The 72,089-nt window shown below is 43.5% G+C and overlaps 2 protein-coding genes across 2 annotated transcripts; both read left to right on the forward strand.

The window, feature by feature from the left end:
• Positions 1 to 23,912: 23,912 nt before the first annotated feature.
• Positions 23,913 to 33,282, forward strand: PURA (purine rich element binding protein A). Its single transcript, XM_058541837.1, has 2 exons — positions 23,913 to 24,335; positions 30,054 to 33,282. The coding sequence occupies exon 2, from the start codon at positions 30,198 to 30,200 to the stop codon at positions 31,167 to 31,169; it is 972 nt and encodes a 323-aa protein (XP_058397820.1). The 5' UTR covers positions 23,913 to 24,335; positions 30,054 to 30,197; the 3' UTR covers positions 31,170 to 33,282.
• An 8,798-nt stretch (positions 33,283 to 42,080) lies between these two features.
• Positions 42,081 to 44,874, forward strand: IGIP (IgA inducing protein). The gene has a single exon (XM_058542421.1). It carries the CDS (start codon positions 44,589 to 44,591, stop codon positions 44,748 to 44,750), a length of 162 nt encoding a protein of 53 aa, XP_058398404.1. The 5' UTR covers positions 42,081 to 44,588; the 3' UTR covers positions 44,751 to 44,874.
• The last annotated feature ends 27,215 nt before the right edge of the window (positions 44,875 to 72,089 follow it).

Below are 72,089 nucleotides of genomic sequence, written 5' to 3' on the forward strand. Positions count from 1 at the left end.
CCTCCCTGGGCACGTGCAGCAAGAGCAACACTGCCACAACAGAAAGACACATGTAGCCCCCACAGGGGACACTCCTGGAACATTTGGAACTGGTGACAAGAGGGAAGCACACTGCTGGGCCTCATAAGGCATCTCTTACATAAAGCCACCTCTCCAAGATTGGGAGATGTAGCTGATCTACCTAATACATAGATAAAAGCAAAGAGAACGAGGCAAAATGAGGAGACAAAGGAATACGTTCCAAATAAGAGAACAGAACAAATCTTCAGAAAAAGAACTAAACAAAACAGAGATAAATAATTTACCTGATAAAGAGTGCAAACTAATCAGGATGCTCACTGATATTGAGAGAAGAATGGATGAATTCAGTGAGAAGCTCAACAAAGAACTGGAAAATATAAAAAAGAACCAATCAGAAATGAAGAATACAGTAATGGAAATGAAAAATTCACTACAGGGAATCAATAGCAGAGCAGATGACACAGAAGAACAGATCAGCAAGCTGGGCAAAAGACTAGAGGAAATCACCCAAGTTGAACAGATAAAAGAAAAAGGAATTAAAAAGAATGAGGACAGTCTCAGGGATCTCTGGGACAATATCAAGCACACTAATATCCATATTATAGGTGTCCCAGAAGGAGAAGAAAGAGACAAAGGTACAGAGAATCTATTTGAAGAAATAATAGCTGAAAACTTTCCTAACCTAAGGAAGGAAACAGATATCCAGGTATGGAAAGCACAGAGAGCACCAAACAAGATAAACTGAAAGAGGACTACACCAAGACACATTATAATTAAATTGTCAAGAATTAAAGATAGAGAGAGAATCCTAAAATCTGCAAGAGAAAGGCAACAAGTTACCTACAAAAGAAACCCCATAAGGCTACCAGCTGACTTCTCACAAGAAACTTTACAGGCTGGAAGGGAGTGGCACAATATATTTAAAGTGCTGAAAGGAAAAAACCTACAGCCAAGAATACTCTAACAAGCAATGTTATCATTCAGAATGGAAGGAGAGATAAAGAGTTTTCCAGACAAGCAAAAACTAAAGGAGTGTATCATCAATAAATCAGCCTTACAAGAAATGCTAAAGGGACTTATTTAAGTGGAAAAGAAAAGGCCAAAAATATGAATAAGAAAATTACCTCCCAAAATATAAAATCAGTGGTAAAGGCAAATATACAGTAAAGGTAGCAGATCAACCACCAATGAAGATAATATGAAGGTCAAAAGACAAAAGTACTAAAATTATCTATTTCCATGTTAAGAGGGTAACAGATACACATGCACAAAAAAGAGGTTAAATATGATATCAAGAATATAAAATGTGGGAGGAGAGGAGTAAAAGAGTAGAGCTTTTAGCAAGAGGTCAAACTTAAGAGACCATCAAATTAATATAGATTGCTATATACGTAGGTTATTATAGATGAATCTCATGGTAATCACAAACCAGAAACGCATAATAAATACACAAAACATTAAGAGAAAGGAACCCAAACATAATACTAAAGAAAGCCATCAAACCACAAGGGAAGAGAGGAAGAGAAGAAGAAAGGAACAGAGAAGAACTACTAAAACACCCAGAAAAAAGGTAACAAAATGGCAATAAGTACATACTTATCAATAGCTACTTTAATTGTCAATGGACTAAATGGTCCAATCAAAAGACATAGGGTGGTTGATTGGATAAAAAAACAAGACCCATACATATGCCGCATACAAGAGACACACTTCAGACCTAAAGACTCTCACAAACTGAAAGTGAAGGGATGAAAAGATACTCCATGCAAATGGCAATGAAAAGAAAGCTGGGGTAGCAATACTTATATCAGACAAAATAGATTTTAAACAAAAACTGTAACAAGAGACAAAGAAGGGCACTACATAATGATATAGGGAACAATCCAAAAAGAGGATATAACACTTGTAAATATCTACGCACTCAACATAGGAGCACCTAAATATATAATGCAATTATTAACAGACATAAAAGGAGAAATAGACAATAACACACTAATAGTAGGGGACTTTAACACTCCATTTACACCAATGGATAGATCATCCAAACAGAAGATCAATAAGGAAACAGTGGCCTTAAATGACACATTAGACCAGATGGACTTACTGGATATATATAGGACATTTCATCCAAAAACCACAGAATACACATTCTTTTCAAATGCACATGGAACATTCTCCAAGATAGATCACATATTAGGTCACAAAACAAGTCTCAATAAATTTAAAAAGATTGAAATAATACCAAGCATCTTTTCTGATCATAATGGTATGAAACTAGAAATCAACTACAGGAAGAAAATTGGAAAAGCCACAAACATGTGTAAAGTAAATAAAACGCTACTGAACAATGATTGGGTCAATGAAGAAATCAAAGGATAAATTAAAAAATACCTGAAGACAAATGAAAATACAACATGCCAAAATTTATGGGCTACAGCAAAAGTGGTTCTAAGAGGGAAGTTTATAGCAATACAGGCCTACCTCAACAAACAAGAAAAATCTCCAATAAACAATCTAACAGTGCAACTAAAGGAAATGGAAAAAGGAGAACAAACAAAGCCCAAAATCAGCAGAAGGAAGGAAATAATAAAACTCAGAGCGGAAATAAATGAAATAGAGACTAAAAAAAATAGGAAAAAATCAATGAAACTAAGAGCTAGTTCTTTGAAAAGATAAACCAAATTGACAAACCTTTAGCTAGACTCATCAAGAAAAAAAGAGAGAACGCTCAAATAAATAAAATCAGAAATCAAAGAGAAATTATAACAGACATCTCAGAAATATGAAAGATTATAAGAGAATACCACGAAAAGCTATACGCCAACAAATTGGGTAATCTAGAAGAAATGGATAAATTCTTAGAATCACACAACCTTCCAAAACTGAATCAAGAAGAAATAGAGAATTTCAATAGACCAATCACCAGTAAGAAGATTGAAACAGTAATCAAAAACCTCACCAAAAATAAAAGTCCAGGACCAGACGGCTTCCCTGGTGAATTCTACCAAACATTCAAAGGAGACTTAACACCCAGCCTTCTCAAACTCTTCCAAAAATTGAAGAGGAGGGGAAGCTTCCTAACTCATTCTACAAGGCCAACATTACCTGATATCAAAACCAGACAAGGACAACACAAAAAAAGAAAATTACAGGCCAATATTGCTGATGAACATCGATGTAAAAATCTTCAACAAAATACTAGCAAATCAAATACAACAATACATTAAAAAGATCATATATGATGATCAAGTGGGATTTATTCCAAGGATGCAAGGATGGTTCAACATCTACAAATCAATCAACATGATACACCATATTAACAAAATGAAGAATAAAAATCATATGATCTCAATAGATGCAGAGAAAGCATTTGACAAGACACAACATCCATTTATGATAAAAAAAAATTCTGAATCAAATGGGTGTAGAAGGAAAGTACCTCAACATAATCAAGGCCGTATATGACTAAACCCACAGCTAATATCATACTTAATGGAGAAAAATGGAAAGCTGTCCCTCTAAGAACAGGAACCAGACAAGGATACCCACTTTTGATACTCTCATTTAACAAAGTATTGGAAGTCCTAGCCAGAGCTATCAGGCAAGAAAAGGAAATAAAAGGGATCCAAATTGGAAACAAAGAAATGAAACTGTCACTATTTGCAGATGACCTGATTTTATATATAGAAAACCCTAAAGAATCCACAAAAAAACTTTTAGAAATAATAAATGAATACAGTAAAGTTGCAGGATACAAAATCAACATACAAAAATCAGTTGCATTTCTATACACTAACAACGAAGTAGCAGAAAGAGAAATTAAGAATACAATCCCATTTACAGTTGCAACAAAAAGAATAAAATACCAATGAATTTAACCAAAGAGGTGAAAGACCTGTACAATGAAAACTATAAAATATTGCTAAAAGAAATATAAGAAGATACAAAGAAATGGAAAGATATTCCATGCTCTTGGATTGGAAGAATTCACATGGTTAAAATGTCCATACTTCCTAAAGCAATCTACAGATTCAATGCAATCCCTATGAAAGTTCTAACGACATTTTTCCCAGAAATAGAACAAAGAATCCTAAAATTTATATGCAACCATAAAAGACCCTGAATAGCCAAATTAATCCTGAAAAAAGAACAAATAAAAAAGAACAAAGCTGGAGGTACCACCCTCCCAGATTTCAAAATATACTACAAAGCTATAGTAATCAAAACAGCATGGTACTGGCACAAAAACAGACACACAGATCAATGGAACAGAATGGAGAGCCCAGAAATAAACTCACACATCTATGGACGGCTAATTTTCGCCAAGGGAGCCAAGAACATACAATGGAAAAAGGAAAGTCTCTTCAATAAACGGTGCTGGGAAAACTGGACAGCTACATGCAAAAGAGTTAAAGCAGACCATTATCTTACACCATACACAAAAATTAACTCAAAATGGATTACAGACTTGAACGTATGATCTGAAACCATAAAACTTCTAGAAAAAAACATAGGCAGTACGCTCTGTGACCTCGGTCTTAGCATATTTTCAAATACCATGTCTGACCAGGCAAGGGAAACAATAGAAAAAATAAACAAATGGGACTACGTCAAACTAAAAAGCTTCTGCGCAGCAAAGGAAACCATCAACAAAACGAGAAGACAACCTAACATTGGGAGAAGATATTTGCAAACCATATATCTTAATATCCAAAATATATAAAGAACTCATATATCTCAACAACAACAAAACTAACAACCCAATTAAAAAATTGGCAAAAGATCTGAACAGACATTCTTCCAAAGAAGATTTACAGGTGGCCAACAGGCACATGAAAAGATGTTCAACATCACTAATTCTTAGGGACAATGCAAATCAAAACCATAATGAGATACCACCTCATGCCCATCAGAATGGCTATAATTAACAAGACAAGAAATAACAAGTGTTGGAGAGGATGTGGAGAAAAGGGAACTCTCATATACTGTTAGTTGGAATGCAAACTGGTGCAGCCACTATGGAAAACACTATGGAGATTCCTCAAAAAGTTAAGAACAGAACTACCATATGATCCAGCTATTCCACTGCTGGGTATCTATCCAAAGATCATGAAAACACGAATGTGTCAAGATATATGCATCCCTACGTTCATTGCAACATTATTCACAATAGCCAAGACTTGGAAACAACCTAAGTGCCCATCAAGGGACAAGTGGATAAAGAAGATGTGGTATATATACACAATGGAATACTACTCAGCTATAAAAAAAAGATGAAATCTTGCCATTTGCGACAACATAGATGGACCTTGAAGGGTATTATGCTAAGCAAAATAAGTCAGAGGGAGAAAGTCAAATACCTTATGATCTTGCTCATAAATAAAAGATAAAAACAACAACAAACAAACACATAGATATAGAGATTAGATTGGTGGTTACCAGAGAAGAAGGAGGGAGGCAGGAGGGCAAAACGGGTGACTGGGCACATGTGTATGGTGATGGATGGTAATTAGTCTTTGGGTGGTGAACATGATGTAATCTACAAAGAAATTGAAATATAATGATGTACACCTGAAATTTATGTAATGTTATAAACCACTGTTACCTCAATAAAATAAAAAAAAGTCTTTCATACACAAAAAAAGATAAAAAAGAAGAGGAGACAGTTATTTAAAAAATAAATTGTAATCCAACATCGTACATGCCATAATAAAAGTGTGAATAAAACACTGTGGGAATACTAAAGTGCAGCAAGTTTAATAATAGGAAGATTCCTGTTTTCCTTAACAGAGTTGTTAAATTCCTACTATAATTATCTAGAACTATTTTTTACAGTATTTCCCCATCAGCAGTTTATCTTTTAATTCATTCATTCACAAATATTTATTAATTGCCTATTTAATGCAGAGAGAGGGACAAAGAAGTTTCTAACCTGGTTGGGATTGAGTTATGAAATACAAGAAGCTAAAAAGTAATATAGCTGTGAAGTTTTCAGTAACATTTTCCAATTTTATGATATGTTTAAAATTATATAAAGTTAATACATTAGAAAAATTAATATAGTATGAGTCAACAGCACAAGAGCTCTGACCTAAGGCAAGAACCAGGTGAGGAGTCTGGATTACCAGGTCTCAACCACGGTGCCTCAGTACAGTGGTATGTCACTATAAATCGTGCAGCATGTCACAGTAAAGTGTATCCATAATAGTTAAGGTATCAGAGCTTGCACATTGTTTCATGCACACACATACACAGACACAGAGAATTGAAGACTATTCTTATGAAAACATCCTTCTCATTTATTTGCATTCTGATACCCTCACTTGAGTGATTTAGCTAATGAATTCTCAAGAGGGAAAGAGCGATGTATCCAAGAGAGAATCCATAAAGAATGCAAGGAATGGGTAGTATTTAGAGATAAATTGGAGGAGAGTATATCTCCCTATGTGGGAAAGATGAGAGTGCGCATGATGTATTAGGAGAAGTAAATAGACTGACCTAGCTGAGCAGAGGTTTACAGAGCGGAGTATAGCAACAAATGAGTTGGGAAGTCTTATGGTGGACAATTGTTTTTGCTGCTCTGCATCCTTTTAACTTTCTTCTGGTAACAAGACCCTAATCTCCTCTTGCGAACCACCCTTTCCTTCTTCTGTGACTAGATGAACTTTGGGTAGAGTTGAGTCTAACCACAGTCCAGGAGTGAGTATGTGACTCAGACCTGGTAAATCATTGTCATATTCTCCAAGTTGTAGAGATGGTTCAGGAATGGGCGATAAGATGCAATGCAACTTTTACTAAGAGAGCCACGTTATCTTTTCTTCTGAAATAGGAAGGATGCTGTAAGCTTGGAGCTGCTGAGAGGTCAGGACTTTGTGCCAGGAAATGATTCCAATATAGCAGAAGACAGTACTAAGAGATGAAGAGAGGTAATGAGTCCAGTGACATTATCAAGGCCCTGGATCAAAGCATGACTGAAACCAATGACCTCTAGACTTTTCAGGTATGTTAGCCAATACATTTCCATATTTACCTAAGCCATTTTAAGTTAGATTTTCTGTCACATGCAACAAAAGAATCCTAAATTATTTGGGTCTGTTAGGGCCAGTTATTAAAGATCTTTTTTTACTAGGTTAAAAATTAGGACTTTACCCTATGAGGAGCCACTAAAAAAAATTAAGTTTTTAAAGCAGATGTAGAATATAGTGAAAGTTATTTGATGAATATCATTTTTTTCATTGTCGAGGGAGCAAGTTACCACCAAGAATAATTTGTTTTGTCGGGATAGCATACAGGCGTAGAAATAAGATTACATCTCCTAGGCTCTGGACCTAGACTGCTTGCCCTCTATGTCATTCTGTTGTAGCTAGAACTTAGTACTTCTGAAATGTGTAACCCTATCTTTTTCTTAGTCCAAGTTTGACATGGAAATCATTAGGCTTTGAACGAGTAGATTTCTTAGAGCATGATCCATCTTCAGAATATGTTCAAGATAACGTGGATTTTTAATGAATATGGTAGTGATAATGTTGTCTACTTTAACAGCCAATGAAATGTCGTAGAAATATAATGCCATATGAATGGTGCATCTAAAACCACTCCACTGAATCTGAAATTCATGTTTTCAATGTATATCAATAATTACATGATGTCAATAACTGATTCTGGAAAAAAGTTCAAAAGGGAAAACTAAGCGAGTTGGGTCTCACTCATGGCTCCTTAACAGTTTTATGTGATTGAGTAAATCATTTTCCCTCTCTATGACTCAATTTCCCTCCTTAGAAGATAGGAAAATGATAATACTGAACTTTAGATACAAGGAGATTTAAATATGGCCTTAACCATTTTTTTTTTTAGAGCTTTTTTCTTTTCTTTTTTTTTTTTTGGTGAGGAAGATCAGCCCTGAGCTAACATCCGTGCTAATCCTCCTCTTTTTGCTGAGGAAGACCGGCTCTGAGCTAACATCTATTGCCAATCCTCCTCCTTTTTTTTCCCCCCCAAAGCCCCAGTAGATAGTTGTATGTCATAGTTGCACAGCCTTCTAGTTGCTGTATGTGGGACGCGGCCTCAGCATGGCCGGAGAAGCAGTGTGTCGGTGTGCGCCCGGGATCCGAGCCCGGGCCGCTAGTAGTGGAGCGCGCACACTTAACCGCTAAGCCATGGGGCCGGCCCCTGGCCTTAACTATCTTAATCTGTGTTCATCAGACACTTGGAGAACATCAGGGAAAGCTACTCTAGGAACATGGTGATAATAATCAAAGTTAAAATTGAGTACTTACTATGTTTTGGAAACTATTCTAAATGTTTTACATGTATTAAACCATTTGTGCCTTACAACAACCCTATGAGGTAAATACAATTATTATCCCCATTTTGCTGAGGCTAAGAAAAGTTATGATACTTGACCAAAAGCCCAGAGCTAGCCATGATTTGATCCCAGGCAACTCTATATTGCCTTTCTGTTTATCTTATGGTCTAATAGATAATCTAGAATAGAATAATAAACACGAAGGAAAAAACTCTAAAAAGCCAAAAGAGATGTTCAAAGTTTTTAATGTCTTTCATTTTGCCACAAGGGATTCCCTCAGACTCAAAGCCTATTGACTTTTACCTTAGGCACAATTTTAAGCAGTGTGTTAATATTTTTTTTTTTTTTTTTTTTTGTGAGGAGATCAGCCCTGAGCTAACATCCGCCAATCCTCCTCTTTTTTTGCTGAGGAAGACGGCCCTGGGCTAACATCTGTGCCTATCTTCCTCCACTTTATATGGGACGCCGCCACAGCATGGCTTACCAAGCAGTGCGTCGGTGCGCGCCCGGGATCCGAACCAGCGAACCCCGGGCCGCCGCAGCGGAGCGCGCACACTTAACCGCTTGCGCCACCGGGCCGGCCCCGCAGTGTGTTAATATTTTTAAAACCCATGGGAGATGATAAGGAACAAATAAAAATGCTGATTTCTAAGAGAAAAGTTAAGAGGGAGGGACAGCAAAAATGAGAATGCTGACAAAATAACAAAATGCACAAGTCTGGGTCTCTTTAAGGTAAGGGCAAACACACACACCTACTGCAATTAGCCAATGAGAGTATCACTGTTACAGCACATATAACTGATGTTCCTAATAATTATCTTGAGTCATCAATTAAAAGTTAAATTATGGTCAACAGGCCCGGCCCTGTGGCTTAGCGGTTAAGTGCGTGTGCTCCACTGCTGGCGGCCTGGGTTCGGATCCCGGGCGCACACCAACACACCGCTTCTGCGGCCATGCTGAGACTGCATCCCACATACAGCAACTAGAAGGATGTGCAACTATGACATACAACTATCTACTGGGGCTTTGGGGGGAAAAAAAAAGGAGGAGGATTGGCAATAGATGTTAGCTCAGAGCCGGTCTTCCTCAGCAAAAAGAGGAGGATTAGCATGGATGTTAGCTCAGGGCTGATCTTCCTCACCCCCCCCCCAAAAAAAGTTAAAGATGTATTTATAAAAATATATATATATAAATTATGGTCAACACTCTGTTAAGAAAGGGTCAAAGTTCAGACCAGAAGCCCCTCTCCCAGAAACTTCATCCCAGAGAAAGACTGTAATGAAGAGAAACCTAAGGATCTTAGAAATACTACATCTAACCAAGCAAATGGGAAGGTCAGACTCCTCTGAGGGAGATAAACATCTTTTCAGAGAACTTTTCACTATTTTTAATGGACACGATCAGTAAATGGGACTTGAGTTGAGAAGAAACTAAGCCTCAGACACTGGAGAAAAATATGGGCTGAAATAATCCTGATTCTTTAAATTAAAAAAAACTCTTCTCTCTTCTGCTAGCAATTATTTATCTTTAAATCCAGATTTATCTTTAAATCTAGGCTGCCTTGAGAAAAAAAAAAGATGCTCCTTTGTTTCAATCCAAAGTAGATACAAAAACAAAATCCAATAAAGGTACCAAAATTAAAGAAAAGCTACTGAGAAAATATTAACTGAAATACTAGCAAATAAAATTCAGTAGCATTTAAAAGAATTAAGCACCAGACTAAGTGGGATCACATCAGGAATGCAAGGATAGTTCAACATTAGGAAATTTATTGAAATAACTAACCATACTAACAAACCAAAAAAGAAAAAGTATATTATCATCCCTTTTGAGTGATTATCGATTGATTCATTCAGCCAACAAATTTTCATTATGCACCTACTATGTACCAGGTGCTCTACTAGGTCCTGGGGATATGGCAGTGAACAAAAATGGAAAAACTCTCTGCCCTCAAGGACTTACATTTTAGTCATGATAGATATACAATAAATAATTAAGCAAATAAATATTTATAATACCTGGTAGTGATAAATACTATGAAGACAATAAAGTAGGCTAAGGGAGACAATGATGGGAAGGATGCTATTTAATATAGGGTGACCAGGGAAGGCCTCTCTGTTAAGATTACATTTGAGCAAGACCTAAAGGAAATGAAGGTGTTAGCCAAGGGAATATCTGGAGAAAGAGCATTCCGGGTGTAGAAAACAGCAAATGCAAAGGCCCAGAAGTGGGAGCGAGCCTAGCATTTTTAAGGATGCCAATATGGCTGGAATAGAGTAAGCAAAATGGAGACCAGAAGAACACCAGGTCAGAGAGGCAGAGGGCAGAGGAGACAGATCATGTATGGCCTTATAGCCCATAGGAAGGACTTTGGTTTTTATTCTGAATGAGACCTGCAATTACTAGAAGGCTTTGAATAGAAGAGTGACATGATTTACCTCAATTATAAAAAGATTCTTCTGACTGCTGGGTTGAGAATTAGCTCTAGGGATAAAGGTAGAAAAGCAGGTGACCAGATAGGAAAATACTGCAATAATCCAAGTAAGGAATGATAGCATCTAGCACCAGGATGATAGTAAGTGAAGGTAGGGAGAGGTGGTTACGTTCTGGATGTGTTATGAATTATATTATACTATGAAGCCGACTTTTTTTTTTAAATTAGGGATCCTCACTAAATGTAAATATTTTCTCTGTATCAGTTCAGTTTTCCACAGAAATATCCTCCCATCTCCTACCTGGAGACAGCAACAGTCTGGCTGCTAGCTTTCTGGAGCTGAGTAGGGAAAAGAGCAAAATGTCCTGTTTAGAATATAGACTTTCTTGTTTTTATACCATATTGTTGTTTTCACATCCATTCCTCAGAGCCTGATATGCCCAAGTCCAGAGCTTCTCTAGTTCAATTTCTCCAGAGAAGACACCTTCTTGTCTCCGCATGGTGACGGAGAGAAAAGCATCTGACTACTTGAGATGAGAGTGGGGAGGAGGTGAGGATCTGGGTTCTACCTGATCCTTACACAGATTTTTAACTAATCCACCCCTTTCAGCCCCTTCCCTCCTTGCATGTATTCTTTACCCCTCCAATTCCTGTGGCTTTCTGAGGTTCCATGGGACAAATCTGTGTGCTTATTGCTGGTGTCTTCCACCTCTGCCGTACCTAGGTGTTAACTTTCTCTGACTTATTAACTCATTTATCATTTATCCATCTACTTTTAGCCTTCATACACTGTGCCTTCGGGTTAGGGATATTTCCTAATGTCCTGGAATATGATTTTATTTCTTGCTCTCCTCCTACAAATGCCTTTAAACATATTAAATATGCCTAATATCACTCATAATAGGAAACCACAAATGAAAACTTCAGTAAGATACCACTTTCCACCTATTGGATTAGCAAAGATCATTCACAAGGTTATTGGCAAGCCTCAGTTCCTTGCTGGCTGATGGTTAGAAATCTCAGTTCCTCACCACATAAGCCTTTCCATAAGCAGGTTACCTGAGTGTCCTCTAGACATGGCAGTTGGCTTCCTTCAGAACAAGTGATAGAAGAGAGAGAAAGACCAAGATAGAAGCTTCACTCTTTTTTTTAACAGCCTTATAGAGATATAACTCATATGTCATGTAATTCACCCATTTAAAGTGTAAAATTCAATGGCTTTAGTATATTTACAGTTTTGCAACCATCATCACAATCAATGTTAGAAAATTTTCATTACTTCCAAAAGAAACCCTGAACTAAGCCATCACAACCCAAACTCCCTTACCCACAATCCTCCAGGTCTGGGCAATTATCATCTACTTTCTGTCTCTAGAGATCTGCCTATTCTGGACATTACATATAAATAGAATCACACAATATCTGGTCTTTTGTGACTGGCTTCTTTCACTTAGCATGTTTTTAAGGTTCAATCGTGTTGCAGCATGTATCGGTATTTGATTTCTTTTTATTAAGTGCTTTCTTTTTTTTACTGCCTTTTAGTGAAATTCCTACTTATTTCTATCACATATCCAGGCTTTTCTCTTTCTCACTTTTCTAGGTCCAAGAAAGACCTGAGCCTTCTTGGCTTAGGATCCAAGTTAGCACTTCCCAGCCTCAGAAACAATTCCCTTTTGAATTAACTGAGGTTCTAATTTGGTCTGTGGTCCCTGGGTCCCTGCAGTCTTTTATAACCTAATCTTGCAAGTGCCATATCACTACTTCTGCCATATTCTATTGGTCATACAGACCAATCCTCGTACAGTATGGGAGAGGACTACATAGAGGTGTGAATACCAGAAGGCAGGAATCACTGAGGACCATTGGGAGGCTGCCTACTACAGTGAGCATGTTGTCATGTTGCAATCCATGTTAGAAGTAAAGCCTTAACCTCTAGCTTTGCCCCATCGTATAGATCACCACTTACAAAACAACAAAAACAAACAAACAACAAAAAGCTCACTTACACTACATGATACAAAGGAAAAGCCCCCACTTAGAGGGAGTTTTGGCAGGAGAAAGTCTTACTTCAGCAGCACCTGATGTCCCTTGATCAGTATAGAAGTGAATATCTGGCGTTGCGGGAATGAGGAAATGAGGCTTAACACTTGGCTTTAAACAAGGACATTGAAAGAAACCAATGGCTGAGAGCAACTTGACTAAACACAGTGTCAGCTATATAAATAAAGTTGAAAAACACTCACCTGGCATAAATGTAGTCACCCTGATAAATGATTATCTCCAAGAATAGCTACCGTACCACAGAAAAGAGAGTTACAGCAGCTTTCTTATGGTTTGATCGTGAGTATTCACTCAGTCATTTTGTCAGTCAACAAATATTAATGATACAAAGGGGACTTTTGCACTCAATTAATATCCTCTGAGTACCTCTTTGGGATATCACACTATATTTAACAATATAATAAAGAAACATAAAACACATCTTCCTTCAAAAATTTTTCATTCAAAGGCAAGAAAAAATAGACAAATGACAAACTGTATTTGTTTTTAAAGATAATAAACACAAGTAGCCATAAAAGTTCCTCTTAAAAATATACATATATTGCCATTTGTTTTGGATTTTCTTTTCCATCTCTGTGTGTTTTTAGTTATTGATGAAAACTGTTTATATACAAGATGGATTTTTCAATTAAAAAATAAAACACACATTTTAGGGCACAATGTAGCAGCACCATCTGTTTGGGCTTGTTTTCCTGGTTAGTGTGTGTGGGTCAATTCAATGGATAACAGTAGTATGATGAACATTTGGAGTTTTGAAATTTGAGAGACTAATTTGTGTTGCATCATGTAACCATGTCAAAAGAGGGTAAGCTGAATCTCTTTGGTACAATTAAAATACAAGGAAATACACAAAGATGTCTTTACTAAACTTGATTCAGTGAAAATATTCCAGATCCAAAGATCAAAGGAGAATTTATTTAAAATAGTTTTGCAGATAGGTGTAAACTCAAGACCAGATCAGTTTGTGATGGGCCAGTAGTAAAGAATATAATTTTACATATTTCCATTTCTGTGGAGCATTAACAAGAAATTTTAGAGTGTATATAATTCGGTATTTGTGCAAGATCAACTTAAAAGCAATATTTAAATAACCCAGTTAGCAGCCTCCACCTCATCTCAGTTTTCATACTCTTAGCAGAAACTATCACACAAATAAATGGCTTTCTCTCAAAGGAACTCCCCGGCACAGTAATGTCAAATGAGGCTGCAAGCTCTTAATATAGAAAGGAAGAGGAAGTTTAAAAAGCTTTAGGTGGGGCTGGCCCCATGGCTTAGCAGTTAAGTGCATGCGCTCCGCTACTGGCCGCCCGGGTTCGGATCCCAGGCGTGCACCAACGCACCACTTGTCCGGCCATGCTGAGGCCGCGTCCCACATGCAGCAACTAGAAGGATGTGCAACTATGACACAGAACTATCTACTGGGGCTTTGGGGAGAAAAAAGGGGGAAAAAAAAGGAGGAGGATTGGCAATAGAGTTAGCTCAGGGCCAGTCTTCCTCAGCAAAAAGAGGAGGATTGGCATGGATGTTAGCTCAGGGCTGATCTTCCTCACAAAAAAAAAAGCTTTAGGTAAAGATGACTCTTTTTTCCATCCTATAGAAAATACATATATACCATTTTACCCCCAATAGACTGGCAAAAATTAAATGTAACTATACCAAATATTGAAGAGCAAATAAATTTCTTATAAACTGCAGAAGAGTGTGAAACGATTTGGCATTTATTATCTCACAAAGTTGAATATTTGCATACTCAACAACCCAGCAACCCTACTCCTAGGTATATAACCAAGAGAAACACTTGCATGTGTGACCAGGAAGCATGCATAAGAATTTTTATTGCAGCAATGTTTATAATTTTTTAAAAGGCTAGAATCAATCCAACTATGTATCAACAGGAGAATGAATTGTGACATATTCACACAATAGAATTATATAGTAGTGAAAATGATCATTATGTACAACATGAATGAATCTTGGAAACATAAAGTTGCGTTAAAAGGGCAAATCCCAGAAAACTATACATTGGATGATAGCATTTTTATAAAGCTCAAAAACACATATATTAAACAACATATTGTTTTAGTATGTATACATTCACGATAAAACTAAATTTTAAAAAGAAAACAGCAATGGAATGACAAGCACAAAAAGTAGGATACTGGCTTCCGCTGAGGGCAGGGGGAAGAGATAGAAGAGAAACATAAAAGTAGATACAAATGTTCTAGTTCTCAGGTTGGGTAGTTCATTATCTTATTAAGCTTTATACCTAATATATGTGTTACATGTATCTTTTGTATGTATTAAAAAGAAAAATTTTAAGAGATTGATCTAATTCATCCTCACCTCCTCCAAGTGAGAGAGAGCTGATTCTTATTCTGCATGTAAGGAAACTGAGGGTGGCATGGCCCTATCTTCAAGGAATGAGACAGTGTTCTGCAAAATAGAACCCCTCTCAAAGCTACTGATAGATTTTTGAAAGAATAATCAGTCTAGCCAGAGCCAAGAGAATATAAGTGAAATTAAATCCAGGTGAATTAAATTGGATTTCTTTTTCTAATATGTGAATGGAGTGTGTGGTAAACTGAACCTCTTCCCTGCCAGTCAGGAAATTGTGATGAGTCAGGATGGGATCTCAGCATCACCAGCTGAAGTTAAAATTTCCAGAGATAAAAGGATCAAGAGAATTTTTAGGAAAACTGAAGGTTCAGAATAGAATACCCAGGATAAAATGAGCAAAAATTACAAAGGCTAAATGAATTAGTTCATTTATTCAACAAACCTTACTGTAGCATAGACTGTGCAGCAGGGAGGGGGCAAGGAACTGGACTAATGGAGATAATTAAGACACAGTCCCTACTCTCAAGGAACCCATGCTCTAGTAATCAGGGAAAACCTTTCAAAGTGTAAACGGAAGAGGTACTACTATAGAGAACCCATAAAAAGGTGTTCAGATAGAGAAAGAGAGTAAAATGGCCCAAAAGAGAGAAAGGGGAAAAATATTTGGAGGTTTTCAAGAACAACGCAGTTGATGAATCTAGTAGTGAGGAAGAAGACAGTTTTAATCTTAGGCTAAAGCCTGTGAGACTGAAATCCGAAGAAAAAAAAAAAGAAAGAGAGAAAGAGAACTTGGCTTGAGCCTTATGAGAAGAGCCACAGGAAGTGGGAGTTCATATTTATGGAGTACTTACTATGTGCCAGATCCTCTTCTAAATGCTTTTTATGAACTAACTAATTTAATCCTCGTAATATACCTATGTGGCAGTTGGTATTATTATCCTCATTTGATAAATAAGGAAATTGGGGCCTATAGAGGTTAAGTAATTTGCCCAAAATCACATAGTTAGGAATTTGAAAGTGGAGTTTTGAACCTAGGAGATTGGATTACCCAGCCCAGGTTCCTTTTGTGTGTGTGTGTGTGAGGTAGATTGGCCCTGAGCTAACCTCTGTTAATCTTCCTCTTTTTGCTGAGGAAGATTAGCTGTGAGCTAACATCTGTGCCCATCTTCCTCTATTTTGTATATGGGATGCCACCACAGCAGGGCTTGATGAGTGGTGCATTGGTCCGCGCCCGAGATCCGAACCTGCGAACCCCGGGCCGCAGAAGCAGAGTGTGTGAACCTAACCACTACACTGCCAGGCGGCCCCACAGCCCGCGTTCTTGACCACCACACTGAATAGAGGAGGCATCTCCTAACTAAAAGTTAAGAAAAATAGAAGAGCTAAAAAAGTTGTTCATCACACAAATTCATTAAAGTTCGTTTATATACAGTTGGGGTAAATTGTAAATATTAAATTTTTACCCTCAAGACATTGTTACACCTTGGTAAATATTAATGGTGTGCCTCAAAAGTTTTGTGCTGGACACTACGAATGTAGAATATTAGAGAGAAACTAGTGGAGAAAAGCTGTGTCTGCAGGGCATGCTCTCTGGAGAAATCTCATCTTTCTGATCCCTCAGGAGATGGAGGCAGAAAGTTACTCAAGGTAAGCCTTGGCAAAGCCCTCAGTTTCTCACTTAATAAACTGACGTACTTTATAGCCAATCTCAACGCACATATGTATTTATGCAGTCTCTCTTTTTTCTTTCTCAGCAATTTAATAACTGACTTGTTGGCTCATTTGGTTCAGCAGTATGCTAATGAGGTAAAATTGATGGGTTTAATTCCTTTTCAGCTCTGGTGGCCATGAACTGCACCCCTAAACTTAGCAAACATGAGCTATTGAGTGACCCCAGAGAAACTGTGTTTGGCCCAGAACAAGTCTACCAACATTACACAAAAGATAATGCTTTACTGAGTGTGTGTCAGAACCTTCATCTTTGTATTCAAGGACAAGACATTAATTTTCACAGAGAACAACTAAAGTGATTTGTTTAATGTCTCACAATGGATCTCTGGGACAATCAAGAATAGACACTTGGAAAGTTCAATATAACATACTTGCCCAAATTGTCCCTACCTATGTTGTACAGTCATAATAGAGTCTTTGCCCAACCTTGTGATATATACTCAATCAATCTTGCTTTTATATAGCCAATAAATAAATAAAAACAGAAACTATCCCATTTTCTAATTGCTTATAGAAGACTCTTACCTGAGGACAAACTAATGAAAACAAAATCAATTCAAACTCAAAACGCAAATTTAATATGCCCAGAATAAAGTGATCTGAAGCAAGTTATGCAATTCATTGAGTGAAAGAAACCTACAAAGCAGTGACAAAGTTTTATTTAGCAGATGCTACTGCTCAGTAAACTAGATCCAAATTTTTGATGTGATCTGACATCTGACAAGCCCACAATAATAAGAGAGGTGCCTCATAATTATCTAAGGATATTCAGAGGCAAGGAAAAAGATGGTGAAAGACAAAGTTAACATGAAATTTTATCAGACTAAGAATGAGGATAAGTAAATCTCCAATATCAAATGAAATAGAAACGGTTGAAATTATAGCAAGAGCAAATAAAATAAAATGAAAAAATATCTTAAAAGATACTTGTTTGTAAAAAATGTAAAGTTTTGATGTCTGATATTTCAGAGTAGGAGAAAAAAACATGCTTTTGGAAAGGGCTGATATTCAAAACTTCTCCAAAGTAGAGAAGAGGGAGAGAGGGACAGGGAGAGGAACAGTTAGTTTAGGGGCAAAGAGTACAAGTTATGAAGGAAAATTGTCTAGGTTAAATTCCTAGCTCTGCCACTTAGTAGCTGTGTGATTTTGGCAAGTTTTCTTAATCTCTCTGTGCCTCAGTTTTCTCATCTGTAAAATGAGGATAATAGAACTTATAAAATTGTTGTGAAGATTTTATGAGCTAATATAGAGTGTTTACACAGTGCCAGGTACATAATAAGAGCACTATATAAACATTATACTTTTGAATAAAAGATATCTAAATATTAACATCAATGGTGATATTTAATCAGAGAATCAAGAAAAAATCTGGTACAGGTCTGTAATCCTTTATCCAAAATCCTTGGGGCCAGATGTGTTTCTGAATTAGATTTTTTTCATATTTTAGGAATGTAACATATTACACTATCTATATTTTACTAACATATCTGGTCCTGGGCAGCAGCCCTTAATCAAACACATATTTCCACAACGAAGTGCATCAATAGTTACACAAATGGAATAAATGAAGACTTTAAATAGAGTCATGTCAGTTCCGATAATTTGCCACCAAGGGCAATAACAAAAATTTTTTTGGATTTTGGAATTGCAGATAAGGGATTGTGAAGCTTTGTCTGTAGAGCCACAAATCTTATTGTATTAAATAATGGAATAGTAATCATGGGAAATATAGAGCAATAGTGATACCAAATGGAAAAACTTTTCTGAAAACCTAATGAGTACCCAGAAAACATAATGAGTTTCTTTTTTCGCTTAAGAAGAAATAAAAAGGATGTATACATAGTTAGATAGTTATCACATGGGATGTTACCTGGATTATACTTGGGTGACTTTATGTGGTACAAATTCTTCACAACACCTGGATCATCTCCCCAGATATCCCCATGACTGGCTACTTGAGGTCTCTGCTCAAATATTACCTCTTCAGAGGGGCTTCCTTGATCATTCTATTTAAAATATAAGGTGGCTCCCTGCATACACACATTTACACAGTCACATAGAAAACTCTTTCCCCTATCCTGTTTTCTTCTTCTATTTAGCACTTATCATTATCCAGCATTATATTATATATTCATTTATTATCTATCTTACTAGACTGGAAACTCTGTTAGAGCAGGGACTTTGTTTTGTTTGAGCATCTAGAACATCTGGCAAACAGGCATTTGACAGATATTGTTCAACAAATGACTCAAGAAAATAAGGCTGACTGATTAAAAAAAGTGGATTCCAAGAACTAGTCCTGATAGGAAGAAAAAGTATACTTAAAGGATAAAAATACTATAGCACAAAATATTAAAGAAAGAACCTACTTTGTATTTTTCCCATGGGATATTATCTTGATATTTCCCCTGACACATTTTACTCACCACAGAAAGAAACCCAACTAACTGATCTTCTTCATCTAATTGCAAAGTGCTACTGCATTTGGTTGTAAGGGGGCAGTGGTATCTGGTTGTACGTACATACCTACTTATGTATGTATGTATTTAGTCTTGCTTCAGGTAGTAAAATGGCAACACATTGATATTCTAGAATAAGCAAGCAAAGGAGTTTTGGGGTCACCATAAAATCTGCAACAAAGTTCAACAGTATTTTCCAGTCCATATAGATCCACTCTTTGGAAAGGCCCAGCTTTCCTCTCCACCTCTAACCTCATCCACATGTTAGTTCAAGTCAAAAGTTCACTTGGGTGGGGGGGTGGGCTCAGCCCAGTGGTGCAGCGGTTAAGGGCACGTGCTCCACTGTGGCGGTCCAGGGTTCACAGGTTCAGATCCCAGGTGGGCACCAATGCACTGCTTGTCAAGCCATGCTGTGGCGGTATCCCATATAAAGTAGAGGAAGATGGGCATGGATGTTAGCCCAGGGCCAATCTTCCTCCGCAAAAAGGGGAGGACTGGCATTGGATGTTACCTTAGGGCTGATCTTCCTCACAAAAAATAAAAAAATAAAGAGAAGGGAAGAAAAGGGAAAGGTGCAAATAAGAATTTAGGCCACACTCTTAGCAAAAGTATCAGTAACTAACATTTTCAAATTGCCATACTTGTATCCGACAAATTGACATTCCATTGATCATGGTTAAAGGTAAGATAATAGTATCATTTCAACATCTGTTACATTTACTTTTGCACTTTTTTCTTTCCATTACTCTTAAACCAGGAAGAAAAAACAAAGACAAAAGCATGCTCCAGAGCCAGCCCTGATGGTCTAGTGGTTAAAGTTCAGCACGCTCTGCTTCAGCAGCCTGGGTTAGGTTTCTGGCCATGGAACCACACCACTGGTCTGTCAGTAGCCATGCTGTGGTGGCGGCTCACACAGAAGAACTAGAAGGACTTACAACTAGAATATACAACTATGTACTGGGGCTTTGGGGAGGGAAAAACAAAAGAGAGAGAGAGGAAGATTGGCAACAGATGTTAGCTCAGAGTGAATCTTTCCTAGCAAAAAAAAAAAAAAAGTATGCTCCAACAGCACATTAATGGCTTTCAAACTGTGTTACCCCAAATTATGCAAGGATTTTCTATTAGAATTACTTGAAAAAATAATAGAAATTGAGACTGTTTGCATATGTTTCCCATAGGAAGAGGGACTCCTGAAATAACACAAATTAGCACACACATCTGGGCCAAATGTTGTTAACCAATAACTCCAGGATAGGAGGAGGTAGGTAAAAAAGATGAAGCCAGAAAATTGATACCAAAAAAGATCAGAATCTCGTAGTTATGTATAATTTGACAATGAGATCAAGTTTAAATAATTACTGGCCCCTTTGCTCTCAAGTTGCACATTACTATTTAGTGAGTTTCATCTGGATAAACACATTTTGATGGTATTGTGAGTAGGAGGATGAGGACTGATTTTCCACAGCACTACACCCTCAACAGAGAGGGTTCTGCTTACCTACTTCCGAGAACTGGTTTAATATCATGCTAGCATTTAAGGAATAAACTAAAGGGTCTACTTCAATAACTCCTACATCAACAAAGAAAAAGATATCCTTGTTTAGGTGAAAATTCAAGATCACTAGCATAGTCTGTTTCAGGGCACATATGAACTATACAAGTCTCACACTTCTGACCCTTGTCTTCAAGTCCCTAAACTGGAATAAAATCAGATAAATGCCTGCGGAACCACTTCACACCCCAAACACGTGCAAACTTTGTTCAACAGAACACTTTACTGCCAAAATGGAGTTGGCAGAGGTTTGGTGCAAAGGCCCCCCGGCTGCATGATTTGCTGGCACCAGAGAGCTTAAAAATCTTAACATAATACTGCTGAGTTTGAGTTCTACCAAATTGCTTGAGACTCCTTCCCCAAGTTTGACTTGAGAAAGATGGAAGCTGCCATCAAGAAAGACTTTATTAACACTTCATCCTTTACCCTGAAATGATTTCCCACTCCTGATGGTCATAGCTCTACATTCCTTGGTGCTTGTGTTTATACTGTAAATCTAATGCAGTCTATTTTGAAATGGTAAATTCAATTTTGTTTGGTTGCTTGGATAAAGGGGTACAGGGAGAACTACTGTATATACACAAAATTATGAAAAGTTCAACTAAGAAAACACCTGATCCAAATAACCCTCATATATTATAATTTATTACCCTCAAAAAATGTGGGCGAAATTAAGATACAGAATATCCATAAATTGCTATCATTTCACATTTAGTTTAGCTTGTCTTCTCACTTCTCTGAATTTGAGTGATAGTGGTTTACTTTGTATATGAACAATTTAGGAAGTGAGGAAAGGAGCCAAGAAGAGTTCTTCTCTTCCACAAGGGTCAGCAATAAGGTCCTATTTGGGATCTTCATAAGCTTGACGCAATGTAATGAGGAAAACTGCACCTGAATTTTAAAGCTATAGTTAGAATACCGGCAACTACACAACTATTATATTTTCTATTAGAACTAGCAACTTTAAACTTGTAAATGCTTGATAAATACGCAGTATTGAGAAACTATGGCTTGCTTTGGAAGGTTATCTTTTGCTATATTTCAATAAGCGATCAGGTTTAGAGTAAAGATGCTACCTGCTCCTTATACAGCTAAAAAAAAATTTTAAGCTTTTTTTTAAGCTTTCTAATCTTTCCTCTGAGTAGCTCCATGTATTTTATTAATTTCTCTGAAAGCCTTTCTGTTTTTCCTCTTCTAGAACCTCCTAAGTATTCTAATTCTCAGCCATGATTTCATATTTTCACCAGCTTCTAATCTCCACAATATAGTTGGAAGCATTTAGAACAAAACACTCTTTAGGATATCAAGTTACAGAATACTTTAGTTTTAAAGATACTTATATAGTAGTGCTGCCACCTAAAGATAAGGTGAATAAAGAAGCAATTCAAAGGAAATGACCCATCATTCTTAAACCTGTCTCAAAAATGTTCTCACCTCTAACTAGGGATTAATAAACATTTTGTTGTTGTTGCTAGTATGAAAGTTGAATGGTTTCACAATATCTTATTGCTGACCTGTAACTTTCTATGGTAGAAAATTTCAAACTCAAACCTTTTAGAGTCCTCTGTGATTTGGGTCTCCAGGAATACCTCCCAAATTTCTCTCAGACATTAGGCACTGCCTACAATACATAAAAAGGGAGGGGAGGAGGGCATCAAAAGATATCTGGAAGCAAACAATTGAGGGATTTCTGGTTTAGTGGAAAAAGTAGGTGATAATATACCTGAGGCGTTTCCCTCTATCAGTGACAGACTCCTTGCAACTCTGAACAACTGACATATTTTTGTAACTTAATTTTCTCATCTATAAAATGGGGTTAATTTCACCTCACTCCTACTTGCTTCACAGGCTTAACTAGATAAGCTTCTTGGAAAAGGTCCTATAATAAGTGAGTTTAAAAGTCTACTATTTCCTCACAAAAGAGTATCTTACAGTGTATTGCAAAGTAACTTCAAAATAAAATACATTCAGTTAGGACAGTGACTAAGTTTTCCTAAATCACAGATTGACTTCTCTGAGATCTATTTAAATAATGATAAAGACGGTGAAGGTAGTTTTCTATTTATTTTGCAGCTGATAATTTTTAACTGATCCATCTTCTATGTACACAATGTTGCAGAATGGAGATGTGAGAGCATACAAAGAGAGGGAAAAAGTTACCATGCACCAAAAATCTTGTCAAACTTGGTAAGATTTCAAGAAAACTCTTAAAGGACATTTTATAGTTCTGCATTTCGCCCTTGCATAGCAATTTATGAAAATTAACTCGTCCCTTTTACTCTCTCCCTCTCAGCCCAAGGACGCATAAATAATATTTATCAGGGTTTTGTCCTTAGTCACAGTCCCTCAAAGGGGCCCAGTTTCACCTACACTGCGTGGGAGGCTGGGGAGCAGCCCCACGCTTCCTGTCAAAGATTCCTGGGGCTAGAGCGTAAACGTGGTCTAGCCTCTTTCTTCTTTATGCTAATTCTGCCCTTCTAGCCCCTCTCGACAGGCGTCTGAAGACCAAGGTGAGACCCTCCTGGGAGATGTAAGACCCACTGCCTCCTGAGAGATGAGGGCGGGGAGGAGGGTGACGAAGTGGTAGAGGCACTGACAACGACGCTGAGGGCCCTAAGTTGGAGCTGACGCAGGCCCTACTGGGTTCTATCCCAGCCTAAGTCTGGCTTCGGCCTTCAAAGCCCAACGAGGAATAAGTCCTCCTGGGGGCGCTACGGGCGAAGGGTGGAGGAAGTGCGGGCAAAGAGGTCGCAGGGAGCCCCCTCCTCAGACGCGCCTGAAGGCCTGGGCCGCGGGGCTGTTGACGCGCCAACGGCGGAGGGCGCGCGCACGCGCGAGATGGGGGCGGAGGGAGCGCGCTCGGCGGCCGCCGCCGCGGCAACTGAAACGGAGGGACGCGAGGGCGGAGGGCGCGAGCCACGGGGGGAGGACGGGGGGGAGATGGTGGGTAGCGCGGAGCGCGCGCTGACGTCGCCCGGAGTCACGCACGGAGCGCCGGGTTACGCGCCGACGTCTGGCTGCCACGACTTGCCGTCGGCAGCGGCGGCGGCGGCGGCGAGCGGATCCCGCAGGGGAAGGAGGAGGAGGAGGGAGAGCCAAGGGGGCTGTGAGTGAGCGAGAGAAGCAGGGTGTGAGCCGGACCTGCCCGCGGGAGGGAGAACGAGCGAGAGCCGAGCCAGCCGTCCGAGCCGCCTCCTCCTCCTCCCCTCGGCGTCCCGCCCCCGCCTGCCAGCCCGCCCTCCTCCCTCCTCAGCCGGCAGAGCCCGAGTGAGGCGCAGCTCGGCTAGCGCCGCTGTCCAGGACAGGTGTGCGCGCGCGCGCCCTCCTCCCCTCCCCCTTTCCTCGCGCCTGCCTAGCGCCTGCCTAGCGCGCGCCCTCCCTCCCTCCAGCCCGCGCCCTCCCTCACCTGCGGCAGGACAGCGCCCGCCCGCCCGGGTAAGCCCCTCGCGACCTTCCCTGCTGCCACTGCCACAGCTCGAAGTGCTGCCCACCCCGTCCCCTCCAATTGCCTTCTTATGCCCCAGGAATAATTACTGTACCTTTGTAGACATCCCCGCACCCTCCCTCCGGGGACTCTGGCAGTGCAGCAACGCCCCCCCACCCTGTAGCGCACGAACGAATAAACGAACTCCTACCCCCAGAAAACAAAATCACACGCCCCTTAAAAAAAAAAAAAAAAAAAAAAAAAGACAATCCTACCTCCGCAGGCGCTGGAGACCACCAGTGGTGCCGTTTGCTTAGCAATTCCAAAGCTCCATTTCCCTTGGCCGCCTTCGCCCGGGGCCTGGGACAGTGCGCCAAACGTGGCCGACACTCCCTGCACAGCAACCCTGGCAGAAGGGGAGACGAAGGAGGGTTCTAGGTTCCGCTACCAACCTCTCCTCTCCTCTGTCCAACCCCCCTGCAATGCATACACTCGCCCAGGATGCGTTGTAAAAATAAAAATACATTGGTGCTGACATCGCAGATGAAGCCAGGCCCAAGAATGGGTGGCCGGAACAAGGCATTTTGCTGCCCCACAGAGCTAGGTCAGCTCAACAGCCTTCTCTGCGTTTGTTCGGGAGCAAATGGAACGGATGTGAAGCCGGAGGGTCTTCCCTTTGGGCGACAGTGGGTCCCGGAGGCGGATGAGATGTCTGTAGGGGAAAGGACCCCCACAGGTACATCTGCCTTGAGCTTAAACTTGGATAGAGAAAGGCCCAAGAGTCCGGCTGGGGCAACTTTCTTTGGTTCGTTGTTGTCTCCCCTGTAAATGCCACTTTCATTTCCGCTGTCTCTGCGGGACCCTTTTGATGGTTCCAATTCGTTCTTTTCTGGGCCCCTTACGTTTCTGTCGGGTCAGGCGCTTTTGGACAGCTTTTTGCAGCGGTGTCTATGCTTGTGTCCCGTGTCCTTGGAAGAGAGGTCCCAGTGCTTTACTATAGGCTGAATTTGGTTTGACATCTTTTGGTAGACTGTCAGTGGAGAAAAGGAATTTTTTGATTCCTTCAAGACCCCTACTGCTCGCCTTCCAAACTGGCGTTTGTGAATTGAGGCTTTGGAAATTGGAGTGTTGACTAGAGTGTGGAGAGAGTTGCTGATTTCATTCTTTTGGGTACTAGTAAAACCATTTAAGTATCAGCCGGAAGAGAGAGAGCTATTGACATTTGCATCGGTTCTGTTTGGACCTTTTGGGTACATAAAATGTCGGGTTCTCTGAATCTTTTATCGAATTTAGAATGTGTGCTACGTTTATTTAACTCTTCTACAAATGCTTAAAATGAAAACATTTTGTGAAATGCGAGGATTGTATCATATGGATTGTTCTCTTCAGATTTTAAATGTTTAATTCATATCTTTAACCCTAAACATTAAAATAGCATTGAAGAGGCATAATTTTAAATATTAGGTGAGATATAGAAAGGGGATACGCTTTTTAAAAATGATTGGTGAAATACTATTACTATTTGTCTTTGTTGTTGTTGTTAAATGTTAAGATTTACTTAACAGTTTCCCTTAAGGTAATTCCTCCACTTTGAACACTTGCAGTACAGCATTCCAGTTAGTTTTAATGATTTGGGTATTGAAGATAATTGTCTGGTTTAAGACAGGCGTTTAACCTAAGTAGCACTTGAAAACACAAGTTCTAATGTTCTCTTTTATTTTGGAAATCTGTGATTTTGTGAAATATTAATCAGCATATTGTTTCTGTTGGGAACTCCATAATCACAAGGATTTATGGTTTATTACCCAGAGGTAGATTCCCTCTCTCCAAGTTTATTTTATAAATGTGTGTGTTAATTTTTACTTTTAACAACCAAAGCTGAAGTAGACTATTTCAGAATCGCCTGTAGTTCAGGCTAAGGAAAATTGAGGCTTTTTTCTTTCTTGTTCTGCCTAATGTCTGTTTCATTTGTGAACAATTTTTTGTTGGTAAGAGTTTGTTAAAGACAGAGATAGTGGGATCAAAAATAAAGCAATCTCTGTTCTTTTCAAAATGTGTGTGTAGTGTTAATAAGAGAGCACAAGAAATCTACAGACATCAGATTTTAAAAATGTAAGCAAACTTTGAGGAGAAAGGGAATATTTTTTGATGATTTTTTTCATTAACACGGATATTTTGCTGCATATTAATATATTTCGTTTTCCCTTTGTCTTTTTCCCACATTGTACTGGTTATAAATTTAATTTTACAAATATTTGTTTCAAAATAACAAATTCACACAGATAGACACGAACTGGCTTTTCATTTACCAAGTTAGTGTATTGTTTAGGTAATTAACAAATGGCTATAAGTCATTTTAAATCCACAAATTGTCTAATGGATTTTTAAGGTTAGGATGCAAATCTAACTTTGAAATTCTATTTAAGGTTCTAAACTTTTTGTTTTAAGTCTGTTTTAAGACTTTTTCTCTGAGTCAATATTCATTCTTCCCAGACTGCCTTTTAAGGCTACTGTATTCTATAACCTAAGGAAAGCCGCCTTTCACCACCCACCCCCCTAGTCTGACCAAAAGCCCACACTTACAGGCTTATGCTGAAATTAACTCTCTTGTTTGAGTAGTGAAAATGTATGTGCCAGATATCCAATTTATCACTGAATTATTTTGGAAAAGGCATTATTAGCCTTATTTGCTTTATAGATACATTTATAAAGTAGGCGAGAAGCTGGTATATAATGGCAGAAATTTTATACATGTATAATAAATAGCATAAATAAGTAAATACATATTTATGTGGTGAGATCCAGGTCTCAGTCATTTGCTGATTTGAGCTTAAAATTCTCAGTTTAAGCGTGCCTTTAATTTGTGTTTCGTCTAGAAACTTCATCAGTTGCCTCTGCGCTGGGGAACTAAGAACTCAGTTCATGGTGACAGTCACTTTTTCAGAAAATCAGGGCATTCCCAAACTCAAAGTGCTTCAGAATCCCTGGACATAAACGTTTGGGACTGAGGGCAAGAAACTTAGACTTCAAAGTTGGTCCAAGAAGGCGAGCAGTTTAGAGCCCTAGTTTTCTGTCCTGGAGGAAGCGATCATTAGCAGGGAAGAATGGCAGGGACCGGCAGGCGCGTGCCCCCTCATCGCAGTCCCATTGGCCTTGTTGCTGCTTTGAACTGTCCTGAGGGGACAAGGGCTTGGTTCAGTGCAAGGTAAAATCTTGAAGAAGAGCAGTAGCTCTTCTAGATCAGACTTCACCAGATCTTAGCCTCAGCTTAGAAGTGCGACTGTAATGCCCCGCCCCCTTCTGTGCGGAGACCCTGCCACTCAGCCTTTGCGTCCCTGTTTGGGGCTGGGGTCTATCCAGGGTCCTGATCGCTACTGCGCTAGCCCGGAGGAGCCGCCGCTTCTTCAAACATGTATTTTTGAGCCATGGCAAGTGCGCCAACAGTTGCTATGTCCCCTTCCCGACAGACTTGGGGACAGGGGAGGGAGCGCAGAAAAATCATCACTGAAAGGTTACTACGCGGTACTAGAGGATGTTCCCAAACTAAGGGGAAGTTCTTTATGGGACCCAAAGCCTGAATTTCTCTCAGAGTGGGCCTTCCCTTCAGGGAGCCATTTCAGGGACCACTGACGGTTGGTCAATGGATTGTTCTGGAGCTGGTTCATAGGACTACCCCAGTTTGCTCTTGGTAGCCAGGGTGCTCTGCCCTGTTTCTTCCTCTTTAGCGGGAAGAGCAAACGGCAGCCCAGAGCTGAAGTAGCTAAGCTGGTTAGAATGGGGCCCTTGCTAAGAGAAAAAGGAAGCTGTGAACACTTAGCAGGCAGGTTTGCCCAGGAGGTGAAGGGATACATTAGGGGGCTTTGAGGGCTCAGGTATTGACAAGGCTTATGCCCTGGACTGGGCTAGGTGTCTTGATCATTAGTCCTCTCTTTTTCAGGAAGCTTGGGCAACCATGTGTTCAGCTGTCTCTAGGGCTAAGAGTGAGGGAGGCATGTCTCTTTACTTTGGGGGGTAGGGGATGTTCAATGGGAATGGAACCCACAGATGGGATAGGCACACTCTTCTCAGAATGGAGGCAGCAATCTATGCTTGAGAAAGCCAGGAGTAGGGCTATAAAGTCTGTATCCTCTGAGCCCCCTGCAGAAGGTGATGGGAAGAGTGTAGGGGCATTGGCAGGGGGTCCCCTGGAGATAGGCCTTAGTTTCCCACAGCTGCTAGGACTGCAGACTGCAGTGAGGGAGTTGGAGAATTCGCTCTTTATCTGGGAGAAGGATAATAGGCCCTAGATTATGTCTCAGATCTAGGAAGGGAGAAATCAATTATTTCTGAGACCAGAAGCACCCCCGTTAGCTGTCACTATCCAAAGACTCATTGGTTGATTAATGGTCGGTAACCTAGCCGTCTGCCTAAAAACTAGCGATCATTTAATGTTTTACTTTTTGAGAGGTGGGGGCTCTCCTTGACACTTAGGAGTTTCAGGGAGGAGGACTCAGAGGGGCAAGCGAACCTGCGTTAATGAATCCTGAATCCCGTATCCCGTAAGGAACTGCGTTTCCCAGGAAATTCCTGACATTTTTAGCTCGTGAATTTCCTAAAGCCTACTTGGTTTTCTTCTCCATTCTGGGTCCTTCCAGAGAGGAAGAGTGGGCTAGGGGCTGAAGGCTCAGCGGGGCCTGGTTCATCCGCAGAGCTGGCCGGCAACTCAGGCTGGGCTCAGCCCTGAGCAGGGTGCCCCCTTTCCCCAAATCTCGGAAGGAGGAGGGGGAGGCAGGCAGGCAGTCGTGGTCCCAAAGGGGGCTGGTTGAAGGTTTTTGGGTGAGCGTAGGGTTTCTTTTTGATTGTTGCCTGGGGGGAAGGGCAGAGCCAACGGGAACTGGCACTGCGGGCACCCCGGCCCTGGTGCGGCTACCGTCCTCTGCTTGGCTCCCCCCCGCCGGTGAGTGCGCCCGCCCGCCCGCCCGACTGTGCGGGGCTGCGGTTGGGGGGAGGGGGGAGCGGGATCATCTGAGGCCAGAGCCGCGGGGAGGGGGAGCGGCGAGAGCAAGGGGAGCGAGAGGGGAGGGACAGGTTAGGTGTCTGCTGCTCCGCGCCACTGCTGCCGGCGCCCGGTCCTCATCCCCGGGTAGCCCCTTCTGCAGCTAAGGGTTACCGCCGCACCACCTCTCCTCTTTCTCGCCCGCCTCTGCGGCCAGGGCTCTGCGGTAGGAGACAGCCCAGCTTGGCGGCGGGTGGGCCTGTCTGGGTTTGGGTCTGGGTCTGCCTGGTGCCCGCACGGGAGAGGATGGCCGTGACTTGGTGTCCCCTCTCTGCAGCGGGCTCAGCTGTGCTGCGCAGACCCCTCCCCCAAATCCTCTCTTTGGGGTCACTGGAAAGCAGAGCTCAGGCCCGCTCCCTGTGCTTAGTATGGCAGTCCCCTTCTCACCCCTAGTCCCCCAACTCCTCGGGCCGAGGCCGCCCAGGGTCTGGCCAACAGCGACAGCCACAGTGGTGGCGGCAGCGGCAGCAGCTGCGACGCGGCGCGTCCTGCTCCCCCCTCCAGCCAGGGGTGTGGGGTGAGGGCCGGCGGGTGGGCGCCGCCTGGCGGGCGGGCGGACGGGGGGCTGGCAGCGAGGAGGGGGCGTGGGTCACGTGCCGGCGGGCGGGTGGGCGCGTACAGTAGGGCGCCCTGCTACTGTACTGGGGAGTCAGTGCCCTGTTACCGGGTCTCGTCTGTCTCGTCTCTCCCGCAGATCTCGCGAGAGTGGCTGACTGGCTGTGGGGGTTGCGGCGGCAGCAGGCGGAGCCGGGGAGGGAAAGCAGCGGCGGCTGAGGCGACTGAGGCGGCGGCGGGCGGAGCGGCAGGCGGCGGCGGCGCGGCGGCGGAGCGCAGCATCATGGCGGACCGAGACAGCGGCAGCGAGCAGGGTGGTGCGGCGCTGGGCTCGGGCGGCTCCCTGGGGCACCCAGGCTCGGGCTCGGGCTCCGGCGGGGGCGGTGGTGGCGGCGGGGGCGGCGGCGGCAGTGGCGGCGGCGGCGGCGGCGGGGCCCCGGGGGGGCTGCAGCACGAGACGCAGGAGCTGGCCTCCAAGCGGGTGGACATCCAGAACAAGCGCTTTTACCTGGACGTGAAGCAGAACGCCAAGGGCCGCTTCCTGAAGATCGCTGAGGTGGGCGCGGGCGGCAACAAGAGCCGCCTCACTCTCTCCATGTCAGTAGCCGTGGAGTTCCGCGACTACCTGGGCGACTTCATCGAGCACTACGCGCAGCTGGGCCCCAGCCAGCCGCCCGACCTGGCCCAGGCGCAGGACGAGCCGCGCCGGGCGCTCAAGAGCGAGTTCCTGGTGCGCGAGAACCGCAAGTACTACATGGATCTCAAGGAGAACCAGCGCGGCCGCTTCCTGCGCATCCGCCAGACGGTCAACCGGGGGCCCGGCCTGGGCTCCACGCAGGGCCAGACCATTGCGCTGCCCGCACAGGGGCTCATCGAGTTCCGCGACGCTCTGGCCAAGCTCATCGACGACTACGGAGTGGAGGAGGAGCCGGCCGAGCTGCCCGAGGGCACCTCCTTGACTGTGGACAACAAGCGCTTCTTCTTCGATGTGGGCTCTAACAAGTACGGTGTGTTTATGCGAGTGAGCGAGGTGAAGCCCACCTACCGCAACTCCATCACCGTGCCCTACAAGGTGTGGGCCAAGTTCGGACACACCTTCTGCAAGTACTCGGAGGAGATGAAGAAGATTCAGGAGAAGCAGAGAGAGAAGCGAGCTGCCTGTGAGCAGCTCCACCAGCAGCAGCAGCAGCAGCAGGAGGAGACCGCCGCTGCCACCCTGCTGCTGCAGGGTGAGGAAGAAGGGGAAGAAGATTGATCAAACTGAATGGGAAAAAAACCATACACACATGCATACACACACACATACACAGCCACACACACAGAAAATATACTGTAAAGAAAGAGAGAAAATAAAAAGTAAAAAAGTTAAAAAAAAAATAACTTAACTCCAAGGGAGCACCACCCACAGAACCTCCACCAACTGACAGTTTCTCTTCTTGACTTGCCACCCATCGCTGGATGTTGTCCACTTTATCCACCATATAAAACAGTAAGCAGCTGCTAAAAACAAAAAACAAAAAAAATACAAAAAGTAATAACATTATATGAACTGTGTTTCCTACTTGATTAAAAAATATAAAGAACTGAGTGTTTATTTCCCTAATTAACCAAGAACTTTTGTACACGTTTAAGCTATTATTATTAAAAGTGTTTGCAAAATGGTCAAGATTATAATATTGCTGAATTATATAAAAGTCCTTTTCATGTTGAGCTAACATTTGACTTTAGCACAAAAAAGAGATATTTTAGAACACGTAAAATAATATTTTTAGTTTTTCTCATTTTGTTACCAAATTTCAAACCTTACATGGAGGTTATTATAGTATATTTGACACCCTATATACCTGTGATTAGAGATGTGTATATATATGAGGGCTAGGCATGCTGTGTGTCTGAGCTTTGTCTAAATGTTATGCAGAAGTTTGTAGAGTTAAAGGTACGTAGGTTTAATTCATGCAAGGTAAACAATAAGTGCTCTCTTTTATACAATATGCATTGCATCTGGACCTTAAACATATAAAAATGGTCAGTGAAACTTCTGTGAACATGAAATTATTAAAAAAGGCATTTAAATGAAATTTGCTAAGTTGTGATTTTTATGGTTGGAACCAAAGTTATTCAAATAGTAAAGGAAAAAGAGAAAGAAAGAAAAAGGAAATCTCCCATAATATTTTTCTGCATCTGTTTGCTTTGACTGAGTAGGCGTTTTGTCATTATTGTGTATATGAGATGTACTTGTATCGTTCATAATATATTTTTTTTATTATGTGTAGAAAGATTTTAAAAACTTAACTAACGTGCAGCAATTTCCAGTGAACCTGTACTTGGACATCAGGTAGTGAGTCTATTTGTGGTCACTAGCACTGTCTCCTAAACTTGTAAGAGATCTGAAGCTATCATTTGATTTTTGCCAGTGCTATAAACTTATGTAGACCTGTTAAAAAGCAGAGCAACACAATTATAGTTATCCTACTGAGCCATGGATTCTGAGTTTCATTTTAAAAGTGAAAGCCAAGTTGGTGTATGTAGAGGATTTCCATGTAGCTGTGGTGCTAGTTATTACTGGCTACATTATATGCTAAGTGTATTTGTGTTCCCCAAGTGTACAAGCCTTCTATCAAAACTATGTTCCATAACTCATATATTCAAGGTGTAGGGTATGAAAATGCAAAGCTTAGGAGAGCACTTTACCAAGCTGGTGTCCTCCAAACTGAAATTGTTTGTAACGATAGTCTTTTACAGGTTTTCATTTAAAGATGTTCGTGTGCTTTTAATTGACAACTAACTTTTTTGCTGCTGTATAGTAAAATATTAATATATTTTTATCATTAAACTGCTGCATGACTATCATCCTTGAGTGAAGAGAAAATGTTATAAAAAAAAAGATGCCTTAAACAGTACATTTTGGTTTGGAATTCTGTAGAAAGTATTTTGGTTAAAAAAAAAAGGTTTTGTCTGACAGAGTTCTGGGGATGGAATTGTTTCTTGGCAAATCCAGCCATATAGATCTAACTGCTGTATGTAGAAGACACCACCTGTAGGAGCTGGAAGGTATCAGTGCTTCTCACATTGTAAAGCATTGGCCTAGGAAGGTGAAACAGTTGTCTTTTTGAAGGATTTTTTTTTCTGCTGGTTCTTTGGGTTCTGATTTGATATTTTTAAGCTCCCTGGTTGAGTGTGTTGTCTTTGTTTTTGAGATCTACTGTATGTGTTGAATAACAAGCTATTTCCATTGTACTGTGCATTTTCCCATTAAATTGTTTGCTTTTAATATTCATACAATGTTAAATATGAGGTGACCGTACGATAGTTAGGAGTTTCTTTACTTACAAAATCACTGGAAATGATTAAATTGTTTTTCCCCTGTCCCCCAAGGTGCATTTTTCTTATTTCCATATAGTAAAATTGAGCTCTTACAGTGCATAATGTGACATTTGGAATGCTTATCAACTGCATGTAAACATTAATAACCTGCACTTTTTTGTCTTAAGGTTTGTTGAGCTGTTTCGTTCACTGTACTTTAACTGTGATATGGAAAAGACTGCATTATCCGTGCTGTTACTAGTTAGGAAAGAGAATTGCTTTGATTTTGTCTCTTGTTTACTATAGCTTCTTAACGTTAAGCCTTGTACTACAGGTTGTTGGAGTACTCCTAGATCAGTGTTTCATAGTAGCCAGCAATAAGTAGTGCAAGTCAACAAACACACAGCAAACTTAGGCAAAGTGTCCTTTCTTTGAGATGCGAGTTCTTTCATGTGGTTTTCTTTAGGGTCAGTTACCTAAAGTGAAGCCTTTCTTACTTAGACTTCAGATTCTGCTTGGAATCCTACCGGATCAAGAAGCACATGTATTGTGCAATTGCCTTTACACTATAACAGTTAAACACAATCTTACTAAGATTTTGAAACCAGTGTCTAATTTATGGTCAGTGGGTTTGAAAAGAAATCCACATGCAAATCTTTTAAGACTTAAGAGTTGATCATAGAAAAGACTAAGTGACTGTAAAGATGCTCTTTTTTGCATCTCACTTTACCTCCCCAAGCACCCTCCCAACCTTCCCTTCTCTCTCCTGTTTCATCCTTTCCCCACCCTTCCCCCTAGGTGCTCGGTACTTTACCAAGGTTCTGTATCTCAGTGTTTTATGTTGGAGTTTTTCCTTGTTTTATTTTACTAGTTGGTAAACCCTGTTTGTGCTGAAACAGAAAAGGAAATGGTATATTTGACCATATGTGTTATTCATAGACGACAGTATGATCAAATGTGCCAAAAGCAAGCAAACAAAACTTAATTCCTGACAAGTATGCCTTATTTTTAATGATCTGCTTTGTCTTACAAATAAGGTCCAAGAGCTTGGTTAAACTATATTATTTGCCTAAGTATAAAAGAAAACTTGAAATGCATTGCAATATTGACTTTCTTTGAAATGAGAGACACTGTCAAGTAATTTAATCCAGAGATCAGCCACCAGATTTGAAATGCCCATATATGTGTGTGTGTTTGATGTTGTTCGTTTTTTTTCTTTTAAATCACCAAATCTTTTTTTAAGCTACTTTTTATTTGTGCCTCCTATTTATCATGCTGATGTTAGAAGCAGCAGTCATCCAGCCACAGAGGGAGCTCAAGTTAACTTACCAGAACTGTAGAAATCATTATACATGCCTTTGGACAACAAAGGAAGTTCATAAGAAAAGCCATGTTGGCTTTTCCTCCAGTAGATAAAGATTGGAGGTAGATGAATATTTGCCAAATGGGAAAAAAAGACAATGTGAGTCAGGAAAGACAGACTTTTCCAGCTTCTCAAAAGCCATGGAGAGTAGAAACCAAAACCAACAGGGAAATAAACCTTGAAAGTCTCACTTTCTAGTTGTCCCATGCAGGGGTTGAAATTTGACTCCAAATGGAAAATATATCAGTGTGTTTTTTAGGTCTTCACACCTAGAGATGGATAACTTCCAATTTGATTTTTCAGGTAATGGAGAAAGCTGCTAGTAATTTTAACCCCTGCCTAAAGAAGACAGATAATTTCATTTGGGAGCAAATACTTATTGCCTTGAAGAATAGCACTGTAATAGCCTATGATAATTAGTTGTAGAGTAACCTTTATCCCTTTTAAACTATGCAAATTATTAAGTGTAAATTAGGACTCAAAGATAGTTGATTATATTGCAATCAGATGGCATTCACAAACTTAACTGGAGCATATACAAATAAAATCTATTAGTCTAAGAGTTTTGTATGCTAACAGAAAAATATAATTTAGCTACCTATTCTAAAAATGGTGAATATTATTAATATTGTATAATAGGACTGGGAAGACTGCCTCCTTTTTTGAAGAGAGAGAGATTAAGGATTTTTATAATTGTTTTTCATCAAATTTTAATATTTTTGTCAAATTTTTAGGTATTTAATTTGTAAAACAGTTTGCTTTGTACTGGCATACAGAAAATAGGGTATTGATTTTAAACTTTTTGAAGCCAAGTGATCAAGTACATTTGTAATAAAAGTCAATGGATCTATATCAGTTGTACTCACTGTTTTCATTTCTTATTCTTACTAATATAGGAATGCTGTACATTTTCTGCAGGAAAACTGAACTAAATTTGGGTGGAAGGGAGGGGAAAAGATAAGTATGTTGATAATAAGAACCTGGGTGGGTACCACGTCCCAAGCACTTTACATAATCTTTAAGTCAGTTAAGATTTGGTATATTAAAAAAGATGCATATGTCAATTTTTTTCTTCCTGTTTTCTTATGGAACTTGATGTTTGTGGGGGTTATCTCATTCATTGTTTCTGTGCTTTAGCTTTTTGTATTTGGCACTATTGAAACTTTCTAAACTAACAACGTTTTTCTTTTATGACATTTTGGGTTATCTGCCAGCTGTGGTGACCCCACCATGGGCATGATTATTTTTATCTCCCATACATGGTTCACCCTCGCTTCCTCAATATTCCTACTCATTTTTTCTTATTACCTACACACGCACGCATTTCCAGATGATTTTAGTATGGGGATTTCTGAAATTGTTGCTCTGGTGGCTTTCATAGCTCCACAATTCATTTTATTTTACATATGAACATACTTTTAAGATTTTTTTCTCCCCATAAAAAGTGAGATACCAAATCTAATGACTTTCTTCCCTGTTCAGTCTTTTCAATATCAGAATGAGATTCTGCTTTCTATGTGAAAGGATGCTAAAACAAGGGAATCTTGAGCAACTTAGGTTTGGAACAATTGGTGATAACTCTGAGTATAACATTTATAGTTGACTGTCCCTAAATTTGAATATCTTAATAATTTGGAAGATATATACTTCCCCATGAAAGTGGAATGAATAGGAAAGAAAATTTATCGGAATTGCTTAAGTGAATAAATTCACTGAAGTGATTTGTGCAAAGTTGTTAAAGTTTATCCATTTTTAAGTCATACATTATTATATTTCTGGTTTTTTTCATTGCAAGCTAACCGAATTTAGGCCATTCATATGAAGTACACTATAAAACTAAAGTGATCACTGAAATTACTGTTTTCACCTAGCAGCATTGTTTACTATAGAGAATTTGCAATATATTTTTAAGAACAGCTGATTTTGATATTTGAGAAGTTATTTGATCCTAAAACAAAACGTATGTTTAAGGCCTAGGCCATTTAACAGGCTCTTTTTGAACAGAAATTTCATTATTTTGGGCTAAATGAAGATCATTTAAACTAGCATTAGCATGAGTCAGGTAGAATTTCTTGATGCAAGAACAACCAGGTGAAAAGTGAAAGATATGATTGGTTTCAAGCCAACAGTTGTCGTCTTTCAGCTGCTAAACTGACTACCAAGTTTTGATGTTGAATGATCTAGGCAATTAATGTCTTAGGAAAGTTGAGTATGGCAAAGTATGGCACTTGTTAGAAACATTTTTCTTAAAAAGAATTTTATAGCTATTCATTTATTTTTATTTTGTCCCCATATTACGTTTGGTATTTATTTTCTTTCTTTTTTTAATTTTTCCTGATGTGCTTTGCTTTTGTGGAAAATTGTCTTGTTTGATAGGTAAGAACATGGTGGTGATCCTCTATGTAAAATAAAGTTACTTCTTACAGAGCAGAAATATTTTACTCACTTCAAAATCGCAAGATTTTGCGTTTTCATGAATACATACTTTATTTTGATGATTATTAGTAATTTACTTATTAAATTTTTGTAGCATTTCATGGGAAAAATTTAAGCTGAAGGGTTTAATTTTCTTGATTTAGGGTGCACTTTAATAATTCAAGAGGCCTCCAAGTTCAAGGACCAAACCTTTATATTCTAGAATTTTGAGAAACTTGGAAATACTCTTGTTAGCATGTGTTTTGGTCTAAACTGGATTAACACAGAAGGATCCTAGAAGGACTTAAGAAAAGATGTCGTTATTGTGAAGTGGCAGTCAAACTTATGGGATGGGTAACTTAATGTATTTGCCTGGACTAGGCTCAAACAGTGATGGCCATCAGCTAATGAGTTGTTAGACTCATGTTGGGATTGGGTCACATTCCCATTCAGCTAGAGTGGATTGGCAATTTCCAGTGCAGGAAGTTGTTGGTGGCATTTGACCTATCTCCCCACCATATACATCTGGCATTTCTTTCTCCCATCCTCCTTTTTCCTTGTGTCTCTCTCCTTCTTTATTCTTCTCCTTGCCGTAGGCCTGCCAGTGGCACTCAAAGTTAACCCCCTTAAGAGGAAAGTAAAGAAATTGCTGACTCCTGCCATAGCTAACTGATCCCAGAAAGATTTCTGTATTATGAGGTAATTGGGCAGTTTTTTCTGACTGCTGTTGTCCCCATAGTCAAGTTGGCAGTTTGAAGGACATGGAAATTGTTTGTTAAGAAATTTGTGAATTGAAGAGAGTAAGAAGTATGTGTATTTTAGGTAAGTTCCTGGGGGCTGAGACTTACTGATTTGGAAATTGGAGAGCAGAAAGGGGAGAGCTGTTTAATGTGGTCGTGAATGGGAGTGTGGAAGGTATATAAGGGAATGGTTTGGAGGTAAAGTGGGAGAAATTTTAATTGGAGATAGGAAAAGATACTAAGGTGGAATCTTAAATGATAGTTGTTTGCTAAAGACAATGAAGTTGATCTTCACTAAAGAAGTTTCAATAAAGCCAGAGAAAATGGGTTTCTTGTTGGTTATGAGAAAGCTGTTGGTCTGCAGCTAGATGTTATAATGATGATCCATTATACAAATCTGTTTTCAGATGTAGATGTTTGCTTTTCTGGACAAATTAAGTAGCACAATTGTAGAATGGCAACTTTTCTGGTCAAGGCAAGTTGGTGCTGGGGACTTATTACTTTGAAGGAGAAAAGATAAGAAAATTTCAAACTTTTTCACAGTTATCATTTTTAAACTATCAGAAATATTTATCATACAAACTATTCTCCTGGGCTCATGTTACAATGTAGTTTACCTTTACTTTTCAAAATAGCCCTTAGATCAAATAATTTGATTTTGTAGTCCGCAAAGATCCATATTATGCCTTGCTTTTACAGAACCTTGAGCCTTTGGTCCACATAAATTTCTTAGAAAAGGACTATAAACCAAGTAAAAACACTAAATTGCAATTTTAGGTATCTTTTCTGTTTCTTTTACGTTTACAATCCTAGCAACCATTTAACATTTTGGACCTTATGAGACCCTCAATGATACTATATTTCTGCAATTAGACAACATACCCCCCCAATTCAAGTTTCTGTTTGTTTTCCCCACTTTCTCTGTTCCCTTAAAATTGTAGAATTCCCAGGAATTCAGTGGTGGCAGATGTTAATAATATAATTTAGTACATCTTGGAAATTCTTATGTCCTTTTGGAGGGTGAACTGGTAGTGTTTAAATTTCTGTTCTCAGTATCCCAGGAGCATTTTAAATTATTTTAGATAAAGAATTGCTGTAATATTTGTTTTTAAAGTTACATAATTCAAGTATATTTGGATTAACTCTGTTTTAAACTCTAGTTTAGTATGGACCTATTCTCAGTGACTTTGACAGATCACTTTCCTGTTTCATTTTACCCAGAACTGTATACATTAGTGATAAAATCTCCTTAAAAATAGCTAAAAAAGAGGTTCTAATTTTGTATTTAAAGGTTTTTTTTTTTTTTTTTACAAATGTCGAGTTCGTAAACAATAGCAGAATTATTTTTATTATAACTTATTTTGTAGAGTTGGCACTTAGTATGATTTTCACATTTTATTGTGTGTCAGATTTTAAATTATAATACAGTTACATACTATAACTTGTTTATGTGAGTGCAGAGCCTTCTTAAATAGCCCCCATCCCCTTAGTTGTTGTTTAAAAAGAAGTGAATTCCCAAACCTGTGTCAAGAACCAGTGATTTAAATGACTGTGAGACAAGTCTTTGAAAGGCTTCCTTGAGTCAAGTCAATGGAGATAAATGATAGCCCATTTCCATGCTGCATACAGTTGTTAGGGTTTATAAAGTTGTCAATATGTAAAGCGCAAAAGCAAGAAAGATTATGTAAAATTGCCTATAAAATTTCCAGTTTTCATTATTTGCACTATTTATCTTTGCACTTGATTTTTTGAAAGTTAAAACTAGTCACTTTCACTTTTGTTTCTAGTCTTTTCCAATTTCTTACAGAATTATGTTTTCAATATCCCACCCAAAGCAAAACTTATATGCAACTGACTATGCTTTATAAGTCCAAGAAAATATTTCTTAGTGTTGGCTATGTAGAACAAAAGTTTGTTTTGATAAAATGTTTGATATGGGCCTTTATTTGCCAATGAAATCCTTTGTAAATGTGAGTTTTATTCTATTTGAATAGACAAAGTGAAAGCTTAGGATAGGAAAAATATATATATACACACATACATACACACTATATATATATATATATATATATATATATATATATATATATATATGTATAAAATGATGTCTTTAAGGCCTGACATGGTCTGGTTTTGGAGTGTTGATTTGTTTTCACTGAAGTCAATGAGATTTGCGTCTAGCTGGGTATTGGCTTAAAAAGCTGGAAGAGAAGTGGGTGGCAAGTGGCAGCTCCTTCTTTCATGTAGTTTTCCATAGTGCTCATAGAGTTTCCTCATGGTCTATGTGATATAACTAGTATTGAAATAATTATATTAAATGAATATTCCTTTTTGGAATTTAAGGTTGACTCACTTTTTGAGGTGGGGAGGGTGGCAGGGGATAAGAGACTTTATTTTAACTAGAGGCATTCTTATAACCTCAAGATGTGCTCTAGAAAGAATAGGAGAACAAAAAGTATAACCTGTGAACATATTTTTTATCTTAGTGAGATTGTACAACACAGTTAGTGTTCAGAACTGCAAAAAAAAAAAAAAAAAAAAGGTTGACAGTTTTGTCAATAGAACAGATGTGTTTTGGCTAAAATTATTTTTTGTAAGTTATTTAATTATTTCATTTTATATTCCCTTTCCCATAGCCTTTTAGGCGCTTCATACTTAAAACCAACAAGTGAGAGGCCTCTTTTCAGGTCTGGTTTATTTTTGGAATGCTTGAGTGTGTTTCTGGTTGGGGGGGTAGGGGGTGGTGTTTTAATTCTTGACATGCTCTTCTCAGCATGTTTTGCTAGTCGTTCTGGCTCTTATGTTTGCGTATTCTGTTGAAAATTCAGTAATGTATTTGAAATGAGAAAGTCTTCTATGACATGGTGTGAATGTTTGTGGCCAGGCTCTATTGTGGAATATTGTGGCTTTGTTTTTAATTTGGGTAGAAAGTTAAACTTTCATTGTTCAGGTTTTAGGTTTATCTAGTGGAATTGTGCCCAGTAGTTGTCTAAATATGGACCAATTTTGGGAAATGAAAGTTGACAGATTTGTATCTGACTCTAGATAATCCTTTACTCAAAATCGTAAATTAAAGGCTTACATCATTAGAGTTGTCTTAAGTTTTATGTTGTCAAATCTTTAAATGTGGATGATGATCAACATTATATCTATAAATTTCCTTTGGGAAAAGAGAAAAATTCAGTCTCTAAGCCTTTTTTTGGAGACTAAATTTACCATATATGGAAAATGAAAAAATTTTAGAAAGTGGTTTTGATTATTTTTTAATGGAATTAATCAGCTTAATTAATTATTTTTCCTAGTTTGAATCACTTATTTCCCAAATGTGAATAAAGGGAAAAGATCAGCAATTTGGCCCTTTTTTTTTGAGGCCATTTTTAGTTTTCTGCCCCCATTTCCCAATCCTGGTATAAAATGAATTACGGGTATCCCTCTAAGTCCCTGTAACCCCTTTTTGGGGTCACAGATACCTTTGATAATCGGGTGAAAGTGATGGACCCTCTCCCCCCAAAAAAATGTACATATACAGATAATTTTACATACAACCTCAGGGGCATCACACATCTGAAACCCAAGTTAAGGATCTCTGCTCTAAGTAAACTCTATAGAGAAAATTTTAATGCAATTAATTGATAAAATTAGGAACTAGCTATTGGCTTAAAACATTTCAGATTGGAATTATTGTTAGGTGGTGGCCCCTACTAGCAAAATATGACATTGCAACCAGCTTTGTTAGACATTATAACATCCAGACAGAAGGAAAAAAGAAGCAAAGTTCTGCAAGTTATTTATAAGGAGTTAGGGCATCTCTAGACATGGGAGCCATTCCTGCTTCAAGGCAAGGGTCAGGGTGCCTGACAGCTTCCAGCAGGGTAGAGTTTGATAAACCACAATGCTCAGGATGCCAAGGGGTTAGCCATTATCTTAACCCCTTCCTCACCAAAAGATTTTAGTTTTGTCTATTGGGAAACAAGATGTCACTAGGAAAAAAAATAGATTTGCCTTACAACTTTGCTGGAACACATCAATTTGGTGATGTATGGGACACCAGTATTATTTTTAAGAAGGTACATAAAACCAAAGTAAATTATTCTCTATGTAGAACGTTATTTACTAGTACCATTTGTTTAGATGTATTAGCTTTGACAATTTTTACCAGTAAATATTGGTTTTATTTAAAACTGGGAATCCAGTTTATAAATAGGATAGTTGATATATCTGTCCTTTTCCCCCATGTAAAGAATAGTTTAAAGATTTATGCATACTTTTTACTTTTCTTTCTTGATGCCGTGGAGTGAGGTGGGTGGGGAGGGGGGATATCTCTAAGTCAACAACTGACAAAATATCTTCTCCAAACTTAAAAATTGAGAAGCAGCACTTTAAGTCTAACTCTACACCATTTTAGTGCATGTATTAGTTTTAATAATGAATTTTGGTGCATGCCTTTGGGCTTATTCAAAAGTGTACAATAGGAAAGTATATTTCCTTTCTTAGAAAGGAGATGTTTTTCTACTTTGCAACATGTGATTACAAAGATCTTCCTCTGTGGGAAGATTAACCATGTATTGAACTACTGAAAAGTATATATTTTTAGATATACAGAAGGAATCTACATGGAGCAGCATTCAGACCTATATGGAAATCATAGCATTCTGTATAGGACCAAAAAGGAAATAACATTCAACACTTAAACAGACTTTGTTGGGTAGAAATACCTTTAGATCTTGCATTGACTTCCAAAAAGAAAATGCCACAGAAGTTTGGTGAAAACTTTTGTTGTTTGAATTTTCTCTGTCAGTGTATTTAGCCCAAATACAACAGCTTTGGGTTAACACATACGTAAGAATCAAAAAAAAAACAAAGCTAACTAAATAGATCATTCTGATTTGCCAATCCAGCTTGAGTGAAATAAGTAAACTAATCACTTGCAACATAATAAACTGTCCAACTCCTCTAAGGTTTTGACTTAATAACCTTGGCTGATGTGGGAAGACTCCCACTTTGATTTCTGACCTGACAGTGAAGATTCACACTTCACATGATTTCAAACCTGACAGTGTCTGTTTAAGGAGCTATGGTACAGTTTGCTAATTCAATCCCAGATGCCTGTTGATTACCTGTGAGATCTAGAGTCCAAAGTAGCCAGCAGCTGTATCCCTGAGTGCTCTGTGCCCATCAGATCTCTTAAAATAAGCAGGGTTGGGACAGGTCACAGCGCAGATGAGTGACCTCAGGTGCTGTGGACAGCCCCAGATTCAATAATCGTATCTGCTTTCTTGGGAGTCATCACTGAACTAATGTCCCACATGGTGTTACTTACTGTAGTTGCTCTCTCTTGGAGGAGGCCCAAGATCACACATCCTAATCGCTTGTGGTACTCAGAGGGGGGGTGCTAACTCTGATGCCCTAGCCAAATTCCAGTTTAGGGATGTGGGTCTTCTTCTTGCCGTTCTAATTGGAAATATGCATCGCTTCCCATTTTCCCTGTTGATCTCAGTGCAAACTGTACTAATCTGTTTCTTTGCCCTGGTCCCAAGTCTCTAAGATGCTGGTGTGTATTATACGGGCCAAGTTCATGCCTTGTCTTAATGCATAAGAGTTGGGGAATGAGTGAACTCTATGTCAAAGTGCCCTGTAGCTGGAGAGTAAACTCTTGTGATGCTTTGAGGATGAAATTGGCCCTCTTTTAGCATAAGTTGGGGAATGTGCACTGGCCAGAGGCTTCCAGCCATGAGGTGTGAGCTGAAACCTATTTTCCCTCTTTTCTTATAGCATGTTGAGAAAATCTGTTGGGTTTTCAGCAGTCAGGGAAGGCCGGAGTTCTGCAGCTTTAATCTGGGTAACTGAGGCTGGTTTGAGCAAGACTTTGGTTAATTAACTGGGTTCTCAGATGCCACAGACTCCGTGAAAAGTCACCATTATTTTCAATGGTTGTGATAGAATTTCCCTCAGTAGCCGTTATTTTAAGATTATATTGCAGAGTTGCTTTATTTGAGCTTTTTGTGTATACACAATCCCAAACTGGAAGAAATAATAATTAAAAAAAAAAGGAATCCTGCTGTGAAAGGTATATATTACTCTAGATTTTTCTTACTGTAAATATTGTAAGATTGTAATACTGTTGATATTTTATTAACCAACAAATGTTAATCTATGTGAATTCAGACTTATTTTAAATGTGCTTCTTATTTACTGTGTGTGGTCCCTGTTGCTGACAGTATTAAGTTATATTCTGATGTAAGATTAACTTTATTAAAGAATGTAAACATTAATGTTTCCTTATGGGAAAACAAATAAAGTATAAAGAAGACAATTCTTTTCATTAAAATATACTGTGTATTTACACTTGCTAGACCCAGCACCACTTACAAATTTAGTACACTGTTCAGAATTTTAGTTAACACAGCTGACATGGTTGTGCTCTGTTTGAAAGATCAAGAGTAGGTATTGTTGGAACATAAACAGTTTGTATTTGTCTGCTGTGAATCATAATCTTGAAATTTCTAATCAAGTTTGTAAAATTTTTATAGTAAAACATTTTAATGACAATTTAAAAATTTATCTTCTCTAAAGAATGGTCAAAACAATATCCTTTCAGAAAGAGAATTGTTCTTTAATATATTTCCAAAATAACTTTGGTTAAATGGACCAGATGGATATTAGTTAAAATTTAGGACAAAGTTGTGATATTCTTTGCGTTTACAAGTTAATCCTTATTGGAGATGTGCCAATTATACAATAGAATATCATTAATTTGCACTGTTTGGGGACCCCATTAAGAATGCTGAATTTTGCCAACTAAGAAGTAAGCAAATGCAATTTAAAAAGTAAATTTGAGCATTCTGTATTAAATATGTGCAGTTATTATCACATGAAGAAGCGCAGTGTGTCAGGCTGTAATATAACCATACTTGCTGTCATGTTCTCCCATCTCAGTGCTGGGAACTCACCATGTGGAAACCAAGCAAATGTGTTGTGCATCAACCGGCTTGAGTTTGTTCAATATCAAAGCTGAAACTAGCGAGGTCTGCTGTACTGCTTATTGAAGTATTGTGATTCTTTTAGGCATTGATTCTTACAAAATATATACTGTAACAGTATACTTTGTACAGATTTAAATTTTATTTGAAAAAAATGAAATAAAGTAGGCAAAAAAATAAAGATGTTTATTTTTCATGTGACTATATAAACAGATCAGTCTTTTGTTTCAGTGCCTTTGTTGGTGGGGGTGGTGTCTGGTTGCTCTTGGATTTTTTTGTTTGTTTAATAGAGGGAAACCATTTTTAGGACTCAGAAGCAGGTATACTTGCCTGATCATTAATTGCCTGCAAGTATTCAATGTGCTCTTTCACACTGGAAGACCCTATTTTCTATTTTATTTTAAAACCAATTTGTTTATTTTTAAAGATTTTATGTGAATGACTTCCCTATCTTGCTTCTTGAGTCAGTTTTTAAAATTCTCTGATGGTATGACGGTTAACGTAGCCATCACAATTGAAGAAAAAGAGAAACTTTTCCCATAGATCATGCCCCTTTCCCATGGAAGGTTTTTTGTTGTTTTAAATTTGAAGTTGGTTTGGGGTAGTGGAAGGGTTACAAAAGAGTACATGACAAAACATGAAGAGAATCCTCTGCAGAAAATAGAGGTTGTGCTTGAAAATAAGATCCTTTCAAAACTGCTTTTCTAGTGAGTGGAGCGGTAGACAGTGAATGAAGTTACCAATTAAAATGTGGCACAGGAGTGATCCTTCAGAATAGTGTTAATGGGACCTTCTCATAGATGATTAGATTATCTGACCAAAAAGAACCATCTCAGTTTTGGCCTGTAACTCAAAAACCAGCGGAGGCCTCAGATGTATATTTTCCTCAACTTTTAGAAGTGGAGTTGGAAGTTTTATTTGTGGCTTTCGCCTCATTTTATCTTTTCTGATGCTTTCGCTTACCTTCAGGCTGGATACGAGAAGACTTGGAGCAAGTACTTGCAGGAACCTTGTTCCTGCAAAAATCACACTATGGAAAAATTTTCGGTATTATTTAAATGTGATTGACAGTGGTTATATTCTAAAAACTGATGTATGGACATAGAAATATCTTAAGTTCACAGTATCACAGTTCTAGGCTTTCTTGGGTAAATCCCAAGAAAGTTTTGTTGTTGTTGTTATTGTGTTATTTTTTTCTTGCTAAAATGGCCTTCCTTTGTAGAGAACAGCAGATTAGCTGTTGTATTACCACTAGCCACAGCTAGCTGTTGGACTAGCTTCCACATCTGACAACCACCAACTCCAATAAAAATAGTGCAGAAACTTTGCTGTATGAAAACTTAAAGCTGAGAGTGCCACTGTTTGGGGGAGGTAGGTAGGGTACTAAGAAACTCTAGTTTTCCCTAAGTTCTGCAGTGCCTCTGATTTTGGGGGCCACACAGAGGACAGGTGGGTACTTCCTGAAGAGGAGACCAGATTCCCCTCTCTCCTCAGGGTGGGATCACACAAACCCCTGAGTCCCTGAAAGGGACTGAAAAAAAGTCTGAAAGGAGGGCTCTCTAGTACAGGGGCTTGTGATGGAAACTCTAGCTATGACGTTCAGTAAGTATAAGGGAATAAAAAGCCAGAAGCCAGGCCCCTTCCTAACTGTCCTGTGGCCTTAACTTTTTTTTTTTTTTTTTTTGTGAGGAAGGTCAGTCCTGAGCTAACATCTGATGCCAATCCTCCTCTTTTTTTTTTTTTTTTTGGTTTTTGCAGAGGAAGATTGGCCCTGGGCTAACATCCGTGCCCATCTTCCTCTACTTTATACGGGACGCTGCCACAGCATGGCTTGACAAGCCGTGCGTCTGTGCACGCCTGGGATCCAAGCCTGCGAACCCTCAGGCCACGGAAGCGGAAGCGGAGCCTGCGCCCTTAACCACTGCACCACCAGCCGGCCTGGCCCCTGTCCTGTGGCCTTAGTCTTTTAAAGACTCCAACTGGGACAATGATTAAATATGCCCTGTGGTCATTTTGGAGAGCAAGAGGAGAAGTCCTACTGCAGGGCTATAGAGGGATCATCCTAGACTTGGGGATAGGTCTGAACTACAGAGCAAGGCTTGTAGGGCCATGGGAGCCCCTTAGAAAAGGGGCCCAGCATGTTCAACAGAACTATGTGTCATTTTTATTTAGCTTTTTCTTTTCTAAAGTGATATAATTGGCAATCTTTTTTCACCCCCACCTCCAATGGATGTTAACTTCTATTTAACCATGTGGTATGTCATTTACTTTGGCTCTTTTCCATGGTTTTTAGAAATCTCTTTGTTCCTAGTTCCAGTAACAATTTCTTTCTAAGCAGACAGGACTTTTTGATTTGGGATACTGGGTTTTGGAAAAGGTTCTGCTCATTCAGGATCAGAGCAAAGAGAGAGCTTTTTTTCCAGTGTTTGACTGCTAGCTAACCTCTCAGGGCCAGCACACATCACCACTGCTTTCACTTCAGCGCCATCCCCCACACTTCTGGAACTTGAGGCACATTTTTTTTTCCCTGAAAATGGGGATTCTACCTTAACATTGCAAATCTCCAGTGTGTTTCCAATAACGTCATTCCAATTTTCCTATCAACATTGATTTTCATTCATTTTGATTTGTTCAAATCAGGCCATTTGGCACTTACTTAGATTGGCAGTGAGAAAATGTCACAAAACAGACTCACTGAATGTTGCAATGTTTAAAAGAGCAGGATATCCCCACCTTACAGCCAGCGGGGTTGTCCAGTTAACCCCACCATCCTAGGAATGCTGACTCTCCCTGCATGCCCAGCTCACACCTCAGACCTTCCTCAGGGAGCAGGAGTTTCTCTGTCAGCCTCCTGGGGAGATTGGCAGCAGTTCCAACCTAGCTCTGCTTTCTCTTTCTGTCTCTGGCAGTGATACGAAGGGTGGGTCTATACTGGCACCATCCTAAATTTTTCCAAGCCCACCAGTGTTTTTTTAAAACTAATATTGAGTGCCTAAAATATGCAAGGCACCAAGCTAAGTGTTTTATCAAGGTTAATTCATTTAATTCTTACTACAACTCTGAGTTAAGCACTATAATTACCCCCATTTTACAGAAGAGGAAAGTAAGGCACAGAGAGATTAAGTAACATGCCCAAGGTCACACAATCAGAATTCAAGTCATGAGTCCTGTCAGGCTGATGCCAAAGCACACCCTTGGTCTCAGTCACTGAGTGAATTGCCTTCCCCATGAGGTTCTTCGTCCTCTTCCCCTAATTTGTGGGATCTCCCTGACTTTGACGTTGCCTCACCTCACAACGCATTTAGCTGGATGGCAAAGCCAGTGTTCCCTGTAGTGAAGGAGGATTTCTCTGTATAGCTCCGAAGCCAAACTTCCTGTTCTGATGGTTGATTCATGAATGAATCCACATTTTCATTTCCCCCTCCTCTTTCATGGGGGAATGGCTTACTCAGAGCAGGTCTGAGGAAAGCTGGCAAATGGCCCTTCCAGGCCTCTCTCCACTGCTCTTGTTTAAAGTAAGCACAGCCCTGAGTACTATTCCTGCCTCTTCCCGCCCTCACCACAATGACCTGATCAAAGGGCTCTGTGAATGAAGCTCTTGAATTCTGTTCTAGTTGAGTTGTTGATTTCTTTCTTTTTTCCAGATTATACCCCCCAGCAGACACCCTATCTTTCTTATAGCAGACCTCCTCTCTCGGCCCATTTGGCTTCAGTTATAGGCTCAAAAAGTATCAGGAGGCAGTCTCTAGGAGAGGATATGGGTCTGCCTAGATTCCCAAAACCTTACTATTCACCAGTAATTGGCCGAGCAATTGGATCAGCTAGGGCCAGCCCTGTAGTTTTGCATGGGCTTTTACATTTCTGGAGGCGTTTCCCTGCATCCTCTAAAATGCTATTTCCCAGAAGCTTCCTAACCTCCTAGGGGAGGTCCAGAGTCTGTCACTCTCCAGGGGCTTCTTCCAAAAATAAAATATGGAATTCTTTGGGACTTAGGGGTGGTTTAGAGGGCTGTGGCATCTGTTAGAACTCTTGTCTGCAAAGGGAAGATCCTAATTTGAACTGGAACCCTTCATGTTTTTTTGTATCCTCTAAAGCAGTGATTCTCAAAGTGTGTCCCCAGGACCAAGAGCATTAGCATCCCCTTGGAAATTGATAGAAATGCAAACTCTTGGGCCTCACTCCAGACTGAACTGAATCAGAACCTGCTGGAGCCCAGGAGTCCCTGTTGTAGTAAGCTCTCCAGGTGATTCTGACGCACATTGAAGTATAAAAACCACTGCTCGCCAAAGCAAAGGTTATCTCTTTTGGAGTCCTAGGTTTGCGAGTCTGATGAAAGCTTGGGGCCCTCTCCCTGCCTCACAGACCCCCTGAGGTCCAAGTTAAGAATCCCTGCTCTAGAACTTAGAGCTTATCCATCCCTCTCTGGCTTCCACTCTCTCAACAACACCTCGAGAAGAAGGGGTGGCCACATACTCCTTATTTGTGCTTTCATCTGTGTACTGTCAGTTGTCACTGAGAGTGGGCCCCAGATCTCAGGGAAAGGGGCTTGCTGCTCCCTGTATGTGCTGCAACTGTAGCCCAGGGCCTCTAGACAAAAACCAAATGCTCAGGCAGGGGGCATCAGGCCAGGAGCCTGAGACCAAATAGAAAAGTGATTCCTTCTCTGGAGCTGGGAGCTCTGTGTCAGAGCAGAACTGCTAAAAACTGCTGAACTTCTTGTGACAGTCCTGGCTGGGGCATGTTGACTGCAGCTAGAGCTTTGTCAATGGCAAGTCCTGGTTATGCCTGTTGTCCTTGATTAATTGTTTGTAGCACCCCTCTTCACTTGCACAAGTATCCTGGTTTGAATGACAAATTATCTGGTCACTCATTTTCTCACCTAACAACCTCCTCACTCGTTGCCATATTGTCATTCTTGCCCCCTACAATCCATTCTCCACACAGCAGCTAGCTTGTAAATATGGTTACAAGACCTTTATCATCTGGCCCTTCCTAACTCGCCAGTTTTCTCTCCTTCCTTTCACTTCCTTGTTAGTTTCTCTTAAGCCATACTGGTCATCTTTCTGTATCTTGAATGCATGGAGCCCATTGGCACCTAAGGGTCTTTGGCTTTGCTCTTCCCTCTGCCTGGAATATACTTCCCTCCAGATCCTTGCATGGTTGGCTGTTTTTCATAATCAGGCCTCTGCTTTCATGTTCTCGCTTCAAGGAGGCCTCCTCTGACCACCCAAACTGAAGTACCCCCTCCAATCGCTCTCCCTCACTACTGTGTTTTGTTTTCTTCCTAGTACTTATCACTGTCCAAAATTGTCTTTTCTATCTTTTTCTGTCAATGGGCTAACACTGTGAGGGCAGGACTCATTAAGGCATCCCCAGTGTCCAGACGAGTCTGGTACACAACACTCAACAAACATCTCTTAGCTAAGTGACTGGACTCCAGCAAGTCCAGGCCGTTTCTGGGAGTCAGCTGTGCCTCTGGGGCTGACTTCCTCATCCACTTTGAATGCAAGTACTGTTGTTCTGTTTTATCTCACCTCTGGCCCACAGGTGGCACAGGGCAGGGACCCTGAATATAAGATGATTTTCTTTGCCTGCTGCCAACCCTCCTTAGCTTCCTGCGCCTCCTACCTCTGTATGGGCCTCAGCATATCCTCTCCCTAGCTATTTGATCTCCAGATGAGGCTCTGGGAAAAGGACAGTAACCCTGTACTCAATAGATAGCTTAATGCCCACTCTACCCCCACCTACCCCCCAAAGCGCCATAGGTTGGGGCTCTAGCCATTTAGCATGCACTTGGGGGCTCCTTGGCCACTAAGCATATAACGGGCAGCATTCTTCTGGGCTTTTCCCTTGATGATCTGGGCACTCACTCTCCTTGGAATCCACTAGTTGAGGGAAAGGAGGAGACTAGCTATCTGAGGGGTGATATGCCTTATTTCCAAATGCTGAGGGGTAAGAAGTGTCTAGGGAAGAATGGCCTCCATTGAGCACGAGCATCATTGGTGACATTTCACCAAATCCTGGCTCTTCTATTCTCTATTGCTTGGCCCTCCCCCAATCTTGAACATGGGAGTGGTGACAACTAAACTCCCTCCCCCTAACAATTTTCCAGGGAAGAAGTGAAAAAGAGCCTTCCTCCTTGATTCTAAACCTGAGGAGGAAATGAGGCTCCTGAGTTTAAAATAAATTTAGGATCCAGGATAAATTTAGGCCTGTGGAGTATGGACTCAAATAGCAAAGTCATACAGAGATAGAAGATAGAGTTTGAGGGTTTCCGACCAGCTCTTCATAAAGTGAGTCCCTGATGAGAACCAGGCTGCTGCATGTGGACAGAGGATGGAGAGGGGGAAGCAAGGACTTGGAGACCAGTCCATCACTCTGGAGGATTTCCAAGGCCTTTGTCTGAGTCCTGGTCTTTTGGGAAGGCTTATGAAGGTGGAAGTTAAAAGTATTAGGTTTGAAATCAGGCCTAGATGCAAATCCAGGCTCTGTCACTCACCAGCTCTGCGGCCTTGAGTAACTCTACCTAACCTCTCCTATTCTCAATTTCCTCATCTGTAAATGGGATGAGTGCCTACCTCATTTGACTGTTAGGAAGATTAAATGAAATAATTTATGTCAAGGGTTTGTAGCATGTTCTTGGCACAGAGTAATGTTCAATAAACGCTATCATCATCATTATCCTCATTGTTGTTGTTGTTATTATTATTGGAAAAAGGGGAGATAAATGTGGAACTTGAGTAGTCAGTAAGAGCACTGCCTCCGGCAGCCTCTGCATTCCATGTAGAGGAACCATGAAAAGAGTAGATGCCTCTCTAGAATGATCAGTGAGTCTGCATTTAGCTGAAGGGAGAGGGGACCTATCCTGACCCCTGCATTTCAGCTTTGGGCCTACCTTCATACCTTTCTCTTGCCAGGCAAGGAGGATTCAGTCAGTGGCTTTTTCTTTACAGGCTTTGTTGTATACTGGACCAGATTTATTTTTGGTTTGTCATTTAGTTTTTCTGTTCCAGGCCTGGGGTGTCTGAGGTTTTCTGGTGGTGGTGGAGGAGGGTGCTCTTTTGAAAAACAAAATGGGGTCTCAATCTAGGGGCTCTGCTTCCTTCTGGCTACAGGCAACAGCGGAGACTCTGCCATCTGCTCAGGGTGTGGGATGACTAGAGGTGAGTGCTGAATATTAATTCACCTGTTGGACATCTAAGATAGCAGTTAATCAGCCCAGGGAAACAGCTCTTGCGTAAGAAAAGGAGTGATTTACCTTTGGCAGAAATTCTTTTTTTTTTTTTTTATGATTTTATTTATTTATTTTTTCCCCCAAAGCCCCAGTAGATAGTTGTATGTTATAGCTGCACATCTTTCTAGTTGCTGTACGTGGGACCCGGCCTCAGCATGGCCAGAGAAGCGGTGCGTCAGTGCGCGCCCGGGATCCGAACCCGGGCTGCCAGTAGCGGAGCGCACGCACTTAACCGCTAAGCCACGGGGCCGGCCCTGGCAGAAATTCTTAAGCTTGGGCTTTTGAGGGTCTGTAAAGCTCCTGAAATTTTACACAAGATTATACCTGTATGTGCAATGTATATTTTTCTGAGAAGAGGATCCATAGTTGTCTTCAAAACTCTCAAGGGAAGTCACAGCCCAAATGGGTTCAGAATCACTGGTCCTGATGTGAGAGTAGAAATAGAACCCTCCTCTCTGGGGTCTCTAAGAGGCTGCATCCTTCAGCCTGGCTATCAGCAGGACTATTAGTGAAAAGGGCTTGGAAGCAGGGTTACTTACGCTTCCAGGAAAGAGAGCTACTCTCCTTATTGGGCCTGTGTTGGCTGATTGGAGTCTGCCATATCCATTTGAGAAGTCGAGGGTTTTGAGCTAGCTAAATATGCCCTATTTTCCCTGAAATTTAGTTGCAATATTATAAGGCACTCTAAACTACCATATTTTGTGCCAGATGGGGGGACTGGTCTGGTGTCATCTTAGAGGTGGGAGGCAAGGTTGGGTGACTTCACTAGGTTTGTGTTGGTGATAGTAATGGTGGGGGGTGTTAGGGGTGTCTCTGTTGCCCTCATTTGAATGCTTGGTACACAGTTGGTACTCAGCCAGTTTGTGCATTGATATGGAGTTGTTTCCTTTCCTTTTGGAGACATTAAATCTAAGCTCCATTTTTTAATTTCCCAGGGGCTGTTGGCTTCTCCTTACCCCTGTGGCATCCTTTCATGAGGGGTTAGGTGCCTTAGTCTTATCCCCAGCTATGCTTATTTACTCCTTACTCCTCACCCTGCATATCCTGAAAGATATCTCTAAAAGCCAACTTGGGGCTGTGAGATTGTTGCTTCTTGGAATATGATTCCATCATTGAGGCTATGCCCCAATTTGGCTAGTCCCGGTACTGTCTCCTGTTTTTCTCAATACCCATCCTTCCTTGTTGCAGCTTCTTGTTCATGTTAGACAATGGCATCTACCTCCTTGCTGATAATTTTCCCCCTTCTCTCAAACCCCAGGTCCATGTGCTCAACCCAGCTTACTGAATGGCATCAGAATGCCACAGAGGTTTCCTAAGACTTCGCTGTCCTCCTATCTGAGTCAGGCAAACATGCTCTGAGCTCAGAGTCAGCTCACAAGTGGGAAGTATGGGCTGAGAGTAGCTGAGCACAGTGGTTCCCTGGGCTCCCCCAAGTGCAGAGCCTGTTCCCCTTAGGGTGAATTGGCTGATGAAGGCTCCAAGAGACAAGAGTTTCACTTTGCTTTGGGGCCCTTGAGTCGGAGTGTTCTCCAGACAGGAACAGAGTCAAATCTCCACGACAAAGGCCTCTGACTTGGAGCCATCAGACCGTGCAAGGCCACCCAGCCTTGGTACCTATGTGCCAAGAACATAGGCACATCCTTTGTCACTGCCACTGGGCGTCTGGGCAGGGGCCATCATCCCAGGACTGCCCTGATCCCCACAGAGCTGAGGGGTCTCATGGAGGTGATTAAAGCCCACACAGAGTAACATTTTCTCTGCATGCTCTTCCAAAAAGCTCTCTATGCAGGGAAAATGAGGCCTTGGGATGAGCTGCCTGAGCCACATCCACTCTGTGAAAGATAGGCCTAAGGACTGGAGACTGTGATGTCTGACAGAGAAGCAGCCCTTCCTCCCACTCCTCACCCAGAGCCAGCAAAACTGTTTCTACTCCTTCCATCTTCATTCACCATCTCCTCTTCTGCACCCTGCTCCACTTAACCCACTCATTTTGAGCTGGCTCTTAATAGCTATGACTTGAGTTATCTCTAGATTGTGGGGCTCTGGGGATGATGAACAATGGGGCATAACCACCCTCTGGTGTTTATTTGCTTCCTCCTGAACCTTGACTTCTGAGAAGGAATTTTGAGGGAAAAGACAGGCCTCCAGGGCCATCTGGTGTCACAGTGTGCCCCCCGGGCAGAACAAGCCACCCCTCAGTCCAGGCTGACTGGTCCTTTTAACCTTTTTAATGGTTCCTTGGGTTTTTATCTTGATCAAGTGTATCGTCCTCTCCTTTTATCTTGATCAAGTGTATCGGTCCTCTTCTTTATGGCTTTGTATTTTATGGCTTTTAAAGGTTTCCCTACTGCCAGATAATAAACATATTCTCCTATTTTTTTTTTGTATTTCTTTTATAGTTGTGTTTCTCTGTTCTTTAATTCATCTGTAATTTATTTTCATATATGGTGTGAGTTAGGGATCTAACTTTTTTTTTTTGGCAGAGGGTCATATGCTGCCCAGAATTATTTATTCTATAGGCCATCCTCTCCCCAATGACTTGAAATACTACTCTTCTCATATTCAGAACTGCCATAAATACATATGACTTTTTCTGGACTCTCTATTCTTTTGCACTGAATTTTTTTATATTCCTTGTACCAGTACCACACCATTTTAATTATTTGGCTTTGAGTTTTGTTTTGATACAATGTATTTTCTCCTTTGTTTTTTCCCCCAAAATTGTTTTTCCCCTGCAAAATACATATTTTTTTCCCTCCAGATGTACTTTCCAATCAGCTTGTCAAGTTTCATTTAACAAGTCCTATTATGATTTTAGTTGGGATTTTATTGATTATATAAATTGAGAGAGTTGATATTTTTACAATATTGAGTCTTCTCATCCAAAAAACAGAATGTCTCAGCTATGTTCTTAAAGGCCTCCAGGGGAGACATTCTTTCTTCTGACTCCTGTAGTCCCTCAGCTTCCCTTGGCTGGTGCCCTGAACCACCAGATCCTTGTATTGCCATGCCCTGTGATTCTAGCTTACTCATTCTCTCTTCTCACTCAGAGATGGATGAAACAATTGAGCATTTGCTTTTGCTTAGGAATTCTGAGCTTTATCTTTCCAAGACCCAAAGGAACTCAGGGGGATTGTCCCATCTCTTTTATCCCCTGCCTTTACATCCCATTCCCAGAATCTCCCTTCTCATCTTGCTCCCTCAGGAATTCCAATATTTCTAATCTAGAGTAGGACAGCTTAATGTTTTCTTTAGTCCTGACTTCCCTGAGAATCTGGTTGGCCTGAAACACAACCCCTCATTCTGACCCTCTCTGTTTTTACATTTTTTCCTTGTCATTTCTCAGCTTCATCCAGACAGGATGATATCTTGGAGGGAGAGGAGAGCTCATGGGATAGTCAAGGGAATAACAATGTTAGTGATTCTATGCCAGCTGCCTCCACTAAAGGCAAGAGCTTATTACCCCAGATTTGCCAACAGGTACCAATCTATAACTCTGCTCACCAGCCTAAACTCCACGGAGCATTTAGGCCTTCCTAGTCATTTTGATCCCTGATTGCTGTTATGCGCACCAGCCTCCAGGCAGGCTGCTAGGTCAGGCTGACTGCCAAAGGCCTAGGAATGAAGCAAGAAGGCCCTAGTCCTTCTGCTTGAATCTCTTTCAGGGCCAACAGCATCCAGCTGTTTTGTTGCCAGTATGAAGCCAAAAGGGCCAGAACTAAAGTTGTGTGGCCTCTCAGACCAGGGGTGGCAGCCAGGAAGTAGGAAAACAGGAGCCTGACCCAGGGTCCAGGTTCCCACCTCCCCCTAGAATAGCTGAATGTGCTTTAAGGCCAGGTACAATAGCAATGCAAAGACATAGGCAGTTTGCATATACAAGACAAAGTGTTTGCATATACACCTTGGTACCCAGAAAGGCCACAGAGTCCCAACACCCAGACACTCTTTGCCCAGCCATGTTCCTCTCCTGTTTCTGCATCCTCTTGGCTTTCTCTGCATCACCTCCTCCTGTTTCCAGTTTCCTCTGGGGCCAGATCAGCACAAGTTACCACTAAAATATCCCTTGTGGCCTTGACAAATCTTCACCTGCTGCTTATCCAAGGCGTAAGATTTCAGGGTAAGGACTGTGGAATTTGTTACAGTGATTGGAAAGTTACTCTAACATAAGACTACTACAAAAAATGATTCCTAGACATTTGCGTTTCAAAGGACAGAATGAGCCACTGCAGCATAGTGAACCAATTTCAGGGACAGGAAATCTGCCACAGTGGCTGAAAAGTTCTGGTAACACAAACAGAGTTACAGCCTCTGATTCCTTGAGCTCTTGCTTCCAAACACAGTATGCTGCAAAGGATTTTCCCCGGCCATCCCCCACCTCACCCCCCAAGTTGCTCAAGGCCCAGCCAGCCACCCAATTTTACATGTCTAAATCTGAAATCAAAGTCCCAGGCAGGGAGAGGGATTGTCACAAGTAATTGCAACATCCCACAAGAATTTGTTTGGGAGTTAAAAGGAGCCAAACCTGGGCCTTCTCCAAAGCTTGCAAGTCTGAGCTTTTTGAGAACCACATTTGATCTCTTCCAATGTGATGAATGTAAATGTTTGTCTTGTGCCTGCTTGGCAGCTCTAGGGGACCCTGCAGGGCTCCTGTGGCCCACCATGGTGACAAATGTGGCTTCCCCTAGTAGAGGACAGAGTGGGGACTTGCTTGCTGTGAGCCACAGGCCCCAGAAGTGGCCTTAAACTTCTGAGCCATGTCCTGAACACTAGCCCAAAGGAGAAGGAGGGACAAGGGCTCTGAGGGGCAAGGGCTCCCAGGTGGCTGCAGAGAGGGGCTTGGATGGGAGGGGAAGGGGCACAGGCATCCTGCCACACTGTTACATCCTTTCTCAGCAGCTCACACACTCGCTCTGCCCTTTCCCTCACCCTTACCTTATCTCATTTTATTCTTACATGTTAACTTCATGACATTATTTTGAGATGATGTTGTCTCTTTTTACATATAGAGAATCGTCACCTTCAAAGTGACAGCTTGGGACTCAAACACAGTAGCTACTCTGACTATATCAAGACAGCCCAGCGTTACTGGGGGATTCAGTTGGTTGTTATGAACCAGATACAATCATCATCATCATCATAGAATAGTTACCACTTACTGAGCCCTTAATTTGTGCACAGCCCCCTTGTGAGGCTGACATTGCTATTTCCCTATTTGACAGAGTAGGGGCCAAACCTGGTGAGGTTTAGTGGCCTACCTCTGGTCTCCCAGTTGGTCAGAGGGGGAGTTGGGCCTCCAGAGGGCCTGGGACATTGCCATGGCTCATTTTCTTCAAGAAGGAAGCAGAGCCCAGTGAGGCATCTGCCAGCCCTAACAGTCCAAAACTGCCAGGCATGATTGGAAGGGGCTTTCACAGCATGTCTTTCTTGGGCCGCAGGTCTCCCATAGCAGACCCAGGACCACTGGGACATGACACCTCAGGGATGGGGATGGAGGGGCGGGGGAGGGAGAAGTCCTGTTTTGGTTCCTTAGAGAACTCTCATGTCATTGTGGGCATGCGGGACCCAGTAGGCATGTGAGCCCTGCCTCCTTCCTCCCAGTTCTCCAGGACTTCAGGGGTGAGGCTTTCTCTGAGAGGTGGGTTATTCCTCATCCCCACCTCTCTGGCCCTAGCTTCAAAGAACGCAAAGAGAGGGAGAGCAGGCCAAAGTAGATTTCTACTTGAAGGTCAACAGTCCTACTGTCCCTCAGCCCAATTTCTTTTTAGCACAGCCTAATGTCTTTCTGTCCCCTCTGCTGATTTACATGGCAGGTTTATTTAATTAGCCAGAGGTGAGTCAAAGTGCAGCTTGTCCTCAGAGTTAATTAATATTTACTGAGCCACCACACAGTGAGTGACACCAAGACTGGACTGTGTCCTCTGTATCAGCTTAGGGAACAAACTTCAACCTCTTGTGCCTGGCTGGGATTTGGCAGAACCAGTCAAAGAGTAGGGATGATGGGCCTCCAAGCTACTGTGAGGAGCAAATGAGGTCATGCACCCAACATGCTTACCACAGTGCCTGGCCCATAGTAGGGACTTAGAAATTGATAGCTTTGTAAATTTTGAAAAGGAGTGGCAGGGAAAGGTGGCTGGGAGACCATGTTCCCCTCTGGGGCATGTTCCAAGGGAGAGAGGGGTAATGGTAGCAGATGCCACAGGGAACCCAAACCCTCAGGCACACTCGCATCAGCATCATCCATGAACCAATGAGGCATGCTTCTCCCTGTTTTCACCAGGCCCCTTGTAGAAGAGGGAGAAAGTAGGAGTGGCTGACCCTGACAAAATTCAAGCAGAGCATGAGTAAATGGAAGCTCTCCTTTAGCTATGATTTGATTGCAAAGGGAAGAAAACCTGGCCTGGGCAAAGGAGCACTGGCCTATGTGGTCCCTGCTAGGCCAGGACCCTTCCCTTCCTTCCCTCATCCCTGTCCACGCACACACCAGAACCCCACTCTGTTCTTACCACAGAAGACTTTTAACCCTGGCCCTTCTTCCAAATGGTACTTCCTTGGGCCCTCTCCTGTGGAGTGCCCTGACAAAGCCATCACTGTGGCAGAATTTGATGACAGTGCTTGCCTTCTCCTTCTGCCACCTCTGGGGCTGCCACGCCTGACAAGCATCTTATAGCCTGCCATGTCTGACTGCTGGGCTGCAGGGGAGCCCCGTTGCCCAAAGCCCCCTTTTCAGTTACTGGCTCTGGACAGCCGGCCCCTGACTCTCCTGGCTCATCATCTGGGCAGCCTCAGTCCTCCCCATGGAAGTGCCAGCACAGCCAGTGCCTGGGTGTCTGGGCTCTTCAGTCTCTGTCTGCCAGGCTTGACTCCATGGCCCCATCAGAGCCTGCCCCAGTGTCAGGTTGGGAGGTTACCATTAAGCAGCCCTCTGGAAGCCAAGGCCAAGTGGGAAGACATGCTACTGAGACAGGACCTGATGGTCTGTCTCCAGCTGCCAGAAAGATGGCTTCTCTAAGTCAAAGACTGAGGCAAGTTACCAGCAGCACTAAGACCTGGACAGATTTGGGCAGGAGGGTACAATGAGGCCTAAAAGTTTCATTCTGGGTTTGCCACATCCTCTGTACCAAGCCAGAGGCTGGGTGGGAAGGGATCTCCCCAATTACCTGAGATGACTTCTGTAAAGAAAATAGAATGGGAAATGGGGCAGAAACTGACACAGCCGGACTGTCAACTACAGCCGGCTCTGGTGGGCCTGAGGTTCTGAGGCCCCTGCGCCCCCTACTGGCCCCTCAGACAAGCTCTGGCCCTTTTGCTTCCTCCTCCCCAAGGGGCAGCTTGGTCCTTCCCTCTTGTTCCAGTGCTACTTCACCCACCCCCGCCCCACCTCACTCTTCTTAATCTTTTCACCTTTGGACTTAGCCTGCAGCTGCTTCCTCTCTCCGAGACTTCCATAACCTGGGCTTCCTCTTCCTAACAAAAACCTTTGAGTCTGATCAAGATTTTTTTTTTTTTTTTGGTAGTGACCAAACACCTCAAAGAAGCCCGCCCGGGTTTCCCACATGCACACATGCCCCTCAGAACTGTGCAAGTGGCAGCCTGCCTCAGCCAGCACCTCAGAGCAGACTCTGCTGCTGCTTCCCAGAGGGGCTTCTAGCCTCCACTTCTTCCTTCTCCCTCTGTCTTCCTCTGTCTCTCCCACTGCAGAAGCCAAACTTTACAGGGCCCCGGGGTTGTCACCCCTAGGTCTCCCACACTAGCCCTCCCTCCGCTCCAGATTGGACCAGGAATATCCTCTCTCCCTCCCTCCCTCATTCCAAATACAGTCCACTTAACAAGTTCTTGGTGAGGAAGATCAGCCCTGAGCTAACATCCATGCCAATCCTCCTCTTTTTGCTGAGGAAGACTGGTCCTGGGCTAACATCTGTGCCCATCTTCCTCTACTTTATAGGGGACATCTGTGCCCCTTTTCTTCTACTTTATAGGGGACCCCACCACAGCATGGCCTGACAAGCGGTGCCTTGGTGTGCCCCCGGGGGTCTGAACCTGGGCGCCCAGCAGCGGAGCGCGCACACTTAACCACTACGCCGCCACCGGGCCGGCCCCCACTTGACAAGTTCTAATGGCTCCAGTGTTGACACTCCAGCCCATTCCCACCATGCCCTCCCCTGAGGCTCCTGCTGCCAGACGACTTACTGTGCCAATAGTCTCTTGAGAGCATTTGTCTTCTGAGATTGGAAGCACCCAGAGGGCAAGGACTTTTACCGCCCACAAATCCTAGGGCAGTGCTAGGCTCCCATTGGGCACTCGGGATGGTGATGAATGCTGATCCTCTCCAAATAACCTCCTAGCACTGCCTCAGAGCTCTCTGCCTGACGCAAGGTCCGGGGAGTGGCAGGTCCGGGTGTGGCCGGCCTGCCAAGGCTACCATTGTCAGTTCACGGCAGAAAGAGGGAAAATAAAGGGACCCTTCCCAGAATGGGTGAGAGCGAGAGGGAGGCTTTTATTTCCAGGGAGATTAGGTGAGGGGATGGAGGACCCTGGGATGAGGTCCCTGGGATCAGTCATCACGCTGGTGGAGAAGCCTACGCGGGATATGGAGGACGTGATTCCAGGGGAAATCCCCAAACCTCATAGTTGCCTTGTTCCACCGTCCCTCCATTCCTCCCAAGGGCGGCCTGCCTCCCGGTTCTCAGCCGCGGGGCAGATTCTTGCATGACTTCGGGCGGCGCCCAGTGCTGCTGTGGACAGCTCATTGCGCGGCGGTGGCAGCAGCGGCGGCGGCGCCCAGAGTGTCACCGGCGCCACCAGGGGGCGAATAAGGTGCCCGCCGGCTCTTGGGACGCGCGGCGCGCCGACGCTGCGCTGCGGAGAGGCCGGCCAGGGAAGATGCGCTCGCCAGAACCGCTTCGGCTTCCCGCCGCCGCCGCCGCCGCCGCGGCCCGGGGCCACTACTTCCAGCCCCGCCGTCAGGCCGGGTCGGTCTCTCCGGGTGCCCCAGGCCTGGGCGGGTGCGCCGCCGCCGCGCTCCTGCATGGCTGGCCCGGCGCCCGCGCGCCCCGCTCAGCGCGCACAGGCACTGTCCGACGGACTCGCCGCGCTCTCTTCCCGTCCCTCCGCCGCCCTCTCGACAGCCCCGCTCTGCTTTCGTGGCCGCCCCGATTTCGGGGCCGGTGATTGAGTAGGCCGCACCCGGGCGCAGCAAATGGAGGACGCTAGAATTTAAGGAGGGGGTGAGGGAGGACCCAGCTCGGTTCCCTGCCTTCTTCCTGCTCCTCCGAAGCGGCTGCGGGCGGTGTGCAGGCCGGTCTCTGCGCCCTGGCGCTCCAGTCGGCCTAGGGCCGAGGGAGAGCCCGCGCGAGGGCAGCCGGGCGCACACGTTCCGCACCTGCACCTGTGGGAGCGGGCCTCTACCTGCTGGGACCGGAGCCGGCCTCTGCGAAACACGCCACCCGGGCTGCTCCCCTACTGAAGGGGCCACATTTGGCTTTAGGAAAACAAAACGAAAAAAAGTTTGTTTACAATTGTGTACGTCGGCTTCTCTCTGGGTCACTTCGTGGGGAGGACCATATTTCGGTAAGTCCTTGGGGTTGCAGCCTGAGACCCCGTCGGCTCAGGACGGAGACCTGCGCACCCGGCCTTGGTACTGCTGGGGATCTTTCAATTTGATGAGATGGCTATTTCCAAAGAAAAATAGTCCGTTCTTTGGAGCTCATCAGCCTTTATCAAAACACGTCGCGCCTGCCAGAGTTGATGATAAACATGTGTGTGTGTGTGTGTGTGTGTGTGTGTGTGTGTGTGTGTGTGTTTAATCCTCTTCGTGCCCACACACTAGCCTGCATCCATTCTAGGTAAATATTTCTACTATCGAATAAAAGGAAGTCAAGTTTATGTTTCATTTCAAATGCAGTCTTTGAAATAGTACCTCTCTATTTGCCTGCTAGTCAATTACCCACATTTTGGTTTGGTTTGGTTTGCTCAGGTTTGGGGGTTTTTGCAACCCTCAAAGCAAGAGTTAAAGGTTAAGTTATGTTTGAAGCTGCACATAAACTCTGGTTTCAAATCCTAACATTTAGCACAGGTTTTCACAGTGCAAGTGCCAGGGCTGACATTTGTATCAGTCTTTATTCTGATTCATGCTAGTCAGATAGATGCTCAGATAAACCCTTGGGGGAGAGAGTGCTGAGTGAGTGCACTCCTCTGCCAACCAGGAGTAGACAAGACCTGTTTGTCAGCTAAGAGAGGCCATCACTATTAGGTCTAAGTTGCGTTCAAGCTCTGATGTGGGATTGGGCTGCAAACTCCAGACTTCAAATCTGTTTAGCATCCAAGACCTGGGTCCCAGGAGACTCTCTACCTCCTCCTCAGTTCATCTGGACGTCAAAGGTGGGCCCAGAAATCAATCCCATGGTCAGAGAGCTTGGGCAACTCTGCAGGCCTGAGGGAGCCTCACCTCCCAGGACACAGTGCTAAGGGTCTGCTGACAGGACAGGAGATCTACTCCAAGCCCAGCACAAGATCCCGCCCCTGCTCCCTCTGTCCTTAAGTTCTGGGTGTGTGTCTGACATTTCCTGGCTCTGTGAAGGCAAGGAGTGGCTGAAGTCCAGAGCTTCACATGACCACAAGACCCTGGGATCTAAAGAGTGGCACTTGTGGGAGCCCTAGCTCCAGTCCCCAACTCAGGAGGCTCTGGGGATGGGGGTAGGTGAACAGCTTGCATGACTGTGGCCTCTGACCCTGGCCCAGACACCTACCCTGCTGCTACCCTGGGTCTTTTTTGAGCTTTCTCAGAGGTGAGCGCTTGCCAGGCATGGCTCCCACAGAGCTTCCCTGTCCTGAATGCAGCAACCTGCCTGGAAGAGCACCCCCAGTTCAGCCCACCAGAGGCCTCGCCTCCCATCCTCTTCTAGAGTCAGCACTTGCCTTCCCCCTTTTCAGCCCTGCTGGGGAGCCCTTTGTTCCCTAGAGGAGAAGGCCACGTCCTCACTGCCTCCCTACTGGGACTGGATAGAGACATGAATCTCGTTAACACATCTGCAAAGTCTCCTCTTGGCCCACCTTTACTCCCAGTGAGTCGTCCATCCCACACGATTTCGTGGATACCTACTTTGTGCCAGGCACTGTGCCAGGAGTCGGTGATACAGAGATAAACAAGAAGCAGTCTGTGCCCTCAGAGAGCTCACAGTGTCTGATGGGGGAATTTATTAACTCATTCATTCACCAAATATGTATTAAGTGCCTACTATGTGCCAGGCCCCATGCCAAGTGCTAGGGAGACAGCAAAGAAGACCAGCATAGCCCCAGCCATCCTAATAGTACCATCCCATAGACTCACTGTCCATAGGGGAGACAGACATTATCAAACCATCTGGCAAATAGGGAATTATAAGCCATAACAAAGAGAATCACAGGATGCTTTGAGCACAGATAAAGAGGGAGGGGGGAGCAGGGGAGCCAGTCTGAGTGGGAGGGGCAGTGGAAGGGGTGGGACACATACCCAGCACGACCTTTTATGGTGCTTATCTTCCTCCTGAAACATGACCCGAGAACTTCAAGAAGGCCCCTCCCTATACCCTATCCCTTACTCCCACACCCAGTAAATCTGTCAGCCCCTCCGCGTGGCCCTCTCTCGGAGAAAGCCAGGTGCCTTTCCTTGTTGCCTGTTGATTTGTGGCAGGAGGCCACAGTGCCCTGCATGGCCACTGACTGAAGTTTCCAGGACAGCGGAGGGATGGGGTTTCAGACTGTGGAGCCACTGTGTCCCAGCCTCCTGAGCTCTATCAGAGGAGCTGGGATTGGGGCGTTTAATAAAAGAACCCCTAGAAGAGGAGCAATGAGGTTTGGCCCATTGACATTCACACTCCCTCCCCCGCCACTCCACTGGTTCTCTGGCCTTTTCATTATATAATTTCCGGCCAGGGTAAGTCCCCCACCCCCATCCCTCAGGAGAGGGGAACCAAAGCACCTGGCCTGGGACTCAGCCAACAAAACAGCCACTCCAGACGCCTGGATCCGCAGGGCTCTGGCTCCTCTTCCACTCCACATTCTGGCCTGGGTCAGGGTGGGGGACAGGTGACCCTGCTCCCAGGTAAGGAGAACTCAGAGAGCCAGGGGCCTTCCCTGGGAACACCAGCACCAAAGCAAGAGGCAGGCCCTCCATGGCCTGCCCCACCCACAGACTGGCTCAGAGAAGGCCAAGGATCCCTCTGCTGCCTCTGAATGAGGATGTCGGTCCAGCACCTGAAGTGGAGGGTGCTGTCCACTGTGGGGAGCTTGACTCAGGCCTCAGCCTTAAGAAGCAGCAGTGTGGCCAGGGCCACCAACTGGCCTCAGTCCTTGGGCATAGCCTCTCTCTCACGCCTCTTGGTCTCATTAGGAGAGAACTCCAGGGTGGCCTGCCTGGGAATGCCAGAGTCCCTCAGCTGACATACAAGTGCCTAGGCCACTGCCACGAGTTAGCCAGCAGCAGCCTATAGTAGATGAGATGGCGTAGGCCCCTCGGCAGCTGTGGTCCCTGCATTTGCTTCCTTTTGTCTTTACAGATGTGGATGAGACTGATGTGTGTGTGGAGGATGTTCACACAGTGAGGTGAGAGCCCAGGACATAGGGGAACGCTTTACACACCTGCTTTCCTCTGTGGCCCAGGCCTTTGGGGATGTGAGTCTCTCAGCTTCCCCCTGTCCCCTCTGCCAGCCACTCCATTCACGGTGGCTACAAAACTTCGTGACTGGATTTGGTTACCCCTGAGACCCCCAGCACAGAGAAAAGGGGCACTTTAGCTGCCAGTGTCATTACCCGTGAGCCCTCTCTGTGGAGAGAAAAGTTTGAGAATCCTCGTTGGAAAGCCGGAAGGATGGCACTGAGCAAAGGTGTGATCCTTGTTATCATTTTTCCGGCCAGACATGCATCCCTCCCCACTCTTGAGCAGCTGGAGTGGCCCATGGCCTCCAGGCCAGGGCACTTGGGTGGCAAGGCTGCCCGCCTGGCTGAGTTTCCCACACGGGAAGGATGTAGCAAGACCTCCCTGAGTTTTTGGACATGGAAGAGGTAAGGACAGCAGCAGGACCACGTGGGGCTCCAGCAGGGGGCAGGGGCAGAAAAGGATAGCAGCCCCTGCCTTAGAACCTGGTGGACCCCTCTCTCCTCTCATTTCAGTTAATTGAGCTCCTCTTTAAGATATTATAAATGTTCAACAGATTCAGGCTCTGTTAGGTTGGACAGTGTTCAAGTATCCTGGGTAGATGCTGGGAACACAGAAAGGGACAGATAATAATAATGGTAATACTACCATTTATTGTTCACTTAATATGTGCACTCTGAGCTCCGTGCATTACATGAATTTTATTATTTAATACTTACAACATTCTAAGAGAGAACTGCTGTTATTATCTCCATTTTATAGCTTAGGAAACTGAGGCTCGGAGAAATGAAGTCACCTGCCCAAGGTCACACACAGCTAGTTAGGATTAAAACTGAGGCCTGTCTGCCTCCAGGGTTCATACCTTCCATCCCTCCCACATACCATCCCCTAGGTGCCTGAGCTGAGGAAGGGAAGGGCACTGGAGAGAAGGGGTGGATGCCTTGCTGGCCTCAGCCCTTGGCCAAGTTCATGCTGCCTCTGCACGGGTTGTCTTCCTGGCCTTGGGGACAGTGGCCTGAGGGTGGGCAGTGAGGCCTTCAGATGTCAGGGCAGGGGTGGCAGCTGACCTGCTCTCAGATTCCATGTTTCTGATGGCTGAGATCCCCAGGTGCCTGGACTATCTGACTCTGCTCCCCACCTTCGGCCTTGGTAGTGATTTCCAGACCCCAGCACCTGGCAGGCAGTCAGTCATAAGATCAATGTCACGCCCATAAAGCCAGACATGCCCTCTGAGCCCAAAGCCAAACACGATCACATGGGCAGAGAACCTACCACTGAAGCCACTCGTTTGTCCCATGTGCCCAGGAGCTTCCCTTTGACACCACTGCCACATGTCCCAGAGCTGCCCTGGCTCCCACATTGTGGAAAGGTGTGGCCCTAGGGAGGGAATGGAGTGGAGGCGAGAGGAGCAGAACTGCTGCAAATAGGATGCCAAGCCAGAACTCAGAGCCGCCCCTCTCCAGAGGAGATCACAGAACTTTGGGAAAGGAGTCACCCCTTGTCCAGAGTAGACAGGTGGAGAAAATGGGCTCTTTACGGGGATTATGACATTTAGTCCTTAAAGCCACCCTAAGAGGATGCCGTAATTATCCGTTTTACAGAAGAGGAAACTTGGGTCAATGTCCCTCAGCTGGCAGGTGGCCCCGTGTTAACTCCTGTGCCACACCACCTCCACGGCCCTTATCAGATTGTGACCAGAGGGTTAGGGTTGAGTGGAGGAAAAAAGGGGCCTAAAATCCAGGACTTAGAGAGGGGAGAGGCAGCCTCAGGTGTGGGAAAGCATTTGAGGGCAGGAGTTGTCCCCGTTCCCACTGCCACATCTACAGTAAACTGTGGGCTCCTGAAGCCATGAGGTTGACCACCACTCATTGATCAATTCCAATTGAGCACTTTCCATATGCAGGTCGTGTGTGTGCACCAGGGCCCTGTGATGGCACAGTCCTTGGGCGGGTTGCAGTGGTGAGAGGGGACGGATGCTTGACAAGGCAAGTAGTCTGGAGACAGCATGAGTGCCAGATGACATGGAGGGACAGCCAGCCCAGCCTGAGACAGGGAGGGGTCATCTTCCTGGAGGGGAGTCCTAAAGAAAAGTGGAAATTAAATTAGACAAAGTGATGACAGGTGGTAGGGGCAGAGCGGACCATATGAGCCAGGCCCAGGGAAGCCTCAGCCCCTTGAGGGCTGCTGAGAAATGGGGGGCTGAGGTGGGTAGAGGCAAGAGGAGAGGGCATGGGTGGACAGGCAGAAATCATAGGCCCTAGAGGCAGGGCTGTGGGTTTCCAAGCCTGAGGAACCTGGGATAGCCAGACACCCTCCCACAATCCCCCTGCGGACATCGCTGCGAACTGGACTGAGAACATTCCAGCCTAATCGAAGCTCAGATCGGGGAGCTTCAGAGGTTCCCCACACACTGGGGCTAACCTCCACCTGGGAGTTTGTCTGCTCCCTCGCTGGGCCAGGCTGGAATGGGGACTTCCAAGTCCTCAGGGATTCCTCCAGCCCCTCAGAAGCCTGGAGACCCAGCGATTCCCTCTCCGGATTCTGGGGGAGCTGGGTAGGGATGGAAGAGAGGAGGATGGAAATAGAGCCAGAGGCCCCACCTGTGGGAGGAGCCGACAGATTCTGCCTGAGGAACAGGACTTTGGAGTGATCCTGGTTCTCAAGGGGCCCCTGCTCAGCCAATATTTCTGGAAAGGGCTGAAGGGCAAGATTTCAGCACCAACCTGAGCCGAAGGCTGCACTGCCCTCCACCAGGCCTAGCCCAGCCCACTCTCAGTAGAAGGGGAGGACCCGGGCGAGGATATGGGAGCAACAGCCTCCCAGCTCTGGAAATGGGGTGTTGGATGGCCAACTGGACTGCAGACTCTGTTGTGGGTTAATCATTTTTATTTCTTTGTTAAAGCTTCCATTCTTATATTATGCAAACAGCATCATGCTTTTGAGGACAGCTCTTTTCCTAAGGGGGCGGGGTGGGGGGTAGGGACAGATGTCTTAAGTACACTACCTAATGTCACCAATTTCGGCCTGAGATTAAAAAGACAGAGAGACAAGGTCCCTCACCTTTTTATATGTTGGAAAACCTCCTCCATCTCCTCACCCCACGCCCAGCTCCCTCCTTCTCCCCCTCTCTCCCTCACGCAGGGAAGCAGGTCTCTGGCAGTAGCAAAAGTTAAAGACAGAGAAGCAGTGAAAGGAAGAGAAATCAGGCTGCCTCAGGCTAAGGGGTCTCCATCCCACCTCATGGACTGGCTGGGACACTCACATTCTGGTAAGTGGGGGTGGGTGCTGGAGTGAGGTGGAGGAGGGTGACTCTCCCTTCCAGGACCTCTGAGCTTCCTGTATCAGGCCAAGGACCTGGTGTCGTTATCAGTGGGATCAGGCAGGGAGGAAACCTCCCCCAACTGACCTGGCTGACCTCCCTCTGGGAGCTGGTCAGACTCTGTGCAACTCTGTGCGTGGCCTTGTGCCCCAGCCGTCATCAATAACAGTACCAGCGGCTGCAGCAGCAGCAGCAAAAGATACCATATATTGAGGGCTTGCTAGGTATCAGTGCTGTGCTTGCACATTTTTCATTCATTATCTTTTTGAATCCCCACAAACCTCATGAGAGTTTAATTAACCCCCTTTTACAGATGAGGCAACTGAGGCTCAGAGAAATTAAGTGACTTCCCAAAGTTGTGCAGTTTATAAGTGACAGAGTCAGGACTCAAACTTGGTCTGACTGACTGCAGAGCCTACAGAGGGTGGATGAAGCTGGGCTGACATGGCCCTTCCCCCACCATGCCCACTCACCCCCAAACCCAGGGCCTCATGCAACAGTGTCTTCTACACGCTGCAGCCCGTCTGACCTCTTCCTGCTGGAGCCCAGTTCTGCCCCAGCTCCCAGCCCACCCTTCCAGAGCTGGAGAGGGGGCAGGATGGGCTCAGGAAGGTTCGACTGCTCCTCCACTCGACCCCATAGCTGTTTAATTCCCTCGTCTCAAAAATGAGGGCTGCTTGGGTATTTTCTACGGAGGGGAGCAGGTGGCAGAGCCAGTGCAGCCTGGCAGCTGGATAGGGGCCTGAGCTCAGCTTATGGTCACTTTTCTTAGTCAAGATTACTGCATTCCGGAGGGAGGACAAGAGAAGGGAGGGGTCCCAGCCCACTGGGCTGAGGTGGGTGAGGGAGGGGGCACTACAAACTCCTGGGGGTGTGAGTGAGCAGAGATTTGTGGCTCAGGCTGCCAAGAAGACATGGCAGGGCTCTGTAGGTGGCCTCAGCGCCCACCTGCCCTGGGTGCATCCCTCCTTACCTCCACACTCCTGCCTGCTCTGACCCCACCATGCCTGGGCACTTGGGACCATCTCCCTCACCTCCCAGGAGCACAAGCTTTGGAGTCACAGGAACCTGGGTTTGAATCCTGGGGCCCCCTAAGCAAGTTACTTGACCTCTCTGGGTCTAAGATTCCTTGTCTCCAAACTGGCAGAACCTTGTGATAAAAGCTCATAAAAGAATGTATAATAATTCTCATGTTGATTAAGTGCCCACTACGTGCCAGGCTAGCCAGCCCTGGTGGTCTAGTGGTTAAGATTCAGCACTTTTTCCCTCCACAGCCCAGATTCCTTTCCCAGTCAGGGAACCATGCCACCTGTCTGTCAGTTGTCATACTGTGGTGGCTGCATGTTCTGTGATGCTGAAAGCTATAGTAGTATATTTCAAATACCAGCAGGGTCACCCATGGTGGACAGGTTTCAGCAGAGCTTCCAGACTAGACAGACTAGGAAGAAGGACCTGGCCACCCACTTCTAAAACAATTGGCCGTGAAAACTCTATGAATAGCAGCAGAGCATTTTCTTATATAGTGTTTGAAAGGGAAAGGATGACACAAAAAGACCAGGCAGGGTTCTGCTTTGCTGTACACTAGGGTCGCTAGGAGTCAGAATCGGCTCAACGGCACTAACAACAACAAATGTGCCGGGATGTTTTACGTATTATCTCACTAAATTCTCAAAACCACACTGTGAGGTTGGTGCTATTATTATTGCCCCCATTTTATAGGCAAGGAAACTAAGGCTTAGGTTAAGTCATTGTCCAAGGCTGGCAAGCTACAGAGCTGGGATAGGCCCCCAGCAGCCTGACTCCAGAGACCGTGCTCTCAGCTCCCCAGATGTGCTGGTGGCTGGTGTGTATGGGCCCTCAGAACCACTGGCTCACTCTGTAGCTCACTTTGCAGAGGGGCTGCAAGACTCCCTGGTAGCAACTGGGAATGCTGACCTCGGGGGCTGGCACACTGGCCAGGATCCCCCGTCCTAGACCTTTTTGAACCAGTGGCAGGCTTCTCCTGGCCACCTCCCTGAAAGGCTCTTCCTCCTTCCCCAGGACTGGGGCTGGGGACCTGACATAGTGTGGGCACATCCCCAGGTGACACAAATGAGGGCAGCAGATCTCAGGAGGAGCCTATGTACTTGGGATGCATTTGTTTTTAGTCTTCTCCTATCTGACCACCTGCCTGGCGCAGGAAGGGCCTGAGGTTCCACTGACTCATCTGAGTGTCCCCAGGAGAGAATGTTTTAGGGGAGGGGTTTTCTTGGCTAGCTCTTCATCCCCATCCTTCAGTTCCCAGCCCACATGTCACTTCCTGAGGGAATGGCTCAGGCCAGGCCCTTGCCCTGTCCCCTTACCACAGTGAAAAGTATGCACCTCTTTCTGTGTTGCTTTAATCACCATCTCCCCTCCCCTCCAGGAGTGGGTGTTTCTTTAAGGCGGAGACAAGATGACCACTATCCACACGGGCACAGCACTAACATGTGCATGTTAAACAAGTGAATGACCTGACGGGCTTGCCTGGGCCACGGTGTCCGAGGGAGGCTGAGAGGCAGCAGGAGGGTGTCCTCAGTGGTGATTGCAGCGGAGGCAGATCTGACCCTGTCCAGAGGGTAAGACTTGCCATCTGGAGAGAGGGAGAGGGCCCCCACCAGCCTCAACTTCCTGGACCAGTTCACAGAAGAAATCAAACCAGAACTGCCAAGGGACAGGAACCAATGGAATTGCCCTCTCAGCCCCAGACCCCTCACCTCAGCTGGCACCTGCCTTGAGCACTGGGGCTTCAGCCTCTGTATGAGTTCCTTCCCCGACAACAGCAGCAGCAGCAGCAAGAATCATATTGGTTAATATTCACCAAGTGCTTACTGTGTCTCAGGCCCTAGGCCAAGCACCTTCCAAGATTATCTCTCGGAACCCTCAAAATGGCCTCAGGAGATAGGTACCATTTCAATCCTCGTTTTACAGAGGAGAAAACTGAAACACAGAAAGGTTAATTGATGTGTGCAAAGTTGCCCAGCATCTGGAGGTGAGATTATGAAGGCTGGTGGCCAGAGCCCAGAACCAGAAATCTTAACCCCAGAGCTCTCCTGCCTGCAGGCATGCCTCTCTAATGTGACACCGGGGGTGGGTGCAGCCTCTGACTGGGCCCAGGCACTCCCTGTATTCACACTCGCTGAACAGTCAGGAGCCTGAAGCCCTGTTCCTACTCCCATTACTCAATAGGGCACTTGGTCATTTATTATGTTGACAAATAGTATTTATTGAACACCTACTATGTGCCAGATCCTGTACTGGGCACTAAGGATGCATTGGTGAACAAAAACAGACCCAGTTCCTGCTCTCACAAAGCATATATTCTAGTGCAAAAGAATCAAGCAAATGTGTGTCCGTTTACAAATTGTGATACACGCCAAGAAGGAAAACGAGGGCCGATTCTGAGGGAGAACAACAACGGCATAATTTAGACAGGGGGTAGGGCGGGGGGGTGGGGGTCGGAGATGACATTTATACACTAACATAACCAATCAATCAGCCAGTTGATTAATCCAGACCAGAGAGGAGGTCAGGTTCCACCTGCTGTGACTTGCGGAGTAAAGAGATTTCCTTCTCCATCAGGAAAAAGTGCTGTAGTCCACGGCCATTTTGCCGTTTGCTGAGGGAAGAGCCCCTGAGAGTCCAGATCCCAGTGAACTCGGAGTGAAGAGTGAGGGAACGTATAATCTGACTTGGTTTTTTGGATGAGCCAGGAAGGGCAGGGTCCTCCCGCGCCCTGATCGGTGCTGGAGCGGCAGGCCCCTTGCCTCCCTCCCGGCCCTCAGAAGTGTGGTGCTCTGTCGCCACCTGGTGGACATAACAGGCCATTCACGGGGCGGCTCAGCCTCCCCGAGGTAGGGTACGATCCGAAACGCGACTTCCCTCAGGCGGAGGCTGAAAAGGAGGCAGTAGGTTTGGGTGACTTCCTGACAGGGGACGGGGATGAGGAGAAGGATCGAGGAGTGGATGGGGAACTGCTTCTTGAAAGTCAACTGACTGGATACCGACAATGGCCCCATTGTGTCCGGGGCCTTGACCTTGATTTCCTGCCACTCTCATCTCCAGGCATGGCATCACCCGGGTCTGATTGGCCCGGAGTCCGCTCCGTGACAGTGGGCGGGCCCCGGGGCTGGACACCGGGCAATGAGCTATCCTAGGGCCGAGACGCGCCA

This window comes from Diceros bicornis, chromosome 1 (assembly GCF_020826845.1).
Source record: "Diceros bicornis minor isolate mBicDic1 chromosome 1, mDicBic1.mat.cur, whole genome shotgun sequence".
In the NCBI taxonomy this organism is placed as follows: Eukaryota; Metazoa; Chordata; class Mammalia; order Perissodactyla; family Rhinocerotidae; genus Diceros; species Diceros bicornis.

What these genes read in the sequence shown, in the direction of transcription:
- IGIP (XM_058542421.1), top strand. Translation starts at nt 44,589, where the DNA reads ATGTGCAGTTATTATCACATGAAGAAGCGCAGTGTGTCAGGCTGTAAT.
- PURA (XM_058541837.1), top strand. Translation starts at nt 30,198, where the DNA reads ATGGCGGACCGAGACAGCGGCAGCGAGCAGGGTGGTGCGGCGCTGGGC.